This window comes from Corvus hawaiiensis, chromosome 16, assembly GCF_020740725.1.
Source record: "Corvus hawaiiensis isolate bCorHaw1 chromosome 16, bCorHaw1.pri.cur, whole genome shotgun sequence".
Classification (NCBI taxonomy): Eukaryota; Metazoa; Chordata; class Aves; order Passeriformes; family Corvidae; genus Corvus; species Corvus hawaiiensis.
The window spans coordinates 9,763,240-9,824,187 of NC_063228.1; the positions used below are offsets into that span (position 1 = coordinate 9,763,240).

A 60,948-nucleotide genomic window follows, 5' to 3' on the forward strand; every position below is an offset into this window, starting at 1 on the left:
ATTACAGCCCAGATCCTACTGACTATAGATGAATACTAATGAAACGTCTGAAAAGAAACAAGGGATACAGAGAAGCTTGAAATAAATGTTGAGTCAAAGAACACTACAGCACTTAAAAATCCTCCCACCCTACCAGCTACCAAAAGACTTGGAAAAACATTTGTATGCATGTCCTGTATCCCTGTTCCTTCAGCCCCCAGGAAAACACAGTTTGTTTTCCATGGTTGCATCTTCTTCAGCCATAATAAAATTGTATGTTTTTTCAACATTGACATTTACTTTAATGAGATATACATTAAGCAATTAAAATATTTGCATGCAAGAAAAGCCTTCTATTGAAATTGCCCAAATGAACGAAACCTGCAGTGTAACAAGAGTGTAGCAAGGCAAGGGTGATTTCCCATACTGATATAAGATCAATCACACAGTAAAGACATAAGCCTAAAATCCCAGTCAAATTACAGCAAGATGAGAGGTTTGAGAACCAATGAGTGTGTTCTCCTGTGAAATCATTGAGAGTTTAAATTAAGTGGTACTGCGGGAAACTTGTTCTAGCGCCCTTATTCCCAATTCTCCAGGCCATTAACTGTCCACATCCTGGACATCCTGCCAAGCGCCCGCTAACAGCCACCCACACACCCAAGAGGAAACAAAACGCAGCCCACTCTAACATCTAAGGCTCTGTCCACTAATATCACAGAGTAATCTGTGTTTTTAAAAAACTAAAATATTGGAAAAGTTACACCAGCAAATAAGATATGCTCACCTGAAATAAAATCTTAATTACAGATGACTAATTTGAGTATGATGTTTACTAATGGCCAATAGGTTGAAGTTTAGTGGATGACCTTTTATGACAGCTTTTAGATTCCAATCAATAAGAAAGTTCTGACAGAAGTCTGGTAAAATCTTTACTGCTTCCTGGCAAAGGAAAGTATTTCACATCTCTAGAATTAACTTGTAACACTTCAGCAATTAAAAACAATATGAATGTGCAAATAAGAAAGGTAAAAGTACCAAGAAAACAAAAGAAGTGGGATTTTTTAAATTTATAGAAAAATAGTTTTGTTCTTGCACATCATAGTCTTGGACCTAGTTACTGTAAATACATAAATATGTAAATATTTTATACAATAATCGCCACTTATCTTCTGCAAGCAAACAATTTATCTCATCTAAGCGTCTACCGCTTTCAGAGAAAATGTTAGTTCACTGCAGCTATGGCCACTTTGGCAAATAGTTTGATAGAGTAGGACCTAATCAGGAGATCAAAGCAGCCAGAGAAGAGGTCAACATATCAATCTATGTTATATGATGTTCAATGCTCTTACTTCAAAGTCTACTTAGTCTCATCCCTTAGACTGAATTTTCCCATCAGGAGCACAATTCTAACAGCAAGTCATTGGTTTGGACTCTTACATCTCAAGTAAGTGTCAAAGCAGGTGTCCTGTGCACCTAGAAGAGAATTTTTGGTCTTTTTCTTTGGTAAATAAACTGATACAAGCACACCAGAACTGCTCTGCTCTCCCCAGGTATTAGAGACATTCTTGAAAAGGTGATATTTCGCTCCAAAGAGAAAATATTACATTCTAACTCATATAAGGAATAGCTTTTACTGCTAGCTGGTTACAAAAGTGAACAAAGCCACTTGAGTAATAAACCCGTGCATTCCAGAGGAGACAGGATTGTTGCATCTGCACATCCAGTGCTCAGAGGATGCTGCACCAGCCTGTCCTGCACAGCTCATCCTCCAGACTTTCACCAAGGTACTCACCACCAAAACTTCCCATACAGACAGTGCTCTCTGTGCCCTTCCATCCTACTCTATGTTTTTTCACAAGAGGATTTTCTCAGACTCTTTCAGATCCTCAGCTTCTGGCCTTCTGTGGAGCTTACATAAAGCTAGCATGGCTTTTTTGGTGTTTCTTATAGACATATACAGCCTATGAGATTTTTTTAGTGATTCATGATAGCATTCACCAGTCACTGATGAATTCTACTGTCTGTGATTAATTCTAAAAAATAGGAGAAAGAAAATGGAGTTACAGGCATTCCCATAGTATTCCAGGCAAAAAGAACTGAGAAACAACAATAATTCTGAGTTTGAAGAGCTCTTAAATCTCTGGTTTGTGTATGAGGTGGTTTGTTAAAGACTGTGGAGAAGCACTGAGGTTCTCAAGCCCCACCAAGGAATTCAGTATGTAACTGCCACTGAAGCTAAAGATAATTGTCTGTTCTTAATCCTTTTTCTTTTCCCCTCTGAACTATCATCCCTAAACCTTAAGCTCAACACTGCTGCTTTGCTCAGCAAAACAGAACAATTGATTTCAAACAGTTCACATCTAAAGCCCTCAACAGCCATTCCCTCCTCAGTTACGTAAAGAACCTCATTCCTCTGTGGCAGGAGCTCTACCTGCAGCAATAGCAGTTTTGGCTTGGCTTCCCAGCTTTCATTTAAGTGCACTCAGCCTGCAAATAAATTTACCAGCAAGAAGAATAAGTGATGGTGGACAAGACAAGCCTGAAAGCAGCTGCTGGAGAAAAAGACTGATGAATTGTGCCCCCCAGATAAAGGGAGTAAACTAATACAGACAAACGATGCTTTTGAACAATTTATGTGCTGCTAACTTGCAGGTCACTGATTAGTGCAGAAAACTGTCCAACAGCAGACCTGGTAGGGGTGACGTACTGCAGGAAGAACAACCTCTTTGCACAGGAGGTAGCGGTACTTTCTGTGATTACTGCACCCACCCAGGAGTAAGAAAATGACGCACACACTGTACAGTTCACACAGTTATTAACTCCTCTGCAGTTACTACAGTCCCTATGCCCACCGCACAAACCTTCTCTAGCCTGCAATATGTACAAGGATTGATCCCTACATTTTGCTCTGGATAACCCACTGACACTTTTCCAATTGTAGAGTAAAACTTCTTAAGTTGCAAGAAAAAAACTTAAGATGTACTTTTCAACAGGTGCTGCTGCTGGTTTTACCACCTTCATCTCCCTCTCAGCATCCTACTGAAGAAACTCTTGGGGATAGCTGTTATTAATCTTCCCATTAGTTTAAAGGCTGAAGAAAGCACATAACAGTGTCAGCAAACCATTTTTTAACCTAAACCCATCTATTCTTTATGCTAGTTCTGAGGGCTCATATTTATTCATGATAACTTTTAAAACTGGGCCTTATTATGGACCTGTATCAGTGGTATTCTACTTCTAGTTTTCATTAAAATTCTCTGGTTTAGGACTCAGTTTTTCCATTTCTATGGTCCGTAAGAATGGGGCAGATCATAGACAACACAAGCAAGGGAACCTCCCAAGAAAAATGCATCATCATCAAGGAACAGTCACTATTTGAGCCTGGGTTCTCACCTCAGAACAAACATAGCTCATCCTCAAAAAGTACATTCAGTATTGGAAACTGTTCCTTTTTTCCTGCCAAACACTCAAACTAAAGCTCACTGGGGGAAGTTTAACCAGGGCTCTGTGCATGTTCTGCCAAGAACCCGTCCCCATTTGCTGAACACAGAAAATGGGGTTTGCACAACAGCTGCAGCACTGCAGCCAGTCTGGCAGAGCCATAACCATTGAGCTGTTCTCTCACAGGAAGGATGCAGAGCTCAATCTCAGAACATTAAGACCATAATCATGTAATAAAGGAACCAAAGGGACTTTCAGTTCCTTTGTGATAATAAAATTGTTCAAAGATTACATCCTTGCTGAGTTCTTTTCCAGCTAAAATTGAAATTAAAAATGGGACAAAGCAAGAATGAAACAACGTATTAGTGTGGAAAAGTAGGGCACATCCCATGAAGAACTGTATTCAGTGCAACTACTGTGTATGATCAGGAGCTACAGCGTGGTGACAAGGCAATCAATCCCTTATGCCAAGCCTGGATAGAGTTTATTCTCTTAGAGCATAGCACCTGAATTTTTAAAAGATATGAGAAACTCTGCACTATATATTTCTGTGTAAAGAAATCTTTCCATGTGAGAGAAATGTGAACATACCATGGTCAGAACCAAGTCGCATCCTATTCCTTCCTAAGGGATATCATTATCTATCATTGAATTAGCTACGGCTAGGTTACACTTTGGATTAAAAAAAGCCTCCAAACCCAAGAAAAATTTTGTTCAATTCACTACATTTAGAAAAATGTGATTCCTTTGACTTAATCAGTGGGAAAATTCATACTTATACATATTGATTTGGCTAAGTTATTTTACAATTCAAGTGATAAAGAAGCCAGTATCAAAGCAAATCAACGACATGGTTTACACATTCAAAGCATACATCTGAACCTACATCCCTCCAGGTGACAATAGCCCTAAAGTCCAGAACTTTGGGAAGATGTTAAAATCTCTTTATGCCAGATATTCTGAACAGATGTTCCTAGACATGAACCTTACATATGAACGGTCACTGCCTTCTTACTAAAACCATGTCTAGAATTTAAGTTTCAGCGTTGCAGGGACAAAAACAAGCCTGGCCTAAATGGCCAGAAACTGACCCACGGATGCCAAGCCAGGCCTGCCACAGCACCCGCCCGGAACTGGGTGCAGCCCTCAGAATGGCCATGGAAACACAAACTCAGCTCACCTGTTCAGCTGCCTACAATTTAGAGATTCAAGAAACACCTGAACTCTTTATGAGACATTTAGCCATGTACACAAATGATTTTTTTCTCTCTTATATCACTGAAAAAGAAATTTTTCCCAGGCTTTATATCTATGGGAATAGTAAGCCAAGAAATTTTGCAGATGTAAGGATTCCATTTCTTCACACAGAACAGAATTTATTTCCTACAATAATATACTATTTTCTGTCCTTTTTTTAATCAGTTTTTTATGTTTCCTCTACAAAACCAGAATAAAAAAATATACACCTTCCAGTTCAGTTCAAATCTCAGTGTGTTGCTCCATCACAAAAATATTCCCTCTACAAGCCTTTTAGAAATATGAATCCCAGTGTATCAAGATGTATTAAATGGCAATATCAGAGACTGATGAAGTGATTTAGTAGATTTGCAGTCATCTCTCCCTCCCTCTTTTCCAGCAAAAATATTTTAGCTTTTCTTTTGGCCTTTGGTCATGGTGGTGATGTATAGCTTAAACAATTACACCAAAATTAAATGCAATTTTTCTGTCTGTTCTTAGTGCAAGTAAGAGACAAAAGAGTTATTGTTTCTCACTTTTTACATCATGTTTTTGTGGCAAGGTTATAAAAGGACTTAGTCTGGTCAAAATTTATATTAAATACAGAACTGTTTTCTCAACCCTGAAAGAAGCTAGGGGGAAAAAAAGGGAAAAAACCCACAGGAATTCTATTTAGCACTAAAAGTAGTAAATATAGGAGTATGGTATCTCCTTTAAAAGGAGCTGGATCCAATTTTGATATTAGAAATCTTGATTAAAGAGTACATAATCATATGTAAAGAGTTTTAATCCAGGAACTGCATGATAAAATGGGCAGACAGAATATTTATTTGACATGACAATTTTCTGTTATTGTTTTGGGATTACGACAAACCTACAGCTAAACTAATTGTGCCAGGGTGGGTAAGGTTGTGTCAGCACTTTCCTTGTAAACCTCTTATCCAATGGATTTATTACTAAATAAAGTTTTTCAGGGGCTGAAAGCTGGCATGAGAGACTGCATTTATCTTGAGAGACTTTGAAAAAGAAATTCCGCTTGTCTTAATGGAAGGAAGAAAATTGCTAATTTGGGATACATAACTTTCCACTGCTAATCTTACCAGCACCATGCACATTCTCCATGCTTTAAAAAATATAGGGAAAAATACTTTATTGATGTTCATTTTAATTTAGAAAAAACAAAAATCCCATGCAAGCTACCTTTTCTTGTTATTGAGATTTTAAATTTTATACAACATATGTAATGATTTTTTCCCTGACTATCCAATACAGTGCCACAAATAGGCCCTAATTATACCCTCTGGTTACACAAAAGACAAAAATAGCCTATTAATTACCCAACACATATTTATTTTTAAAAAAACCTTCTTGTGATATGCATTTATTTTTCAATGGCAGCAATCATGGCTAGAAAGAAAGCCACCCTAAATAGAATTTTTTTAAATAACTGTTACATGGCATAGATGACAGAAAAGTATGAAGTCAAGGGAAGGTTCCTGAATTAGACTGGGAGGTATTGTGAGGCCCTTAACTAGTTATAATATCCCAGAGAATCTGGGATGGCCCAAAGCAGGGGCCCAGCCCCTGGTGGTAACTCCCAACCACAACCACATCGGCAAAACTCAGTGCACAGCCAAGAGGCTGGAATCTGAGACCTTCAAATATGGAACAAGCATTAAAGCATCCATTCTGGGAAAAGCCTGCTAGCATCGCACCAGCTCTTCATGCAGGAGCTAAGGCAAATTGAATTTGATATAAAGGGGAAGAACCTCTGACAAAGATTGGAGAATGCACCATCCTTTAACGCATCAAGTTATCTGAAGCTTGTATGCTTTGTATTTCACAGGATTGATTGCACACTGGACTTTCAGAGATAGTCAGAAGAGTAGCTCATCTCTTAAACAATTTGGCTATTCTTCAGGTATTTGACAGTAATACTGAGTCATATCCTGTACAAGCCTCACGTGAGCATTTTATCTGAAATTAGTTTCAAAACAGCTTTGATTCAAACACTTTCTACACTGGAGACCTCAAATTTAGCTTTATTTTGTCTTTTTTTTTTACAAACACCTATTGCCAGCCCTACCAACTCATATTGGATTAAACAGCCACTCTGGCTTTTCTCTCACACCCCCTATCACTACCAGCAAAGGTCTGAGCCTCCACAAGGCACGGCTGCAAACTAATTATCTTTAAGGAACACACACACAAAATGACATTTTCCTCGATATTGTTCCCCATGGACAGGTCTAGGGCTTTCCATGCAGTTCAGAGATGCAATGAAACACTAGTACACCCTTCTGCATTGCAATTCAGGTGAAGGATTCTGGTACCAGTAGTCAAAAAACTCTGGTCAGCTCTTCTGCAGCTTTATCACTTCTGTGTGCCAAGAAAAGTAAAAATAAAATAAATTCATTTTAAAAATCAGCTACTTGAGTAATTAATTTAGCAGATACAAGCAAATAAAAGATCTGAAATGTAGGCGTTCAGTTTTAATAAAGACACTCCTTTTAAAAGCAGTATAATGCCTCAATCACCCATTTCAGCCTTGTGACCCATCTATTGAAACACAGAGAGGAGATCACAGCACTTCAAACGGTTCAGCAAAGGCTTTGTACAGCCCCATCTCCTTCAGTGGAAGTCCTTTCTAAAAGCTTTATTCTAGTTCAACTAAATAAATGCTCGACCTTTTTCTTTCTAGCTTTTTTCTCCTCTCCCCTTTTCCTTTCTGTAAACACACATTTCAGCGAAAAGAAGACATTAAAGAGGGACAACAAAACAACAATCACTACCTGAGTACTGCTTCATATGAAAATGATTTTACAGAGTCAGACAGTGCCTGTTCTCCTGAGTAAATAACTGGACCCACACCACACAGGATATTAATGTTCTTTATGAAGTGGAAAAAGACTCAGATGAGGCAGACAAAGAGCTATCAAAAGAAACATGCGTTAGTTTTTCTTCAAGATGGCATGTCAGAATCTGTAAATCCCTTCCACCTCAAAGGGCAGTCACCCTTCCCAGTTAGGACATGTGTGTTCAAGCCTTTGTTCAAATGAAATCTCACACCGTCTCTCCTCAGCCTTGTTTACCCACCTGGTGAGTCTCCTTTCTATTCCATGCCCTTTTACTGTACAGCACCTGCTCCCTACACCAAATTAAGTTTAAGCCAGTGAGTCTGCTTAACCAAGCTTGGCTCAGCTTCTCAAAAACAGCTCTTCATACTGTACCCTTATGCATTTATTAAAAAGTGTGTGTCCACATGCACACACACTCTTCACAGCTTAAAATTTTAAAAAAATTTACAATTCTTATTCATGTCAAGCACTGGCACATCACACAAAATTCTCCCTTTGCTGTCAGAATAATTTTCTTCATTTAACTGACACACACTACCAAATTATATCTGCATAGGAAAAATAAACACACATTTTACTGCAGAGAATAAAATGAGAAATTATTCTAATTTGAGATTTTCCTTTAATCTTTTGTAACTACAGTAATTCAATCCCTTACTAAACAAGCATTGCTTCTGCAACATATTCCCTTGCAACAAAGAATACTATAATCAGAATAATATTGTTTGTAATGAATACAGAACAATCTTCAAATTGTCACATCTCTGGGCCACCAGCACCCAGAGAATTCTGCTGGAGGTTGGAATCTGAGTCCTTAGTCATCTATGGACAGAAATACTATTTAGAGCCACCAACATTAAGAACTCATTGTACTGGTACTACTTAGAAATTTGGTAAAGAGTTTATGTGCCTTGAGAGCTTTTATTCACAGGGGAAGAAAAAACAGTTAAAGCTGATGTTTGAAATGTATGTTATAAACACAACAAAATAGTGGGAGACTGACATGACCGACCCATATGCATATATTGCAAATTTTTGCGTGTTCAGGACTCCACTGTACAACATTCCTAATGTAACTCCACAACAATGCCTTTATATCCTCTACCTCTCCAAGCATCTCTGAATAGCTGTCATTTTGCATTCAAAATCACGCCATAAGGGACACAGTTTCCCTGTATCTTCAAAAGCAAACCATTTTAACAGAGACTGGGATGATGGAAAGAAGTGGGCCCTGCAGTGCTCACTGCAGGAGCATTATACAAAAACGTGTTCCAAAAGATTCAGGAGATGAAACACATATTATAAAAGTCATTCCTGGGAAATGGAAAACAGCATATCTCTAACACATTTTCGATGTCTTAAAATTACTAAGAAATAAATCATTCATTCCCATCACAAAATTTCCTGGAGTTCCCACTATCACTGTCTAGTGTGAGGGAGCAGCAGGACCGGGGACAAGGGAGGCAGGAGCAGTGCCCTGACTGATCAGGGGCAGCACCCCACTTACCTGAGCAAGGAGAGGAGAGCTGGCCAGGAACAGCTGCCAGGGCTAGGCACGCACCAGTGCCACCACCCAAGGCCAGGGCAGTGCAGCAGGGCTGGGGTCAAGCCAAGAAGTCAGGATCAGCAAGGCAAACAGCCCAGAACAGGCAACAAAATGCGGGCAAGCTCCCAAGGAGGGGTCTCCAGCACAGCTTCACAGTGCTCTTCCTACAGCACCGGAGCTAAGGTTTTACAGCTACCCCCCAGCAAAACTGCCTTTGAGTCCAGGCAGAGGAAGGGGTTGCAATTAAGGTCTGACACCTACTAATTGAAAGCAGGTGTGTTGTGGAATCCAACTTAAGTTGGCAGTACCAAGTCATTGGCTATTACTACATCTACTTACCCACATCTTAACTAGCTTGAGCTTCTGGAAGATTATAAACTTTGAAATGCTTTTATAGCACTAAGAACATCAAAATGACTGATAAGATGCAGGGAGTTATGAAGCCACGTGTAATGAGGCTCTGAAGGTCATGAGAAACTGATTTGAGCTGCACAGTTTAAAATGTCATTGGATTGCTTGTGACAGTTCTTTCTGACTGACATGGTGCATTTGGGACACACATTCATAATGGAGAAAATGTATGCATTATGTATAAACACACACAGACCACCCTACATGTATAGATAGTAGAGCTCCCAGCTTTCTCTTGTTGCTAATAGTTTTAAATGTGTATCATTAAGATAATTTTTGTCTTTCAGTTTATATTGGTTTGCTAGGGGTGTAGATAAACCTTTTGCAGATATAGGACATCAGTTTAGTATCCTGAAACCATTAGTCTGGCATGTTTAAGGTGTGAGGAATATGGTTAGCACTTACAGCATGTTTGTTCTGCCACCAGTGCTTCAGTTAGAAAACAAAACACCATTCTTGAGCTCAAGTGGATGCTTATTACTGAGATACAGCCTTTGCATCCAATGTGTGAGGCTGTTACTGCTACAGGGTACTAAATCTGCTGTGGCTGAGTGGAGAAGGGAAATTGCAGTTACTGCAAACTACATAATTCATCCATATAGTCTAAGTGTGAGCAAGAGAATGTGGAGATGATATTTCACATCTTTTCAAGCAGAGAGATACAGATGTTCTCACCTTACAACTGAATTTCCCAGGAATAATGATAGAGAAGGAACACCTTGCTGTGCTCTGCCTTTGGATTTCTGCTCTGAAGAAAATACATCTTTCATTTTTTACATGACACAGTCTCACACAAAGTTTCTTTACACTGGAAGTATTCATACTTTGCTAACTACCTTAAAAAGTCACTCAGTATTATTAAGTGCTCATTTAAAGTAACATTTGTGATCTGCCAAACTACTTAACAGCATGCAGTAAGAAGTTTTAAGCCATTATCAAGCTTGCATTTATATATAATAAGGAGGATGGGTTTAAATAAAAATCACTTTCAAGTAGAGGAATGATTAATCATTGCTGTTCTCTCCTTCGTTTGTATTCTTAGCAAAAGTTGTCAACCTTTGTCCCAGCATTAATGGTGAGTTTTATGTGACTGTACATGGTATTCTTAAACTTGATTAATTAGCAAGGCCACATTTTATTTGAAAGTGCAGAATGGAGTCACATTTTCATTCAGTTCCCTAGGGAACTAATTATAAGGTCTACTCCACATACATCACAACAATATCTCCTATATGGCACAAGTAATTATTTAGATACTGTAAATATCCTTCCAAATACTTAAAACAGAACAGCTTCAGTTATTTTAAAGTTTTAGTAGAATCTGGTGCTAGCCTCTGCTGGGAAGTTCCAAATATTCCCTGCTCAGGAAAAACAGCAGGTACTAAGCATCATGAAAATGTAAACCCTCTAACGGGAATTTATCTGAACCAGTACAAAGGAAAGAAAATGAAGAAAAGGAGAACATAGTAGTTAAGACTACACAACACTTTAAAAAAAAATGAACATAAATGTTTAACAACCCAATGATGTTGTTTTTTCTCCCTTAACTCCAAGGCAGCAATCAATTCTTTCTGTTCTCCACCCCCAGTACTCTGGAAACTGGTAGTTTTGCTGCATTAAAAATCAGAGTAGAATATGCAAAAGCCCATCTCTTAGAAAAGGAAAAAATCCTTCTTTCCCATTTTGCATTAGCCTTGGGGCAGGGGCAGCAGGCTAGGGAGTGGCATTGGCTCACTAGTCATATTCCAGGAGCTTTGGGAATGGAATCCCGTCATGCACAAAGGCATCAAAAGAAGCTTTGCAGAAGTACGAGATGTCTCTTAAACTCTACACCAGAACTGGGAACTCAACTGCTACAAAACTGCAATCTATCACTCGGAACACACACAGGGAACACAAACACTGCCTTGGAAAGGGGCAGAGTGGCTGCAAAGTAGCTGAGGAGCTACACCAAACATCAGTTCACTTCTTTTTTGGCTTGTGGAATTCTCAACTTGCTTAGGCTGTGCTCCAGTTCCCAAGATTTGCCCCTAAAGGCAAATTTTAGTGAAAAAAAAAAAAGGCTATTTGATTGGCTCCAAAGCTCTTCTAAATTGGATGATACAGTGCACATCAAGCAGTAGAACAGCTTCCATAGCAACACACACTCTCTCTTTGCTTAGTTATTTCTAGGGCATCTGTCAGTGACTCTGCTCCCTGCAAACAGTTGCAGGGAGGGAAGGTTGCTTGCAGCCTTGCAAACAGCCGCCGTTATTGTAGAAGTGTATCTGTATTATTGTCTGAGTGCACTCTGTGAGGGCAGGCAGCAGCAAACTGCTTTTCCAAATTGATTATAATACAGATTTATATTTATCAGCATCTCCCAAACAAAGACTTCAGTGCAATCTACAAATACTGTAAAAAACACCCTGCAAGAGCCCAGAATTATAGATTAAACTTTCTGAAGCCAGAAAAATAAATTATACAAGATCATGTCACCTAGAAATACACACCAGCTATGTTGAAGCAGGAGACAAGTGTTTCCACATAGGAAAACAGACAAATATTTCTAAAATCTACCCCAAATCCACTTTTTCTGAAGGCATATCATTTAGGTGAAAGTATTAATTTATCTCACCTTCGCAATATAGCAAAACAAACTAAGAGTATAACTTGAAGTCCAACATGCATGTCAAATCACAAAAATTTGTGCCATTATAATGCTTTAGTTAAAATTACTCTATTTCATCTCTGAAGATTTTCTTATATTAGTTCACAAGTTACACAGTATCTGTAGCTCTCCTTATTTTCATCACCTTGGAAACACCATTACATGCAGGAAAAAAAATAGCAGAAAAATAAATATGGATTTTTTATTTATAATACAAGAAATTTTTAATCCTGAATCTTCTATTTGATATTCTTAAAGAATTTTACAATAACTGAGACATTTTTTATCCAAGTAAATCTCTTCTGCAGCTGAGTAATAACAATTGTGAGCACGATTTTGAAGATAATGAGTATAGATAAATAAACAGATGAGGGCTGATGAGCACCTATCATTTCCCTTAACAACAAAACCACAGCACTTCTGAAAAAAAGATGGACTGAATTCAAGAGAAATGTACTTTTAATGTTAGGTACTGCTTATTTTTAAAATGTCTGAAATGGAAATATAGGAGAAAACAGCAGGTACTACAGCTCTAAGTAACAGCTCTAGAAAATGTCAGCAGCAACTGAAATCATTAACAATTAAGACTATAATTCATAGGAAGAAAATGTAAATGCTGTTCTCTTATTATATAAGGTTTAGCTAAAATAAATGGATAGGTGGATTAGAAGTAGTTTGGTCTAGTTTTTAGTAAACACTGAACGAGTCACCAAGAATACACATCAAGCACAAAGTAGTTAAATGCTTTTGTCTTTGGGGTATTTTGGAATCCACTACCATATTCACTGAACAATGACTCAATGGAGAAGATACAAAATGCTCTGCATCCAATATAACAAATACATTAACAAAGAAGAAAATATAAAAGAAGAAAAAAATACTTTAGCTGAATAAGAGGAAAAATCAATTTTTTATTACTCACTCTTTGTCCCAAACAGCCAGTGTGTGTTGACCATCAGGGCATGCAGTAAACTTTATATAGTTTTATCTGGCATTTGTAAATATATTTTCTGACATTTGGAAAGAGACAGAATTTGATGGGACTTGCAGACAGCAAAACTTTGTAGGACTCTTTACCAGTGTTCACTATTGCAATTAGTAATTTAATTTTTTACTCTTGCTTATGCCAGGGTTGCTTATGGCCTTGGAAATAGTATTCAGGGTTCAGTAAAAGGGAGAGCACCTGAGTGGAGAACACCAGGTGTGAGGACCAGAGAGAAGTGTCAGGGAGACACACACAGAAAATAAGTCGAGATATTATGGTACACACTAGTAAAGTGCAGAGCCTCTGAGTTAATCTTTTGTTATCAAGAGTAATTGGTGAAATTAGCAATAAAATGCAAGTCTCATCTCATTACACTGCTGGCCAAAGGAAACCATTGCTTACTGCTGCTTCATCAGCTCTAGAAGCAAAAGGGGTTGCAATGGTTCTGCCCTCAAACACATGGTAAATGAAATAGGTACTTAATCCAATTTGAATGGTTGAAAGGTAACTCCTTTTTAATTATTGGAAAATATAAGCAAACGTATCTTAGGGGAAAAAAAGGTTATGAAAGCCATGCATGTGTACAACTGTATGCCAGCTTTATTCTCATCTGTGCAACTGTATGCCAGCTCTATCAGCCTCCTGCATCACATAATAGACCAAGGCATCTGCTCCAGAAGTTTTTCCACAAGACCAAATTTCAAAATCACATTCAAGGCAAGAGGTCACACAATGCAGATAACAACAAAGCCAGACACTGAATAGTTTGCTCACCAAGTAAGCTCCATTCAGCCTCAGCACTGAAAAAATTGAGGTGGAAACTGTCTCTGGTAACGTCATTTGAGAGGTTTATAATGTGTTTTAGCAGCACTGCTCAAACCCAGCCCAGGTTGCTACTTGGATCTTGCAAAGCAGCCCTGCATGTCCTCTGAGATATGTGCACAGTGCAATGGAAGTGGTTGCATCATCTGAGAATCCTATAAAACCTGCACCTCCTGGCTTAGCCTGAACCCTTGCCTGAGATCACATAGTTGTTAATTGGAATAACAAAGAATTTTTGCTATTATCTACCATGGTTTGTAATCACAGGCAAGCAGTATTGAACATCCAGCTCTGAGCTCTCAGCAATCAGAGTCAGTTAGAGGAGCTACTGCGGCACTGGGTAAAAGCTAGAAAATTGTGAATCATCTTTCAACCATAACATAGATAGTATATAACCACAGCAGATTTGAAAGGCTAAATCAGCATGTATTAGCTATTATAGCTCACTAATTGCTGTTAGGAAGAAAGTTCTTATTCTTATTTCTCCTTTACCTGTAATTTACCTATAATTTTGCTGTTCCCTGTGCAAAAGCTTTGCCATTCCCAGCAGCAAACTGGTTCAGAGAAGGGGATCAGGACAATGTGTGTCATTTGGGGTGAGATTTGTCAGTGTGCTCTTCTGCCCAGACACACTGACAGCACTGGAGCAGCAGAGCCAGCCCAAGGAAAGGGGCAGGAGCAGTGCAGCAGGCACGGCCTCAGCTTAGCTCCAACATCACACATATTCACAGCAGAATTCTACAGGAACAGCCTTCTATCAAAAAGTAGTGTGATAGCACCAGAGAGCAGATCAGAAGCGTTCTCTTCCTTTGGGAAGAAAACAGGCAGCTCTTTCAAACATCTACCAGTAACTTTAGTATTGAAATATTTTCCTTACAAAATCCAGCATGTAATTCTTTAGATCGTGTTAGAGATAGAAGCAATAACAAACCAACATCAGTAACTAATGGGAATGTTTAATGAAAGTACCATTTTCATTAACTGAGAGTCAGTCTGTGCTCTTTGTAGCTTAGTTTTCACTGGTGTCTCTAAAATAAGGCACATTCTAAATTCTCTCATAATTCAATACAAATATTCCAGACCAGGAAATTCTCCATATAGTCTCTATATATTTTTTTCTTAAATCTCACTCAAGCTCTAAAATAAACCTTTGTTGTACACAAGCTTCTCATTGGCTCTTTGAACAGGACTAGACTTAACTCCTAGCTAATAGTGTCGTTGCTATCAGGAGAGGCAGGACAGAATCTCTCCCTTTTATGCTTCCAGTTTTTGGCAAAGCTAACAGGAAAAAACATAGGAAAAAATATATAATAGCTGAATCCCTAGTGGAAAATAAACTACCATAAATAATTTTACAGTATGAAAGCTAATTTAAATTTGGCCATATTTCTGGCAGAGCAGTGTTCTGTTTACAAAACTCTGAGTGCTCTACACTCTACTGTGAATGCTCTTTTAAATTTATCTGAAAAAGGAAGGTGAATCCAATTCAACTTATTCTCATGCTGTGTTATTTAGCTTTCATTCACTCAAGAAGCAGAGATAACAGCATATACCTTCCCTGGCACGCTATGAATTGCAAATTATTTATCTTTTTCATCAGTGGCACAAACCAACAGCAAATAAAACAGGGACTTACAAGCAGACAGCAAGTTCTGTATCTTCTGTAAAACACGACATGTATGCCAAGGTACAGGGGAAAGGACAAGAGGGGAAAAAGTTCTCCCCAGTTTCACATAGTGAACCAGGTCACAAAACAATTGAAACATTCTAATTTTCACTGAACTGACTGAAATTACTTAAATTATTTCAGGGTCATTAAAAAAAATGAATTTTCAAGCAACTTCAAAAAATCCAATGAAGACTTATATCATCTAGTCAAAGCCAATGATGATGAACAATATGAACAATATGAAGGGTCAAATGATGACAATGAACAATAAAAAGGGTCAAAATATTTGAGAAAAATTAGTTGAAATCATTCTCTGCTTTAAGAAAATGTTTTAAAGTTACCAAAACCTGAGTGTTTCCAATATCTCACTTTCAACGCACTTACAATGTAGTATTTTTGAAAGAACCAAAAAAGAAAGCCTTATACTATTTTTTTTAATTTTTTTGTATACTTAGAATGAACCAAATTATCTCACTGAAACCCTAATATTTCTTTCTTGCAGCTACACCAGACATGTCAGAATCAGAAAGTATGCCAGCAGAACCAGATTCAGAATTAGTACTTCTCATGTAAAACTGATGAATCTGTATCTTTTTATTCACTGTATCAAGTATGAGGTGGTTTAGTCTATATACATGAACTTAAGTTATCAGGTGGTTAACAGATGATTTAACAAGAGTGTTGTTGTAAAAAGAATGCTAAAAAATAAAAATCAGCTACTCCTACTGACATTAGTTACCCAAAGCAATAGTCAGGTTTTGTCATATTCTTTAAGATATATTAAAGTATCAGAAATTCCTATTTCAGCAACCCAAGTGCACTCAGCTACCTAAAATACATCCAAAGTATTCTATTTGTCAGCAAATATATGTTCTATCACATAATTTAGGATGATGGACAAACTCTCATGGATGGAGAAGTACGGTGATAAAAATATTCTCTAGTGAACTGTTATACAACAATTAAGCCTGCTCACATTTAGGCATTTATTGGAGGTTCACCAGGATATTGGACATTGTGAGAGGAGAAAACATTGTTACAGCATCAAACAATGATGCTTCCATATAAAGGAAAATATTTTTCATAAAGTTGTCCACAACACCTTTATGCAGTCAGTTACCAGTCAAAAGCCAAGATAAAGTGTAAGTACAATAAATCAATATTTTAAAATGTAACATAAAACCTGTGTTATGAAAAGAATACTGTCACCTCTTTAATTCCGTTGAAAGTCAAAACCAGAGAAACACACCTACAAAACTGGTCCTGGCGCAAGTCTGTCTGGTGAAAACAAACATATTTAGCTGCTTCTCAATTAGAGAAAATAATTGCTCAGTACCATTGCTCATAATCAGCTGCAAAGACATTAAAACCATCAGGGAACAAAAACAGCAGAGGAGAAACACTGCCTCAAACGATAAAACAGCACTTCAAACTGCACTGTTATATTTGTGTTTCAGTAACTTTTGCAACTCTTTCTGGTTTGGAAGCATCATACACACAGGAACAGAGTCAAACAAATTGAATGAGAACATTAAGAGAACATGAAGCCAAAGAAAGATCAGGTTACATGCATTCAGGATTTGGGTCACCTGTACAAAATGGAAACAGCAACAAATGTCATCATTAACCAAAAAATTGTCAGGCAAACAATGAAACTAAGAAAGGACAACCTTAAAGCAGCTTTCAAAGAAATTTCTTGTAACCAGATTGCAAAGATGAAAAGGTTTTTTCCTCCAGTTAACTTCAACTGAGAGAGATGAAGGGGAATGACTGGAACTGGGGGGGGTGGGAAAAGAAAGAAAAAATAAAGGGACAGAGTTCAGAGAGAGACTCAGCTGGATACCAGTAACACTGGAACAAGAAACAGACATTCCAAATGAACAGAAAATTAGATTTAGAAACAAGAGAATTTGTATTTGTATTGCAAGTATTTCTAAAAAGAAAGAAGCACGATAAGGAAGAAACACAAGGAAAATTGACATTTTCATGATGCTTTCTCCAAGACTAAGTTTCTTTTTTATTTTGAGAAATTAAAACTTCCATAAACATCCATTAGAACCTTCTAGCAAAGCTGTCCAGAAATAATCAGTGTTTCTTAGTGACCAACTAGATATATCTAAATGGTCCCTGTTATTCACTATGTCTTCAGCACCCCAAGTAAACACCTAGTTTTCATATTTTTGCTCATATACAGGCAACTCTACAGTGTCCAGGAGCGGTGTTTGTTTTTCCAGACTAAAGATCCAATTGTTAAACAATTCCCCATATATGAATAAGAGACAAAAAAAATACAAATTTGCTATGCTTATTTGAAGAATGAGTGAACTAAATGATCTTGCCATTGGAAATAATATGGCAGATACATCATGTAATTCCCATCCACAAAACAAAGTCTAGGTCCTCCCAAACACGGGTGAAATCAGGGAGCAGTGTGTTACAGCAGTCTGTAATTGAGATCACACTGTCACATCTCAGTGGCTGCAGTGGATACTCAGCACTGCCCCACAGGAGCAGCTGTGCAGACACAAACTCCACCACCTACGTTGTAAATGCCCATGACTGGTGCATTTCCCATCCTGTTTCAGCCATAGTTCACCAGACAATGTAATATTTTTACCTATCATGAGAGGAGACAGAACCTTCTGGTAATTTAAAGAAAAATTGATGCAACACTTGAAAATCTTAAGATGATCAAAATGTCTAATGCGATTTTACAAAGAAAGTATTTAGAGAGCAGGAATGAAAGAAACCTGAAAAGAGTCTGGCACTGTGATCTCACATTGCAGGGCATGGGATGTACCTTCCCTTCACTTTTGAATATCCACAGAAAAAGAACTATTGAGTCCAAGTGGCAGAAGATTAAAAAGTCATCTTGAAAGAAGACTTTTGACACTATCTCAAAATAAAGAAATAAAAGGCAGTTTCTTAACATGCTCTCTGGTTTAATATTTCACTTCTGCAATGTTCTGCTTCACTGTTACTGAGTGACAGAAGAGCAAATGACAAAAAGTCTTTTTGGTGCCCATATTTTGGTTTTTTTCTATATATTGTAAGAAGAAATGACAGAGCTGATCATTAAAAATGTTACAATTAAGTCCTGCAGTCACCAGATGTACAGCTGAGAAGTGGGATCAATCCTGAAAATTACATCATGGGTTAAGAGAAAGAAAGACTGATGAATAAACAGAGCAAACCATTAGAAACCTCTTCTGCTAGATTGGAGGGTGAGGAGGGGGAAAAGATGCAGTATCGAGTTTTTTTAATAATTTCTGTTATGCCCTTTTTTATGAAAATGTAACTGCAGCTTTAATGCAGGCTGTAATATAACTCATTGCACATAATTTATTTGCTATTTATCCTGCTTCTGATTAAAATAGTGGGAAATGTGTAGAATCAGAATAATTGATCCTGACTGGGGCACTCACATATTTGACAGTGGCCACTTTATGCAAGCAAATATGGGAAGTGCTTCCTGCTCAGGGGTACATGAAACCTCCCAGATAAACAAGGGGAGATGAGTGGAGACATCAGGTGTCAAATGGTTTGGGGTTTTCTTGGTTTATTACTGAGCAATTAAATAACATTTCTAGTACCCTCCATCAAGTGGATACCGCACAGTTATTGAGGGCTGCAAATGCATCTACAGGTAGAGAGCACCGGCCTCTCCCTTCTCATGTGGAAAAGTGAATGAGACCTTCCCCAGCCTACCACACCTCTCCTCTTATTTATTTTATTTCTTCATGTACATTGAATTTTGGGTTGTTGTTTTGGAGTTTTGGAGTTATTGTTCTAAATTCCGGACCCTTATAAAATACACTTAGCAAAAAAACACAGATAAATTTACCTTGTTTATCTTTCTATACTTAAAGACATATTGTCATTGATATTTTTTCTCAGATTTTATACCATCTATTTAATTAATAAATTATGAACAATTCCTCTTTGACAGGTAGAAATAGACAATTTTAACTAGCTGAAAGGACAGAAAGATTTTAGAATAAGAGCCGTGGTAAAGATACAAACAAAAATCAAAATCCTCAGTGATTCAGTCCTGTAAATATTTGGAATTTTGATTTGAAAAATAAATCAACATAAAATAAAACCATTTAAATATTTGAAACTTTTAAAAAAGTCTTCATGGTCTTGTTGTCACTATTTACTATCCCATCCTCCTGCACTGTGCAAACACCAATTCTCTTTGCAGTATATATCTGGGGACCTGATACAAAAGCCTGAGTCTTCTGAAGGTGCATCACAGATCAGAGCAGGGTTACCTGTCCCAAGGCACCGTGAATCACACTCAGCAGAAGAGGAAGTGCTTCACACCCAGAGTCCAAAAGATTCCCTGTGACATCACTGCCTCCTCCCACCTTTGGGTTAACCACACTGATTGCTGAAATCAGAGGAGCTCCCAAGGGTAGGAACATCCCATGCAGATCTGGAGAGCTCTGAAAGCATTCCTCATTGACTAGGGTGGGACAGAGGGGCAGGGCAGAGCAGGCCCCATCAAAACATGACGGATTTTGGAACCTTTCTTTAAATAACAGCTAAACAGTAGAGCAGAGGTAAATATAACACACAGCCATTCAAGGATGGGAAACTGCAGCCGTTTTTCCAGCAATAAATTTTCAGCAGGAAGAAGTTATTCTGACTAAACATAGATCTTTCAAAGTAATCAGAGAAATTATAAGCAAAACAGGCTTACTTGGGCTCTTATTTTAAAGAAAGATAAGGAGAAGACACCAAACCAGGGGTCACATTTTCTTTAGCAAAGACTTCTTTTGTCATTTATCTTGTTCTGAACTCACTGAATAAGTGTAGAGGCTGCTGTGAACTACAGCCAAGCAGATCAGAAGGAGCAAAGAGCAAAGGGAGGACTGTGAGCTGCCGAACAGATGGAGCGATTACCTACACTGGGGGAATCCAGTCAAAGCAACCAAGAATAACTAGCAGGGAGCACGGCTTTCAAGGGCATTTAACAGGAAATGTGGCCGTTTGGGACTTTTTTCCTGCTTTTCTAAGTTGGCATTTTACTGTAGCTTCTTTCTGTTGCCTGTTGCCTCTCAACTATTTCAAATCCTCACCTTACTATTGCAAATTCGGGAAAAGTGCTTATTTCTGTGCTACAAGAAAATGGAAAATCCCCTAGGTTTCTGGGCAAGGGTTCAAAATTATATTAAATATTTTAATAATGAGCCCTAAAACTTCAAGTGGTTCCCATGTTACTGTCAGTCAAGACCCTAATTTGTTTGACTGTCTTCTTATTTTCCTGGTCTTACTGTCATACATCTATCAAACAAAAGCCATGGTCTTTTGAGGCACTGTATGCAGCTCCTCCTAATATCAGTCTAGATTTATGGAGATTATGTGTTGGAGATCAGAAAGAAATATGTCCTAAAATTGAAAACTGAGCAAACATGAAGATTCACAAACACAGTATTTCATACATGTATTCTGGAAATTTAAAAAAATAATGCTGAAACTAGTAAATATACAATTACCTAGAGTGGACTCAAATGTACCTCAACATTTCCCAAACAAGAAGAAAAATATACAAAGATGTAAAAATATCCCAAATACAAACATTCAACTCCTGGAATGCTAAAAGTTTAGCCAGGTTCGAAAACCATGAGAAACTTCTTCAGAAGGGTATTTCATAGCACTACTTGTGTTGTGCAATTTTTCAGCAGACTATGTGAACAAAATTTTGAAGTCATGCAAGAATCCATCAAAACAGATGTTGCACAGGGAAGAAGAGTGCTTGGATTCTCTTTCTAGGGCTAGATCAGACCTCAGATAAATCCTTAATCTCTTTTCTTTCATGCTCATCATCTCTTTTGCCTGCTACAGTTGCAGTCATCATATTTCTGCAATGACAACAGACCCTCAAACTGGCCAGAGTCTGTATTTTCTAGTTTGACATTAAATGCAGCAGTAAACTAGGTATCAAGTGATGATACAAAGGCAAAAATCTGCCTAGCCATCAAAAAACAATCTGAGGGTGGGCAATACTTTTTACCTACTCTGTTGCAAGACTTGGTGAGATAATTGTGTGCACATACACAATATGCAACACAGAATAATCTTTCATTTTATGCATTTACAGGCTCCTTAATTCAAAAAGTTCCGAGTTTTCCAACTCCTTTTTTGCTCTATCAGTTTTACTGTGTGAAAAGGTAGAAATTATAGTCTTACGTAGAAAGGAGGCCTACTGAAGAGATAAAATATGGTTTATAGAAATAATAAGACTCATATGAGTTTGTCTATTATTTTCTAATTAAATGTCAAAGCAACAACTGAAAAAACCATCTCAAGAGATACCTGAGATCAGGAAGCCGAAATGGTGAGAACAGACAATGGTTCACTAGGTACAGGTTTTGTCAGCATTTCATTCTCCTTTGATCAGATGTTGAAACAAAATAATCCAGAAATTTATCAAGAGGGGAAATAGTGTCCAAATAAATAAATTCCTGTGTTAGCAGGCTACATCTGAGAAACTATGTCACAGGCAAAAATCATCACATACAAGGAACAGTGAACCTTGTGTTAAAAAAATAAAAAAGAGATGACACTTTTTAATTTGAGAAAGAACCCTCCAAATAATGGTATAGATGGCAGTGTGTGCTATGTTGGCGGATACTATAAGGATCTCCTTATGCTCCATGTAAGATTTGCCATTCTTCTGCCTGGGAAGAACCAATCAGAACAACTCACAGAGCCTTTCATAAAGTTTTGGTGTTTGCCATGAAATTTTCTGAGGTTCCGCAGAGCCAACTGCTTCTTTTCCAGAGAGCAGATGCTTGTGACCCATTGTGGAGCGTATTTCTAAGTGCCTATAAGGTTACATAACAAATATGCATGTATTTGTCATCACATGAGGGAAAGCAAACTTGTTGTTTCTGTAATATAAGCGTTATCAGCTTGCATGGTAATAGGGATAAGACATGAAGTTGTCCAGTGCAAGAGCTGGATACCCTGGTGTACCCCCCGTACAGTACTAGAAAGGTAAACTTACTTAGATCACACCAAGTGGTAGAACTGAGTTTTCTGTGGAACTAGAGTCACAAAAGAATACTACAATAAAAGGCAAAGTTGAAGAAAGTTGTAAAGTGCAGGAGCTAGTTACAGCCTGCCGTCTTGAATATGCATCCCTCCTACTACAAGCTGGCAAGTGAATTTTTTTCTCACAATATGGTGCACCACATGCATGTTTTTCACTGCTGTAGTTTCCTGGAATAGCTCAGTATACAGTAAGATATGGGGCACTGGCAAAGGAAGAGAGGAAAGAGGTCACATTCACAGGAATCCCAAAGTATCTTCACTTCTTTTTAAAATGCTTCAATCTATATTCCTGGAACTGCTCCTGCTAATTAGGAAAGAAAAAGGTAGCATAAAATCCACTTCTTATTGTTTAAATAGCCCTTCTTTACAGTGGTATAAATTATTGCTCTTTAATACAGCAGACAGTACAAGGATTTGGTCCTTTTAAGTTATGTTATCAGAGAGACTTAAATTTAGGGAATTGATATAACCTCCTAATGTAAATTTTCCCCACCACTTAGCCTGACTTCCTTATACATAAGGTATTGTGTAACAGTCAATCACACATGACATTGGTAGTACATATTAGCAAAAACTATTTATCATCTTTCCTTTTTATGAAAATGTTTTATTTTTTCAGTTAAAATAAAAATATATTATCATGACTGAAAGAATAACTTAATCTTAGCAATTTAGATCTAAATATGCAATACTTAATGAACAGTGTTATGGCTATTGACAATTCAGGCATTATATCAACTTGAACTTTTGTTTCTCATGTGATCATCATTTCTGCAGAGGAAACTGCAGTTATTTGGCTAAAACTTGAAAATTTCAAGTTTCTCCAAGTCCCCTGCTGAGGGAGAAGCAGAGCACAGACACTAAATAGGAGGAGGGAACAAAACTGACAAAGAGGCTTGACAGAACACTGTAGGAGAAAAATACTTGGTGCTTTGAAGGAACACTAAGGAAGAAGAAGCAGGATGATCAGAAAAGTGATCAGAAGTGATGACCAGAAAAGTTTCTCTGGAGCAGTCTGATCAGTGTCCACCTGAGAACTGTACTTCAACAGCTGCCTTATTTGAAGCCTTCCCTTCCATTATGTACATCATCACACTGGTGCAATTAATGTATTCCCATTCCAACATTCAAAATACATTGAAAGTATTCTCAATAAAAGTCAGTTAATAGGAAGGTTATTTAAAAAAAAAAAGTTAGCTTGTTCTAAAATAAGCTGTCAAGCACAAATACAGAATATGAATTCTAGCAGAAGCTACAAAGCATTTGGATAACGGATCAGTTTGCAGCAAGCAAAATTTCTCAGGTGAATTATACAAGAGATGGAACAACAAATACGTAAGCATCCACATAAACATGCCTCAGAATGTACACACTAAGAACAAATATAACCAGCAAAGAAAACAACAGGTCATATTCAATCTTGTTCTAGTTTTTGCCAATAGCAGAATAACATGAAGATGGTGACAGTCTACATGAGGGACATCTCTTAGCAAACGTAACAGAAAGAACAGGCCCAAACAGATGAAAAAGGAAAAGGTAAACACCCTGAACTGTGATTTTTGAGGAATGTTTTCTGTCATTTACTTACAGAGCAATTTTCTACACATGCCCATGATACTATTCCCTGAATACATAATGATGGAACGCTATAGGTAAATAACTTTGAGGCATTTAGGAGAAAGAATAGTTTGAGCCATCTTGTATCAATTCAGTGGAAGAATGCTTAGTATCAGTTTCCTTCAGTAAAGTTCCAGCCTAAAACCAACAGAAAATGGTACCTACGTTGTAACAATTATAAAATTGAGTATTTGAGAGATTTGATTAAATCACATAGAACACTTTTCCTGATATATTATTCTCCTGGCTTTCCCTCCTATTTAATAAGCCAAACATTAGCACATTGCAACAACACAAGATTTGGTTGGGTGGAGGTTGTTGCAAATCCTTTCAGGGTTTGTGCATTACTTTTCCCAAACCTGCTACAAATATAAGCATTTTGTGAATTTCCAAATGATTTCTATTCTAACTTTACCAGAAGAGAATACTGATGATGAAAGGAATTTTTAAACAAAACCACATTACAGTTCCGGAAGTACAAATACATTCACGTGTATCTCAGCAAATCCCTGTTTTGTTCTACATAATTTTAATGCAGCTTCTACAGTAGAGTGTTTCATACAAAACAGTATTCTAATGCAGAAGGGTTGAAAATCCTGTTTATTTGTTTACCTGTTCCATCAGCTTCTGTTCTGATAACCTGCAGAGACCCAAGTAATAAATCACTGTAAGGAATGGGTAAGTTTATAACCAACTGATCACACAATCCTGTAAAGAGAGGAACCGAAAACCAGGCAAGGTGTTTAGGAGATGGACTTTCAAAACCAAGGGGTACCTGGATTTGAAAGTAGAAAATTTACCATTCACTCAGCTGAAACAAAAGAGCTAAACCAAAACCAACTCTGCCAGCTAAACATTTGAGGACAAAGAAGCTGAAGCAAATTTAGGAGACCTGGTGTAATGGTAACAGGAATTGAATACAGAAGTGATGTTTGAGTGAGCTCAAGGGTTTGCATTACCAGTTGCTGGTTAAAGTGTTTTCCACATTATTCTTTGATGACTGAACTATCAATAATTAAAAGACACAAATAGCCAAATCAATCTGAATGCTGTTCTTTCCCCTTCTCTACATATCGAGAATCTACTGCTGTTGCCCAGGCACACACACCATCATTGCCAAGGCCAGTTTTCAGATCTCCGGTTCACCTGGGGTCACTTGCAGCAGTACCCCAGCACTGTAAGAGAAAGGCTGCAGAAGTTGGAACATATTACAAAAGAGATTTAGCTTTAGGATTCATGAATGTTTCTGATTTTCTCCTTTTGCAACTCCTAATTTCTTACCAGGAAAAGACAATAATAGTGACCATCACTGCAGTTTCTCTATATGCATGAGGAAAATTTTCTTTCTAGCAGAAATAGATAATAGGTAGAAATAATATTTTTATCCTATAAAATCATAAACTTAATGCATCTCCTTTATGAATTTTCATCCTATTTAAAGAATTGAAAGTCACAGCAAAATGTGAGTGATTGAATCAGAAAAAAATTAGATTATTTTTTATGTGATGCAATAAGAAGCATTGCCTATACTTATGGGTAGCTGTAAATATTTTTACTCAAAGTATTTATAAAGTAGACAAAAACAGAGCTTCTAGAGCTATCATCAAAAAAAAAAGAAAAAAGCTCTCAACTTCAGAAAGAAAGAAACAATCAATTATTCCATTTTCTGAAATACTGGGAATATCAAACCAATATAGTAGCTGGTGGTTTTACTTCTTCATGTCAGAATTTAGAACCATATAGGAAACAATTTCATGTTTATTGACTTAGAAAAATTGAGATTTCTTTCTTCTGGAATCTGTGAAACAGGTTCTATTCATCTGCTTTGTTCCTGATCCCCATTTTTGGTGTGGCACAATTTAAATAGTGCATCTTTCACTGACAGGTTCCTTCATACTGACAAGGAAGAAAGTTTCAGTTTTCCTTTTTATTTTTCAGGTCTCCTTATGCTTATTTAATGAAGCATAAATATGGATGGCACCTTTTTCTTTACAGCAGCTGAAAACATACAAAAATACATTCAGCTGCAAAAGCACCTCTTTTTTATCCAGTCTTTAAATAGTTCCCTTGGTTTCCATTATTTTTACAGAGATTTTTACTTCCTTCACACATGTGAGCCACACCATCTCCAAAATAACTGTCCACATAAACTCATCACACTGATGTCAGGAAAAGAAAAAACACATGGAGCACTCAGAACAAGAAAATCCTGTTACACAGAGATCCATATTATATTAATTTCATTTTCACTTCTTATGAGCCGAGTGCTCAATACTAAAGTCTACATGTCGTTCTTTCCTCTTTAACTGCAATTAACCTTACAAAGGAGTATTTTTAAGTACTTATTATTTAAAATATTGATCTCTGGTAAGTTCTTATCAAAATATACCTAGAAGTACCAGAATTTCATGCATGTGCTATTTTCTATTTCTGGATTGAAATCATAGGGTTTTGTCAGAAATATCTTGTCAAGTGTTTCCTGTGCCAAGCCATAGTTCGAAAACTGAGGGCACCCCTAAAAAGTCAGAAAATATTTTATCAAAATATACAGCTGAAATGTCTGCAGGAGGTCTGCAGGAGACAACCTGTGCATGCCTTTTTTTTTTTCTTAAGTTTTATAGACCTCTATCTCTTGTTTGGTAATTATCTGAATAAAGTATTTCTTATTCTCCTTTTTCCCTCATATTCTCCCTCCTGTTCTATATCTTATGCTCATCGTTTGTCTACATGCAAGGAGATTTTTCAGCTGGATCTCTGGGGCTCAGATTTGCCTTTCTACAAAGAGAAGGATAAAATACAGAAAGGAAGGAGAGAAGATAAAGCTCCAATTAATTCATGTTGAGTGAACAGGCAAACAGGTGCAGCTGAGCAGGGATCACCCCTCAAAAAAAGTCATACATTCTTTTGGTGACATTTAATTATACTTTTCAAAATAGCTCTAAAAAACAGGCATTTCATTTCAAAGAAAGGAGAATGTAGCAATATTCTCTGTATAAGAGATGAGAAAGCACATCTATGAATCATAGCAGAAAGCCAGCTAACCCTGCAGCAGATTCTTCTGCCAACCAAATCTAGAAAGGACAGAGTTTGAAGGATTTTTGCATTTACTCAAACTAAAACATTCATGAGCCTGCAATATTAACACAACCTCATGCTGATTCCCAGAGACAGAGCCCTGGTCCTCAGCCGGGACACTCCATTCCAAGCTGACACATTTCATTACTGCTTCATTGTATTTCCAGACCCTTTTGGGGGACATCAAGGGCTCAACTACCAAGCTGATCAAGTATCCACTCTACAGTACCGTATATTTTACAGCTGGGCTTTGTGGAAGATGACAGATTTTGTACACTACGTGGATTCTAAAGAGTTCCTATAAAGTGTGAAAGAAGAGTAAATTCTAGAACCAGAGGAACAGGCTGTGGGACAGAGCTGTCCTCCAAGTCTCAGACAGCAGAAAAGGAACATAGCATTCAAAGCTCACAGTGGTAAACGTAAAATAAAAATAGGGAGGAGAAATCCTAAGAAATTATTTCATCCGTTAGGCTGCAAATTCCACCATTCCTGTGCGAGTGTAAGAAATAATTAGTCCTGAGAACAACAGGACAACAGAAAAATTATGGGCTCTAGAATAGCTGTAACAATTAAAAATGTGTCTCTTTATTCTTTCTCAATGCTTCCTTCTTCCTTTCATATTTACCCCAACCCAGACATTTTTATTACAGCTAATGTTAAGAATAGTTATCCAACCTCAATGCCCACTGGGCTGGATGTTGTAAATCAAGTACATCTCTTCACAAAATAAAAAACCCAAAAAAAACCAAAAGAGGAATAAAATAACCAGACTTCAGGCAAAAGCTCCCTAAATGTCCTGGAAGAAGACTTAGAAGATCACTGACTCTTTTTTTGTGTCACAACATTTACTCTAATGCTACTTTTGGAGTAAAAGAGTTGGAGATATTTCTCTCCTCAAACAAAGGGTGTGTTACTCGTGACAACACACATCCCTGGGGAGACTACAAAGAGCACAGCAGGCACTACTCAGTTATGTTTTTATTGCAGGTGGAACCCAACTGCAGAAAAAAAAGTTGCTCCACAGCACATCAGGCTTGCCTTAATTTAATTAGGAATACATTTAATCTTGTCTTGGATAGGGAGTTATTACAGATAGCTACATTCAGACAAGGCACTCTTTGCCTCTGTTCATTTCTACAGAATTTCAGGAACAATCTACCTGTGAACAAGTTGAAATGGGCCAGGGAGACTGAAATATAACTCCACATAAGAACATATCATCAGATCTCAAAGTTACGGGACTCAAAATGAACTTTCATTTACAAGTGAATAGGCAAACTTCTTCATTCTACTTAAATAAACCATTACATTCCAATACACCATTTTTAAGCCCTTTGTGTACTTTCAATTATACAGCCTGATAACTGTTGAGATACCTGCAAGGCACTTACATGAATATTTTATTTAGGTGGATTATCATAGCTGATGTTTCCTCCCACGAATTTTGACTTCCCCCTATCCAAAATGCAAGTTTCAGCTTGAAGTGAGCCCACAGATCACATGTTTGGGTGCCACAGTGCAAGGCAACACAGTGGGCCTATTTTGGAGTGTTTGCTGCACACGTAAATACAAGCAGTAAGTACAAGCATCTTTCCATCCTCCTCACAAAACCACCTTTCACACTTTATTATCTCTTACTAAAGCCTACTGTTGGCTTGATTGAAGTGTGTAGGTTGCACTATACTTACCTGCAAATAAAGCACCTTCATTTGGTTCTAAAGTTACTCCAGCAGCTCTCCCTGTTATTACATGCCTCCTTTTCAAATTATGAATTTCACACACTTCACTGCTTCTGTGTTTCATTTAAAGCCTTGTTTATTGGTGGCATGAAAGTAAGGCTTGACTAGTAATGTCTGTCTTTTTCTTTTCATGTTCTCCCTCATGGGATGCAATTCAACTCACATTATGGATGTGAATTATTCATTTCTGAAAATCTTTCAAGTAGGTCTGAAACAAGCAGGTTCCTATTTTTTCTACCCCTAGAAAGACGGAAGAATCATATTAAAGAGTTTCCATCCTTTCACATATATGATTTAATGACAGAATATACATAATCATCTTTCTCAGCAGATACTGTTGAAGATAAAATCTATACCTAGATGGACTACTGTGCCCAGCCAAAATCAGTTTTTCTGTGGCAGGATCACAGGATTGTTTCTTTTGACTTCTTCAAACGTAAGGTTGTTTTTACAAAGACTGCTGCATCTCAAAAGGCTTAAGAAAACCATGTAAAAAAGTAAAGTCGGTAAACTAAATTACCTCTATGGCTGATTTTATTTAATATAAAATAAAAATGCATGGATTTGGTACATATGTTTTATTACTATTTAAACTATTTTATATTATTTAAAAAATAAATCACTCACTTTACCTGATTTCAGAAATGTATAATTAAAGAAGAGCCAATTCTACTAAGTTGTTTAATACCTAACTCTGTAACAGAGTTTTAATCCACAGACTGCAAACTCAGTAACTATATGATCCCCCTTGTTCATGTAATATTCAGAGAAGCAATATTTTCCTTTAGTCCTAGTTTCAAAATTAGATAGGTCTGCTCACTGTAACAGAGAGAATATTAGATCTTCAGATTATGTGAAAACATAGTTGTTATCTGCTATCACCTATTTCCCTCAGCTTTTGTCTTTTGGTTTTCCACAGGTAAAAAAAATGGGTAGAAAATCAACACTGCTGGAACAAGGGGTGGGTTTGGGTTTTTTTGAAAATTGGCTTGAGTTAGCTAAACAAACTGGAAAACTGCTAGATTATCTAGTTTTATCCTCAAGTACTCCAGGAGAGAATGTGGTCTATATATTAGTTTTTATATATATCCATAGGCACACAAGCCCAAAATGATGAGGACTCTCAACACTGTGACTCAAACATTAAGTTGTGCACATCAACTTAGTCATGTGAATTTCCGTAAGTTCAGTTAAATACAGGTTACTGAATTCTGACTGCCTATTTTGAAAATTACAAAATTTTGCTTTCCATGCTAGTTTTGCAAGGAAATAAATTACACAGATGTACTGCCAGCCTGTCAGTTCTCATCCCCTCCCTCATAACTTTTGAATGAATTGGCTAATTTTGATCAAATTTGACAAGAGGACCAGGTCTAAAAGATATGAAGTTCCAACAAGTTTCCATGAGAACTGACAGTTGAGTAGGAGATAAAGACTGACATGAGTCTTCCCAGTGAGGAAAATATTGCTGTATAAGCTCAGCAATTATCTATTATGCTTGACATACCCACCAGTCGGTGATTGTGTACATATCAGCCACACAATCCCCTTGCGTGGAATTTGGAAGCAATCACAGATCTCCCATTTCTCTGCCAGGCACAGGCTGGGAAACAGAGGAGTGGTTGGCAGTATATTTTGGAGGTTTTAGCCATGAAAGTGAATTAAGAAGGGAGCTGTAATTTGATTGGACATAACCTCACTTGAAACCAAGCTTCAGCATATACACTGTAATCAGAAAAATTCGTTAAAGTTTCTGAAGTGTTTATAATCATGAACCCACTACAATCCAAACCAATAAACCCAGGAACATGTTGGAAACCGTCACTGTGACTCTCACTGTGGTTTAACGATGCTGCACACAAGTTGCTGTTTGCATTCTCCAGTGTTGGTTCAAGGAGCACTTCAGACTGCCAGCACTTGCTCCAGGAGGCCACAGGCAATCACAGCCTGCTTTGGCTGGGCCCACAGGAGCCCTGCTGGGAATTGGCCACTTGGCACTGGGGACACATCCTGTGATAACACCTGAGTAACTTGTACATTTTAGAATTTTTGATACATTGTGAAAGGACTCTTGTACCTTTCCAGGCCTTTGTCTGGATGATCCTTGGCCCACATCTAACTGGGAGATTCCCAGTGATGCTGGTTCCTCGCCTCTGCCCAGCTCTGCTCATGGCAGCGCTGGTTCTGAAGGTTACATGGTGTTTCTTTCCTGTCTCCTCAGCCAGTCTCACTAATGCCACATAACAAGGAAAAACAATCTCCCCCTGGTCCTTACTCCTGTTTAGTTTCCCTGCTTTTTTGGGGAAAGGATTACACTACCTTTGTATGCAAAGGCATCACACCAGGACCTCGTGTTCTGCTATTTTTCTACTACCATGAATCCTTGATTTTTTCCAGTCATTGCTTCCTAAGACAGTATTGCATTCTGCTGATGAAGTACTTCACTTACATCTGCTCAGACCTAATAAACACTCCAGAACTGGAGGTCCATCAGTGTTACTCAAAATACTTGTTTGAATTATCATTTAGGCAGTCATATCCCTCCCTCATTCAGATGTTGCAGAGCATAAATGATAAGAAACCATTCCAAAGAAATCTGCATTGCAGTCATCATCAAAGTGAGTAAATAAAGAAAAGCTGACAGGCCCTCACACACTAGGCAAATTGCTGTGATCTTCACAGAGAAAGGTAATGGTTTTCTTTCCTTCTTTTCTTTTTAATACAGCTTTTCTTCTGGATTCAGGGGCCTTCGCGTTAAATTCAATATTTTTAGCACCCACACGACCATCTAGAATTAAATTGCAGCAGTTCCTTAGCATCTGAGAAAGAAAGCAATGATAGATCACTGTGATTCTCCTGTCCTTGTACAGAATCAAAGAATCATTTACTAATAGACTGAATTGCTTCCAAAAGCAGAAATCACACAGCTCCATCTTGTGGAAGATGAGATTCCTTGTGAAATGTCAGCTCAGTTCAACTTCTGCCTTTGGTAATGATTTAGCCTTAGATGTTTTCACATGGAAGTTTTATTTACTGCAGGTATTTCCTTTCATGCATACTTTACACAACTTTACCAAGAGCAGGAACAATCTGCCCAGTGTTTTTATTTATACTCTCCTGTTTTATTTTATTTACCCATAACATTCTCCCAAACTGGTCCGTACTTCAACAGTTCAATTTGTACCAAGTGGTGCAGAATCAGCTATTTAGTTTTCCTTCTATCCTCTTTCTTTGTTCTGTAAGAGCTTGAACACCTTGCAGAAGTGTCCTTCATAAAGACACCATACATAAATAGTAAATATATTTGATTTTCGGCCTAGTGGTACTTCTTAGCAGGAAGCATTTTCAACACAGTTCAGATGACACAAAAATGCAGGACAGAAGAGTTTGTCTCATTCATGTAACACAGAACTAGGATCCGTAATGTTTCCATAATCTAATGCTATTAAGTAAACCAAGTCAGGACTACTTTTAGGTCAGATGAACCAGGTAACTTTCCACAATGCTACAAAAAATGTCTTCCAGGGTTCTGAAGACAACTGTGGGATTTGTCCTTATTTCCTTGTTACAGAATCTTTGTCCTTTTGAGAGCTTTGGAATGGATTGGACATCAAAAATCAGCACATCACCACATGCACTCCACGTAAAACTCTGTGCCATGCTACCAAGAAAAATTTAATGTTTATATTTTTGACTATACATTTTAGTTTGGGAGAGCATATTAAACCGTGTGTATCAACACAGGTCTACAAACTGAAATCCACAAAGATAAAAGTTCCTTGGGCTTCAGTATGGAACTCATCGTAAAAGCTTCACAACATATTTGGATGTTTCCAACAATCCTTGGTGTTTGAAGAAGGTATTTCTCATAAGCTGCAGTCAAATGTAAAATTTCTCTATCAGATTATCCCAGCCCACATTCACTGAAGTTTTTTGGAAAAGCACCAGTAATGTGACTCATGGGACTACTCACAGATGACTCTGGGAACTCATTTCCCAATAATTTTGAATTGAAATGCATGAGTGGTCAAAAATGACCACAAACCTTCCCTCAAGTCTTTTAATTTAATTAAAAGTATAAATGATCCTAAGTATTTTCATCTTTTTAATTGATTTTAAATTAATTTTCAGTGTGAAAGCCAGAAGTCCTTAGAGAAAAAGTAAGGAATTGCTTGTAGAAACTTCTATCCAAATCTGCATGATGAATGTCAACATGATAACCAAAATCAGCTGCTTATTAAGATATTGGTTTGGACAACAGTCTGAGGCTGTCTGAATTAATACATATAGGCAAAAAAGAAACAATTAAGCAGATAAAAATCTCCTAAAAATCATCCAAAATATGTATTTTTAACTAGCATTCTGGGACTTGAGGGAGAAAAAAAACAGAGTAGCATCTTGATTGTTTCCTGACAAAGGATAGTCCATTGCCCTACTGAGATGATTCACCACCACTCCACTCCCCTGAATTCATCTTCCATGCTGAGAAATATTATGGCATTCCTCCCTCCTGGTAGAAGTCAAAATAGCAACTTTCCAGGTATGACTGACAAGAAAAATACCTCATCTCTTCTGCTAACCTTTTTTCTTGTATGAAATTTCAGGAACAGTATCAATTAGATTTCTTTTTATTAAGTCTTGAAGTGATCTTTGTTTTTCTCAGAAGTATTAGTATTACTTTGAAACACTAAAAACCAAAATCCACAGAAAGGATGAAGGAAAAAGACCAAAGGAAAAGACCTTCCAAGGTTCATACCCCACCCCACTAACAGCTGTCAATCCTGACAAGAAACAGCTACCTCTGAACATGGGTGGATGCAAGAGTTCATCTTTATCCAATCACTCTTTGGGCCATATTTCAGAATCTGCCAAGAAGGTTGGCAATTAGTGCCAATCATGACAGGTTTTTCTGTGATATGGACACCTATTCAAGAGATATTGGACTTATACTATCAAACTACTTTGCATCTGTATCTAAAGACCCTCTGCATGACTTTGCAACCTTCAGTTACTACCAAGATTAGCCATGTAGATATTGGAAACCTATTCCTCCATCACAAAAAGATGACATTGTGCAGTTTACAGCTGGAAGTTCCCTTAGGCTTTTTGAGAAAGTGCCAAGACACTACTACTAGAAAAACCAAGTAATTTTTCCAATAATGCTACAATTATTTAATTCCCCAAAAGCAGAGGATTAAAAATTATCTTAATTAGGATAAATATTGAGAAAGTATTAAAGCATTATTACAAGACAAACCAAACAACAAGAGTTGCTGACTATTACAACTACTACAATTAATACTTTATAGTGATACACTGTGTTGCATATGTTGCTTAGAAACCACATAATTACAGACATTTAATCAGCCTTAACCTATGTATTTTCATTACTTTGATGCATACCATTAAAATTCAAATGTTACCAAAACATGACATTAGAAATAATTTACTATTTCCTATTTCAAATTGAAAAAAATACATTATTAAATGCTATCTATGAGGCAGGTCATTCTAGTAAAAAAAAGGACAAAGGACAGTACAAACACCTGAATCTGCTTGTTTCCCAGTCATCTATTTATCTATTCCTTTTCTAATCTATGTGCATTTTGAATAAAGCATTGAAAGTGTAATCCCAGTTTCCCTTATAATCTAAATGGGAGATTTGACTGCAGGACAAATCAAACACCAGCCTTAGAGCAGAGGGAAATAAAAAGTAAAAAGCCTATAAGACTTTGCAGGTAACCAGTTTAATGTAAAAGCCCTTGTTTTATTATGCATGAATAGGAGTATGATTCTTTGGATTCTAAAGTACTTTAATCAATGTTCAAGGGTTTTTAAGAACCTCATTATGCATCTCTTTTACAGGATTATGAATATTTGCAAATGGGGTCAGGTCGTAAAGCTTCAAAGGCTAAAAAGTTAGATCAAGATATATTTTCTAAAACTCTTCAATATATTTCAAAATCAGAAGAGCTGCCCAATATATATTGCCACATTCAAAGCATCAGCCTTCTCTTTGAATTTTAGCAATATATATTTTTCATATATACTTTTCTCCTTCCTCACTGATTTCCTGCGATGATGGTTATGTCTGCACCATTGTATCCAAAAGTAAGTAGTAAGACTTTCATTCAAATAAATAAAAATAAAGATACAAAATTAAAGCTCCATATACTAAAGACTGACTTGATTAGTTTAACTTAATTTACTAAGCAACAGTGTGCAAGGATTAATAAGTAAACTTAGATAATAGTTGAGCACCTCTATGGCAGTTTTGTAACTCTCTTCTGAGGAATTTTCTGCTCCTTAGAGGAACAAAAAAAACCAAAATTAAATAATAAATAGGATAGGTCTGCAAAGGCAGAATGGGACTTGAGCAACAACACTGCTTGAAAAAAAGAGTGTAAAGGGACTCAGGACAGAGATTTTTTCCATCTTCAGCTCTCTGCCTGTAAGTGACACTACTGGGGGCTCTCTAGGAAGGCAAGAACCAGCATTAAGCACATGGTCTGACAGCAGAGGAGGGGCACATTGTAACATATTGCAGCCCAGAAAACCTTTATAAAGGGGGTACAGTGAAATACAGGAAAAAAATTAGTTCAAACTTCCCTGGAGATATTTTTGAATTGTATCCATCTGTAAGGAGTGTCAGTCCCACCACCTCTTACCTGTCTCAGCTGCGCAGCCCCTGGAGAATGACTGGCCTCTGTCTCTCAACCCACAGGCATCAGATCCTGAGATGAGCCCTGCCAGGCATTGTTTTCAGAAGTAAAATGGCTTTTGTACAGGGTGGAGGGGATTGAGGTCTGTGAAAAACCTCCAGAGGGGAGACAGTGGTTGATAACAGCACGAAGAAAGAACAGAAGGCAGATTTGGTATACCAAGAGTGTGTCAAAGGAGGCATAGCAGAAGAAATAATACCCATAATGAGTTATTAATGGTACCCAAATTGTACCATTCATTTGTTAAAATGAATATGCTTGACTGTAGATTTTCTTGTCAGTCTATATATTTTGATTTTATGCACCACACAGCTCAGCAGCAAATTACTGCAATTAACTTCGATTCCTTAGGATCCACAGCAGTAGCATTTCCACATCTTGTGACTGAGTCTAGAATTCAATTCTAAATTCCTGTCTAAAGTGCTTGTACAAAGGAAGTAGTTACTTTGAAAAGTACTGACAAACTTTAGCAGAAATTCTACACAGATCTATTTCTCATAAGAAATAAATTTCTAAAAAAATCCAAAGAAAATTTAGTTTATCCATCACAGTAAAGTTTGAAAAAGAGCTGAACAGCTTGAGTTAATTCCTTAACAAACACCTTATGCATTCAGTCACCATTTTTGGATTCCAAAGACAGACACTTCAATGAGAATCGTCGCTTACAGATAAGATGTTTTTCGTGCTGTTCTTTTTAAATTTTAGTAGCACATCCACTGTGAAAGTAGCACCATTCCGTCTGTGCAACTCTAGAGAGTCAGACACTTTATCTCATAACAAATCTGCGTAGCTCGGTGGTTTTTGGCTGTATGAGTACAAAAGAACTTGACACAAAACAAACTGCAAATAATCAGATGCAATGTGTAACTCTCTAGAAGAAAGTTAAAGCCCTTCTTTGGTTAGGAGAAACCACAAATCAAGTATTGATAGAGGCTGGGCAAGGGAAGAGAGATAAAATATTAGAACTAGGGGGACTAAGAGATAAAACAGTAAAAGATCTGCCAGGAAATAGCAAGTAATAGAACAACCCATGCTCTGAATCAAATTTGATGAAGTTTAAGAAGACTCAAGACAGACATTTATTTCTGATGAAGAACTCTAGTAGTTTCCATGTATGACACATGCTCTTCTGGTTTTGCTTCCATAACTTCCCGTTGAGCGACTGGGCAATTCCGAGTGCTGAATTAATTCAACTTCCAAAAGAAGTGAGCTTCTTTGATTTGTAAAAGTCACTATGTGGAACAATTAATTGCTGCTGTATCACTAGAGTATAATTCAGAACATGACGCATGGATAGTAGACATAATGGAGAATCTTGTCATAACTTGGAAATCCCGTCAAGGGATCGTGATCAAAAGGGCAAAAGGCAGCACAGAACTGGACCAAATCTACTTGTCAGTACTTGCTTTTTGTAACACAGCAGACTTCAGAGACCACAGAGAGCATCTGATCCTCTTTTGGTAGTGTACAAACAAAAAGGATTTTACAAGCTATGATACCACTTGCTCCATTTGACTCTACTCTGAAGAGGAGACAGGAAAATTAAGTATGCCCACACAGCTCAACCACTTACAGTTCAAACTCTGATCTATCTGCATGAAACTAATGCCCTGTGAAATGAAATGGCTGTGGCACTCTTACACATTCCATTAGGCTACAAATGTGGGGAGACAATAAAGGTATTTTTTTAATTGCCAAATTATTCACTATGTTTTTTGACAAGTACCATGGCTAAGATAGCTCGTCCCTTTCCAAAAAGCACTCAACAAATCCCCCTTGCAGCTCTCTAATAAAGTTACCTTGCACCATTCATCTGGTAAATAAAAATCCTTGGAAAAAATGGAAACAATGGGAAAGCAGTTCCATGCATATTCAGATGGTTGTAATTGCTATGGAAACCGTCTCTAGTAATAGTCTTTTGCTTCAGAGCATCAGAGGCAAATCATAATAAACTGACAGGAAAACAAAGTGTAATACTGCCTAAGACTCCAAAGTTCAAAATTCAAGAGAAAATTAAACAACTGCATAGGAAAAGCTTTCACGTTCTCCCATCTTCCAGGTTCCTTTTGCAGCACATCTCTCTGGATGAGCACTTTGGTATTGATTTCTGCCTGGGCTTCCCCAATGGCTGCTTAGGTAGCCCTTAGGGATGGCAGAATTGCTACAGTTGTTACAAAAATAAAAGGATACTGTTTCTTTAGCCTAGCAGTAACCCTAATTTTATTGATAGAAATTTTGGGAAACCTGAAAACATGTAACTTCATTCAAGCAATGCCATTTTTTTCAAGCTCCAAAAAGATTGATAATAGGGTCAAAAAGGGTAATGGGGTCATGGAATCAGAGATCATCAATGATAGCAATTAGCTTTAATGTAAATTAAGGTGGGTAAAATTAGAAGCTACTAATTCTAGACTAAAAAAATCCAATTATTTTAGAATATTGTATGCCTTGCTTTCATTTCTGTATATGAAATATTCTCAATTTATTTGATTGTATTCGTACTACATTAATGTGTTAATGGGTAGTTCAGAATATTTTCAACATTTCATCTCCTTTCCTTGCACCAGCCTACCTGCTGATACACCAGAGGTTATCTCCCTACTCTTCCTAATCAACCCCAACACCTACTTCTGAGTTTTATCATACCAATTTTCAAATTTGCTTGCTGAATAAAATCAGCAAATGCAATATGTATACATCTACTACTCCGAATTATGTCTAAAAGTCATCACTGCTGATGTGCCAGCCTTGATTCTCTCTAGGTACATAATTCCCATAAAGAATACCAGCTCAAATATTATTGCAGAAGTGCATTGCACTTCAAACACTAAACACTCCTTTTTCTTTCTTCAGGTACATCTCATCCCATTACAACTGCAGAAAGCAAAATTCCACAAACAGTTTCATTTATAGAAGGCTTACAGTAATAAGTCAATATTGCAGTTGTTTATAAGCAACAACTCCTGCTTTTTAAAAAGTGAAAATTCCACACTGCTGCCTGTAAATGGTATTTGTGTAATTAGGGGTTTGGTTTATGACCATCTGAACCTTGCCTTTCCCACCTTTTTTTTTTTTATTTAGGGTCTTCTAAGCCATAGAAGCCAACCAACTTCCTACAAAAAACAAATTCTAGGAAACACCCATTACAATCAGTCAGATGGGAGCAAACAACCCCATTTTGTCAAGTGAAGCATGGGATGCAAATCTTGTGCTAACATTATTCTGATAATCAGAACAAACAATCAGAGCAAACAATAACTATTCTCACCCAATGCTATTTGTTTCAGTATTAATCCACCCACATTTTTTCACAGAAATGTGAACAGGAAGGACGTGAACCTTACAGAAAATTCTGTCATGTGGCCCTGATAGATATTGTCAGTCATAAAAGTGGATTTATCCTACCACCAAAACACAACCTGGGCTTTCAGAACAAAAAGGGACCAAAATATACAGCAAAGTACATACATAATTAAACATTCTTGTCCACAAGCCATAATAATGTTTGGTTCTAAAATTAGTTAAATAAAAAACCTTTTTGTTTATAAACATAAAACAGTGTAACACCAATATAGTAAGGACATTAATTCTGCTTCTCTAAAATCTACCACTGGGATATCATCAGAGTTACCAAACTAATGTATAAAAAAATGGCAAGAAAAGTCACACTTCTAATAGCGCTCAGAACTTTATGTTGTCATCAATATTTTCTTCATTGAGGGTCAGAAAACACAAAATCTTCAACTAAAATTGAAAAAGCAGATTTGTATTGCCACTACCATACAACAATTCTACGCTGGTCACAATGGGGCAAACATTCTTTGCACCATCAACTGCTTCTGCTTTTGTTAATAACAAAGTAAGTTATTTGTAAAATTATTTCTATTAAATGAGCAGCTAAACACCACTGAGTGAATATGCCCATGGTCCTCAGAAATATGTGAGAGACTTGAACATAAGTAAGGTATTAAAACACTTCATCTGTCGTTTCTATATACTGCTAAAATAAAGAAACATCATTGCATTTCATGACTTTTTCATGACTTTTTCATATAGAAATTATTAAGTTGGATATTCTACACAGTCACCACATATATCATTTATATAAGATGCAGAAATAGAGGGGGAAAAATCAAAATTAAGGTTGTTCAGGATACTGAAGTACAAACTATATGTATGTATCTTTAAAGTTTTAAACCTAGCCTTTTAATTATGGAGAAAAAACACCCTGTGGAAATCATTAACAGCTGCTTAAGCCTAATTCAGAGTTTACTTAAGACAAATTATACTGAACACACTTTCTGTGACTTGCATGGCAATTACACCTAAGGGCGAAACAAAGGGGAGGAGTTGGGAGTTCCAGGGTCTCCTGGTCTGTGCAGAGCCAGTGCAGGATGAAAACTCACCTTTCCCTTACTAATGTTCCCTATCCATCAGACCACAGCCTAAATCAGCTCTTTTATTGCAGTTCATTTTTAACCCAGCAAAAACATGTCATATTTAATTTTTACAATAGCCTCAGTGAAAAAGAATAATTAGGTTTTCTTTTATAGGGGTAATATCTTTTAACTTATAAAGAATGTTCTGTATGTAGACTGCTGGAGAAAAATCTATTTCAGCCAATTACAGATCACAGAAATTGCCCCCTTCAAAACCACATATTCTAAGAATATGAAGAAATGTTTCTAATAAATTTCCAGATTATGGAACACAACTTTTTCAATTTCCAATGTATATTTAAACATACAGACAAATATAAATATTTCTAAATCCAAACAACAAACCAAATCAAAGACACAATAAAAAAATCCACCGAGTTGGCAATCTCACCACATTTTCACAGCTGAAAATACGGAATTTTACTTAAATACAAAAGTTTTATGTAAGTTACTTAAATGTTGTTTTTCTTCTCACAGAGAGGCCTCTTCAAAGCTTTACATGTAATAAAAGTTTATGACTATGACACAAAAGAACTGTTACTGTCTTCAGACAAGACTGTTGACGTTACCCAGATGGGCAGATTAATTACTTAGTCATGATTTTTGCATTTTTCTCTTCCACAGTAATGAGCAATAACTTGTAAAACTTAAAACTTAAAAACGAATTAGTTGTCAAAAGCATATCATAAAGACTAATATTAACATTGCTGATCCAAATAAAAAGGAGTCAGCCAAATACTAATTCCCCCTCCAGGGATTTGTTCTATTGCACTACCAGGCAATTAACTTGACTTTCATTTAGTGTTAATATGATGAAATAAATAGATCTGTTAATGCATTTTTAAAACACACAAGTAAATATCTTTCTTGGGAGGTCGATAATGGGCTGTACTGACCATCTCACATCATCTATCAGTTTGAAAGTAACTTATAATTTGTGTGTGTTTACTACTTTATATGGAATGAAACTCTTAAAGTTACTCCAAATGTTTATTACACACATATAGAAAACACAAGTTTTAATATGCTTAAAATTAAAAGCAAACTTTGATTGTTTGATACAGAATGTGTTTATACAATCCCCTGAATAACATTCTCCTAGCCTACTATTCCCAACTTAAAAATTACATAGCTAATTCTTAGCTAATTCTTAGCCAAGTTTTATTTATCCTTTTCCTATTCAAGTTATTTCTTGTGTTTTTATGAATTTTTAAAATATTAATCTAGTGTTTTGCAAAGAAAAATTGCACAAAAAGAAATTGCAAGATTTAGGCCTAAATTCTGGTCTTCTAAGGTAAGAAATGACAGCCCTCTGCTGGCTGATAAATGTGTACCCACAAGAAGGACTTCACACAACTGTTTTACATTAATACTACGTTTAGCCGAAGTAAAAATATATAAAATTATATAGAGTATAAAATAAAATTATAATCCAGGGATGCCATAAATATTTTATCTGGACCATTAGGAAACATTGTTTCTCCTTCCTGTAGGAAAGAGTAGGGCAAGGAAATAGCTGGTTCCTAAATCATATGGACAATTCTACAGAATACTGAAATTCCTCAAAGAAGTAACCATATTGGGCTTCAGTTTTCCGTACAGTATTCAAAACTAGTAATAAATGTTAATGGTAATTATTGTGTTACTGTGTAAGGCTTTGTTTGGTTCAATTCAATGACCTGCAGTCCACAAAAATGGAAAGTTGTTCAAAAAAAATACTGATTTTTATGGTCTAAAATAAGGTTTAAGTGCAAACATCACAGAGCTTCTTAGCAGCCAGATAAAAATGAGAACCAGAGCACGGTATTTGGTACAACAGCTAGCAATATGATTCAACTTGCAAAGAAAAAATTGTTTAGGTATCAGCATAAAATTTCATAAATATGAAATGTGTATGAGAAAGATCAAGAATAGTCCCCATCTTTTATTAATTTTGCCTGGTTTTAAAGACTTGTTTTCTACTTTGCCCTGAGGAGCTATACTGCATTTTAAAATACAAAGACATGTATTGTAAATAATTTGCATTTTTCCTACATTAATTTAAAATTTCCCATAGCATAATTCTGACCGTGTGGCAAATTTACAAAAAATGCTCTGTAAAGTGCCTCTTCATTAGCAGTGCTGACTGGAACAAGTGGGCAGTAGAGGAACACGTTGGCAGCCGTACACTTTATTTTCCCTCACTTAGAAAAACACCAAAGCCCAAAGGAACCCCCGCTGCAGCTGCCCACATGTGAAAGTGTGAAACAAAGAACTGAAAGTGATTATTTGAATATATTTGGCCGTTGATTCGATGCCCTGATAACGGCATTTTACCCAAAGAAGACGATATTGACAGAGATAACTGGAATCAACACCTAGCACAAATAGAAGTGACGGGATCGTTTTGCAGAGGTTCCCAGAATGGAAGGAGCGGGCTGCGCGCTGCCCGTCTGCCCAACAGCCCCGCACACAAAGCTGGCAGCCTTCTCCTTCACTTCCCAGAGGGGGATTTTGACCCAGCAGAACCGGGACCACCCCGGGGGCTCTGAGCAACCTGGGCTAGAGGGAGGTGTCTCTGCCACGGCAGGGCGTGGCACTGGAAGATATGAAGGTCCTTTCCATCCCAAACCCTTTTGTGACTCCATGATGCTCGACTGAATTTCAGGGGAAGCCTGAGGAGTGTCCTGCATTTCCAGCTGTTTCTGAAAGCAGGTCTGAGGAGTTCCTCACCCCTCTGGGCACAAACAGCCTTTTCTGCACGGATCGGGGCGGGCACCAAGGAAACAGCGAGGTGCTGATGCCTCGTGTGAGGAATGCTCAGCAGAGTTTGGGTTTCGTGCTTAAGAAATGTAGGTACCCAGTAAAAAATAACCGAATCACAGGATACTCTGAGTAGGAAGGACCCACAAGAATCATCAATCCAGCTCCTGGCCCTGCACAGGACACCCCAACAATCCCACCCTGAGAGCGGCGTCCAAATGCTCCTGAAGATCTGCCAGCCTTGGGAGGGTGACCACTGCCCTGGGGAGCCTGTTCAGTGCCTTCACCCTATGGATGAAGAACCTTTTCCTAATATCTAACCCAAACCTCCCCTGGGAGAACGTCAGGCCATTCCCTCGGGTCATAATAAACACAAAATGATTGGAGAAGACCGGCTACTTCGCTTTACCGCACCACACCGCACGGGGAGAAGCGGAGGTTCAGCTGGCCGCAGCAGGAGCCCCTGTGTGGGATGCCGTCCCCCCCGCTGTGGTTTTCCATGGGTGGACATTTCCCTGTGGGACCCTCCTGTCCGCGCGCCTCGGGACCCTCGCGCGGGGGCGGGAAACCGCCCGGGCTGAAGGACCGCGCGCGCGGACCCGGCAGGGGGCGCTGTGGGGGCCCGCGCGCGTGCGCGGGAGCGGTGCCGTGATGGCGGCGCTGCTGGAGCACGAGAGCCAGATCTTCCTGGAGCTGTTCCACCGCGACGGGCTCGCCGTGTGCGCCCGCGGGCTCGGCATCGACCGCCTGCTGCTGCGCTTCCTGCGCCTCTACTGCGAGCCCGCCAGCCTCGTGCTCGTGCTCAACACCAGCCCCGCCGAGGAGGTATGGACAACTGCCAGCGCCCGCCCCTTCCCCTCCCGGCTGCTGCGAGCGCGTCCCGGGGGCGGCCGGCGGCTCTGTCGCTGCCCCGGCCAGCGGAGCGGCTCCCCGGGCTGGCGGGAGGGTGTGCGGGCTCCGGTGAGGGTAGCGCGGGGGGCGGGCCGGGCTCTGTGCACAGGCCCCGGCACAGAACCACTCAATGGGTCGGGTTGGTAGGGACCGCAGTGGCTCATCTGGTCCCACTTCCCTGCTCTGGCAGGGCCGTCCCAGAGCACACGGCACAAGACTGTGTCCAGATGGTTCTGAAATAGTTCCAGTGAGGGAAACTCCACGGCCTCCCTGGACAATCTGTCCCAGTGCTCGCTCAGTCACGGTGAAGAAGCTCTTCCTCGTGTTCAGGTGGAACTTCCTGGGCATCAGTTCCTGCCCGTTGCCTCCTGTCCCATCGCTGGGCCCTGCTCTGAGCCCTCCCTGCTCACACTGACAGACATTGGTCAGGTTCCCTCTCAGGCATCTCTTCTCGAGGCTGAACAGCTCCAGCTCCCTCAGCCTTTCCTCGCAAGAGAGAGGCTCCAGTTGCCTCACCCTCTTTGTCACCCTCTGCTCTAGCAGCTCCATGTCCCTTTGTCCTGAGGAGCCCAGAACCTGACCCAGCACTCCAGAAGTGTCTCAGCAGGGCTGAGCAGAGGGGCAGGGTCATGTTCCTGACCTGCTGGCTCAGCGATGGCTCGTTGTCCATCCCCAGGTCCCGGGGAAGCTGTCAAACCATGCACATTTGGGATCATGGCAGTTGAATTTCTACTCCTGCAGCACGATGAAGTCCTAATAACACTAATGAGCTAAAACAAGTATATAACTTATAAGTAACCGGTGAGGAGAAACAGGTGAAACATGCTGACAGGTTTGTCCCTACTTGTACAAAAAAAGGTTCTTTTTTCTCTGGAACCAGACAAATTTCCCACCATCAGGAAGGGGAGGTCTTTTTATAGCAACCATAGGTGAATAAAGATCACAGCTGTAGTTTATAAGATTAAGCTTGTTGTATATGATCTACCTGCTGTAGTCATCTAATGACAGGTGAGGGCACTAAAAGATGATCTTTTCCCAATTCTGTGTCCTTTAGGCAGTATTAAAATTGCATTTTCTCTGAAAACGAGCTATTGAAATATAAGAAAACGTAAGCTCCTTGAAGTGTCAGTTGCTCATTTTTATGTAAGTATTGTCTAGCTTTTCCTGACGATGTAGATTTTTAAATCACTCAGATGAGTGTGAAACTGAAGAAAGTATATCAAAAAAGAAAAAAATCATAATTCTGACTTCCTTTAGTATGTTATACTATCGTGTCTTTATTTGTTTTGGACAGCTCCACTCCTCAAAATTACCAGAGTATGTGTAATAAAGGTGCTTTTTGCATCCCTTTCCCTAGATACCACAATAATGTCTTGTGCTTTTATTGTATTTGGTTTAGGAGTATTTTATTGATCAGCTGAGGTCAGATGGAGTTGTTCATCTCCCTCGGCGCGTTACCAATGAAATCGCAAATAATACTCGATATGAGTTTTACACACAAGGAGGAGTCATCTTTGCAACAAGTCGGATCCTTGTGGTAGATTTCCTTACTGACAGAATTCCTGCCAATCTCATTACCGGTAAGAGCTTAATGAAATAAAGGTAAGAGTGTTCTGTTTGAAAATACACAAAGCTGAATTCTATATGAAGAGTTCTACTAACAGGTATTGAGGTTGAAGAGTTATTCTTTTTTTTTTTTTTGCCCCCACCAAGACTAAGGTAAAAGGAGCAAATATGTAGTTCTTTCATATTTTTAATTGGGTTTTTTTCTCTAAATTTGTTTGCCTTATTTAATCATACAGTTTAAAAAGGCTTTCAAAGAAGAATAATTGATTGCACTTGGTAAAATAGTGTCCTGTGGTCTTTTGGGCACTGGTCTATGATTAAAACTGATTTTAGATGTCATGCTTCATCAGCCACGCACACTACCTATTTTTCTGCATTAACAAATTATTCCTGATGACTTCTCATCAAAATATACCTCACTAATCTTTGTATTGACACACTTGGACACTATGCAAATAGCGGTATTACAAAGTAATGCTGTTACTGTGATTGTAAAGATTTTAGGAATAGCTTGCTACCTTTTTTTGTTGTTATATAGAAGCTATACACGGAAGATGTGAGAGTTACCCTTTCCTTCTCATGTTCTGTTCCCCTTCTCCCCCAGCCACTCTTGTTTTTATGTTTCTGTCTAAGCTGGAAACACTGTTACAGCCTGGAGAGCTGAAAAAAGAGATATCTGAGAGCCGGGGATATAAGAATATTTTACTCTTATCTAAGTGTTAACATCTTAGTGTTTAAACACAGCTGAATATTGTATGCTTAGAAGAATGTGAGTTTCTGCTTCAGAAGCTGTACCTCCTTCCTTTTAGTCCAGCTATAACAAGTTCCACTCTAAAACATTTAGAACAGTTTTATGCTGGAGTCAAAGAACACCAGATTTGTCAATTTTGGAATTTCTAAGTTCAAAAGAAGTGAATAGGTTTTCTGGGCAACCTGTGATAATTTCTCTTCTTCCCCTGAATCCTCCCTCTCTACCTTTCTACCCTACCAAAGAAGAAAATTTAAAAAAAACAAAAGAAAAAGATGAAAAGAAGAAATACACTGAAGTTTTAATACTGTTGCTGTCCTATAGTGCCACAGAGCTGTGACAGGTTTTGCATTGCCACCAGAGGTCGGTGTCAGAGCAGCTGCAATCGACTGGTGGCTTCATTCCCAGCCTCCCAACACCTGGGTCCGTGTGCCTTGTCTGTGTGTGAGATTGTACAACAAAACCAGCAAAATCTTGTAGTAGTATTTCATGAGGAGATAAAAGCAAAAGCCTTTCTAGGTGGTAAAAATGTCTTTTGTAAAATCAGTGTGAATTAACATCTGATGAACTCATAAATCCAGAAAAATGAAGATAATAAATTATCACTGCAGTAAAGCAGAATTATTCCTGGTGGTTTTAGCTGAGTAGAAATGATGTACCTGACAGCACAGTGAAACTGTTTCATATTGGTGTAATGAAAAGTGGCAAGTTGTTTCTACCAAGGCTTACAAAGCAGGTATGAACTCACTTCATAATCAGATATATATTGACTAAAAGCAGGAAAGTATTACAATAAACACAGTCTTACTGACCTCTTACAAATTGTGTTTCCTGTCATGTCCATGTGGAGTCACATTTTGATAAACTGGAAGTTGTTCAGAGATGGCTATGATTGTTACTGTGTACTGAAAAATTTGCTTCATAGGACAGGTCTAACAATATCTAGATAGTAAAATACCTTATAGTGGATTATTTCATGACTTAATCATGAATGGCAAGCAGTTATATGGAAGTCTTTTTTTCTGAATGTTTTTTCATTTAGCAAGCAAAGGCATGGTGCTGAGTTGAGGAGACTTGTTACAGAAATTAAATGCTTTGTAAGTTTGTCAGGCACAAGGTAAAACCTGTGATGTTTGATGTCCTTTGCTTCCATTTTAGAAAGGCATTTGTGATTCCACTGGAAACTGTGAACAGATACCACACAGGCCTCACTTCAGGAGGGGGAGAGGGAAAATAATGGAATGTGCTGTTTAACATGATTAAGCATGAGGAAAAAACAAGCCTTGGTTTAGCAGGTCTTGACTGACTGAACTGTGAACTCCAGAAGTGTTTGCTTCAAACATGTAATTAAATTAAACTGTTGGATTTCTCTTTTTTAATATGTGCTTGATAGATCTTTTATTCCTGCTACACCCATAGCCATGAAGAAAACTGCTTGTGTACTCATACATTTGATAATACTTGCTGTCCTTAAGTGTGAATATGACTGTCAGATGGGAGAGAAAAGCAAAATAAATGTTTTCAGAAGCTTTTTGATTATGTAAACACTTGAACTGTTACCAATGGAAGTTACTTGACAAGTCTGTAATTCCAGAATTTCTCTTAACAAAAGAATTCAACTATCACAGCCTCAAACATATCAAACTTTCTTTGTTGTAACAGTGTGTTATTTCATGCATTTGCTTTTCCTGCTTTTAAAAGGCTCAAGTTCAAGTTACGCCTCAGGAATAAAGAATTTTCTGAGCTGGTAAATCCTGCCACTCATGCACAAGCTTTTTTTTTTTTTTTTTTTTTTTTTTTTTTTTTTTTTAAAGGTGCATTATTAACCTAGTTCTGTTATTTGGCAGTTTCATGGTACTGAAACTGAGGAATCACTCATTTCAGCCCCAGAAAGTTTGTTTAACCCTCATTTTAGAAGACTTAAATTCTTAAATTCCTGTAATTAAAAGAACAGTAGAAGAATAAGACAGTTATGAGGAAAAATCTGAACAAACCTGTACGTTTCTGTGCTTTTTTTTAACTTGACTTTTTTTTCTTTTCCCAGGCATTTTGGTGTACAAAGCACACAGAATCATTGAGTCCTGTCAGGAAGCGTTTATCTTGCGACTTTACCGCCAGAAGAACAAGCAAGGCTTCATTAAAGCTTTTACAGATAATGCAGTTGCATTTAACACTGGCTTTTGTCATGTGGAAAGAGTGATGAAAAATCTTTTTGTCGGGAAGCTTTATCTGTGGCCAAGGTGAGGCACTTCTTTACTTCACTGGAGAGTTAAAACTTAGAGGAAAGATGAAGGATTTTACAGCGGGTTCCTAAGAAAACAAGGTCTATGCCGTCACACTGCTAATCTGTGTTCCCTCCTGTATTCCCAAACAAAAGTTTTTCAGTTTTTGACAGAGGTGGTGTTGACGATACTGAATTTCTGAACTATGTCTATAAAATAGACTCAAATTAACTCTATTAAGGACATGAACCTTATGGTAGAGCTGTTCTTTTAGTCAACAGAAATCACAGCAAAAAGTGACATTCTTAATAGTTTGAGAAAAGTTTCTCTTACTAAACAAGAGTATTTAAGCCATGAATTGACAGGAAAACAATCTTTCAGTTCTGCCATTCATGGAGGTGTTTCTTTCCAGCTGTGGTGAAACTCCCTGCATCTCTTTCTACATGTCAGATTTTTTTAATCTTTAATACACGTGTGTTGTGTATGAAGAATATTTCTTGATGACTGTTAAAAAACAAATTGCCAAGATGTGGTATGCACTGAGTCTTCAGGAGCAGATCCACAAATGGAACTTGACACTCTTTGATGACCCAGTCAGTGCTCTTGCACTGAGCAGGAGCTCTGCCCATTTGTTCCATTAGTCCAAGCTGGAATGTGTTTCACTCCATCTTAATGAACTGTTCCTCTGCATTGGAAATTCCTTAACAGTCTGTCTTTCAGTATCCCAGGGCAGTAGAAGTGGACATACTTAGGGTAGGAAAGGTTGAGTAGAAGCTCTCTAGATTTCCTTCCTTGACTCCCATGAAAAGACCTGGGGCTGCAGCATGCAGTAAGGGAAATGTCCATGGAGTTCCAGAGGTCAGCAGCCATCAGGTTGCCTGAGCCTCATCCTGCCAGGAACAATCAGCTGGCGTCTCTGGACCTGTGCAGCCAGAGTGGCTCAAGGACAGGGTTCCAAAAGGGATCTGCTGGTTATCATTGCAAGCTGGGAACATCACAGGATCTGCTGGTGCCACCATGGGATTTCAGAGAATTCATGAACCCCTTCTAGTTTCTCTCTTACAAGATTTTTTTGGCTTATTTTAATATTTGCTGTATGTGATGATGATGCAGAATCCAGTGCAGTAATTTTCCATGGATCATCCACCAGCACTATAGGCTCACATGACTAGAATGACTACAGTCATAATTGTGGAACAGATGGTTTTCTGAGGCTGTTCGTAAGATTGCAGTCTTCACATCAGTACAAACTTATTTTGGAATTAACTAACTTGCTAACATTTAAACCAATTGTAATTGTAGTTTATACGAACTTTTGAGTAATTCTAAGTCAAAACTATCCAAGTAAATCTTAAGAAGCTTTTTTTCTCTTAGATTTCATATAGCAGTGCACTCATTTTTAGAGAAGCATAAACCTGAAGTGGTGGAAATACACGTGGCAATGACCCCTGCTATGCTTGCTATCCAGACTGCAATCCTGGACATTCTGAACGCATGTCTGAGGGAACTCAAACGTTATAATCCAGCTCTTGAAGTAGAAGATCTATCATTAGAGAATGCTATTGCTAAACCTTTTGACAAGGTAACCATTTTGATTGTTCTGCAGTGTATAACTAACAGGATGTAGATCTCTGAAGTGCCTGCCACTTTTTCTGCAAACAGAAATGTTATTTGCAAGATAAATAACCAGCAGCAGCTGAGTATTCTCCCATGACATGTTTGTTACTGGTACAAGGGGACGTAATGGTGATGTGACAGTTGCCAGTAGGGTTTGTATGTATTGGTATTGTTGTTCTTCCTTCATTTCTGAAATCCCAACAGTAAAAATATCCGAATTCATGGTTATAATAATAATTGTGGCTGCTGTTATTAAAAAGACAGCTGCAGCTTCAGCTCAGAATACTTTGGAGATACATATCAGTTATTGCCACACACATACTTCCCTTTTCCTTTTGAATTTCTTGCCTGTGTTTTTTATTTTTTCTAGTAGGAGAAGCACTGTATATAATAGACAATATGCACATGCATGTATCTGCTGTATCTTTAATCATTATATATGTCAGTAACTGTGTGGTGTTTGTTATTTTTGGCAGATCTGCAATCTTTGGCAAACAGGCTTTCTTTAGGGTGAAATCAATAGTCACAGTGCAACACAGTTATTGGTTAACTGTGATGTAATCTAGATGGAAGGCCTTCTGTACTTTAAATATTTGAAGATTTTTTCTTGAGCTCTATAAGTTGTACATCTTCATGGTACCCGTCTTATTTTGGAAACTAAATGACATTAGAATGGTTTTTGCTCTACCTAAGTAAAGGACACTGGATACTAAATACAACAGGCCAGTACCAGTAAAATAAGGGTGGTTTTTAAATTTAACCAGTATTTTATTATGAGATAGAAAGGAAAAAATTTACTGAAAGCATTAAATTGTATACATCTGCTAATTGCTGAAATGTTTTTCATAAAGACATCTATATTACATTAGCTTTGCTAAAATACGGTAACTTATATCAAAACAAGTATCTCACCAGCACATCTTTATATTTTTTTAACCAGTACCATCCCCTGTAAAATAAGAGAAAAAGTGCATTTTCAGCTTGGTTAGAAGCTATAATACAATACTGTATGTTTGACACTCCGAACTTTCCAATTTATATTTCCAGACAATACGTCACTATTTAGATCCTCTCTGGCATCAGCTTGGAGCTAAGACAAAGTCTTTGGTCCAGGATTTGAAGATCCTCCGTACTTTGCTACTGTATCTAACCCAGTATGATTGTGTCACTTTCCTTAATCTCCTGGAGTCACTGAAAGCAAGTGAAAAAGCTTTTGGTGAGAATTCAGGTAAACAGAATAACCACACAAGTTAATGCATGAAGCAGTGCAGTGTTGATGTTTTTAATTAACATTCCCAAACATATGAAGGTATCTAATTGGGTTTTACATAACCAGCCATAAGGACGTAGGTTTTTATTGACAGATAATTCTTTCATCTTCCCACTTAACTGCTGTTACTTAACAGTGTGAGATTTGCATCACATTTCTGTCTTTTATTAAGCTGGTAATTGCACAGCAAGCAGGTAGGGCAGGTATTCCAGCTTAGAGATCTGGGGCTTTTACTGCAAAGGGTTGAAACACATACACATTGCAGATGTCAAACTACTACTGCTTCCTTCTCATTTCCTCTCCAGGCTGGCTATTCCTTGACTCCAGTACTTCAATGTTTGTGAATGCTCGAGCTCGAGTTTATCGCACTGCAGATGAGAAACTGAATCAGAAAGGCAAATGCTCTGAAAAACGTGATGTAAAAAAGGAAAATGGTACTGATCATTCCTAATTTTAAGTTTGAGAGTGTCACACAATTCCAAGTGCTTTGCATATTATTACTTGTGCTCTGGTTCCCTGCATGAACTTCCACAGCTCGGGATCTCAGTCTGTTAGCTGGGATTAACTGAGACATAATCTTAGTTCCAAAAGCATATAATAAACAACATGGAAGAGTCAGGAAGAAGTAGGGGATTCTCCTAAGCTTGCTCAGCTGATCACTGGGAGAGCTTTTGTGGAATTTTTCTTGCATTACATTGGTGTTTAGCTTCATCTTTATTATCTTATGTAAAAGAGTAGGAGGCTGTGGTTGCTTTTATTAAAAAATATATTCAGGAGTTTCAGAATTGAAGAATGAGTGAATATTTCAGCTTTTTGCTTCACAAAAGCACTTATCTCCATTTTTAAATTTAAGAGTGTTCTCCATCTCATTAGCATAACAAGTTGCATGTGTAGGCTGTTGAATATCATATTTGCCAACAAGCATCGCACTATTGACATCTTACCACTGATTTAAAGTCTAAAGGATATTTTGGCTGCAAGAACTGCTATGTTCAATCTTACTTTGTTTCAGAACTGAAAAGGGAATTGGTTCTAGAAAGTAACCCCAAATGGGAAGCTTTGAGAGAAGTACTGAAAGAGATTGAAAATGAGAATAAGAACAGTGACAACCTTGGTGGTCCAGGTGAGAGAATACTAAATGATGTAAGCTTTCACGGTGCTTCTACTGGTTTGTACTTGTACTTGATCTTGGAGAGAAGGAACTAATTCTTTTCTGTAGTTTTATCAAAGAGCTAGTTTAAATTTAGTAATTTGTGGCCTTAAGATGAGGGACTTAAGTACATTATGTACATAAACTATGTAAAATATAAACTCTTATTAGGTCTTTCTCTAAAAGAGAAATGCTGTTCGTTCCTGCAATGCAATACTTTTTAAAAAAGAACCTACATTATTCTGAAAAAATATTTTAAGTTACATTTCAGTATTGTACTGACACCTTAGTTCCAAGCCAAATACAACTGATGTGGAAATTTGTAATAAAGGTACCATTCATTCATTTCTTAAGTTTGGGTTCAAAACAAAAATAGGGGTTCTGCCTTATGCCCTTTCTAACTTGCACATTCTTCTCATGCACCTGAAAATTTGCTTCTCATGAGTTGCATATAAATGAGGTAGAGATTAGGAGGAAGGGAAGAGAGTCTTAACTGCTTTGCTGCCTTTCCTATTTTAGGGCTTTTCATTCCCTTAAAATTTAGCAAGTTTTATTTTAGGAAATAGTAAGGGTAAAAAAGTGCTCTTTTCTCCCACCCACTGTGTTCTGACTCTGGTTAAGAACTGTCTCTCTCACCTAGTGTTGTAGGAGTTTATCTGAGTCAGCTCGTGGAGAATTGTTATTCACAAATGTCAATAATACTGTGTGGAACATGTTTTGTAGACTCTCTAACGCAGCTGACAAATTAGAGTGGTCTAAATTAAGTTCTCTCTTATTCCACATCTTAAAAAATGAATAGTTGTTCGAATATGTTTCAACACACACTGTATCTGCCTCATTTCCAATGGTCAGAAGGAAAACTTTACAAATTTAGATATTGTAAGAATAAGGAATGCTGAACTTCCACTATTCTTCTCTGATCTTATTTGGTATAAAAAGCCATGCAATTTAGATTCTCTCAAAGTCCAGAGCAACTGTGGCAGCCGAATGTCAAGGCATTTGGCAGGCATAGTGCTTGGATCAGGGCAACCCACTGGCTTGGGAGGTGCTTGTAGCTGGATAAGAAGCACAGCACTACAGGCTGTAAACATGGTATTGTTTCTTGACTGCAGGGCAAGTGCTCATTTGTGCCAGCGATGATCGAGCCTGTGCACAGCTCAGGGAGTATATTATTGCTGGAGCAGAAGCTTTTTTAACAAGACTGTATAACAAAACCTTCGGAAAGGAGGAGAAAGCTGGAGAAGTGTGGATTAAGGACAGAAAAGCCATCAAGTCCAAAGGAAATGCCAAACCTGACACAGGGCCTCAAGCCAAGAAAGCCAAACTCACAACTTCTTCAAAACAAAATAAACACAAGAAGCAGCAAGACCGGACTATAATTGAAATGATAGGGAAAACGGAGGAGGAAAAGAGAGAGGAGGTTGAGGTGGAAGACAACCAAGAATTAAGTAGTAGCCAAGAAGCCAACACTGAAGAGACCATTCCTGAAGATTTTGATGTGAACTTGCCCTCAGATTGTTACTATGGGATTTTCAAGGACCCACTGACGATTATCCACCCGCTGCAGGGGTGTGGGGATCCCTACGCGCTCACTCGGGTGCTGCACGAAGTAGAACCCAGATATGTTGTGTTATATGATGCAGAACTCACTTTTGTTCGGCAGCTGGAAATCTACAAGGCAAGCAGGCCTGGAAAGCCTTTGAGGCAAGTTGACTTGGCCAGGGCAATTCCAGTCTGAAAAAAAAATTTAAAAGTGCACTGCCAGCAGTTAGTGCAGAGCATGCTGCTGTTCATTTTCATTAGATACCTTTTAGTTCCTATTTAGCCCTGAAGTTTAAACAAAAGCATAACATCTGGTGTAACCAAAAGATAATTTTTACTTTCCAGCAGGTATTCAGTCCCTTAACAGCAGAAGCATATCTGCTAAAAAAAAAAACAATTCCAAGACCTCTGCTTCGATGATTTTAGTGGCAGTAAATCATTTTGAGGTGGTGTAGTCTCATTTTAAACCATCTCTGAAGATAGGATTTTTAAACAAAAGGATTCATTTTGGGTTTAATTCATTTTCACATTCCTGATGTTCATCATGCTGAAGACCAGTAATTCAGAAACTGTAACAGAAAAACAAGTAAAGGAAAACACAATAAAGAAAACGAGTATTTGCAGTTATAGCATTTGCTGACCGAAAGATCAACACATTGGGTATATGTATTTAATATGCCTGGAAATTGCAAAACTCAGTTTTATAAATAAATGTCACATACTAATTAAAAATACAGAAAACTTAAAATTTAATATACTATTAACTAACTTGTCAGGCATTTACTGCTACTAATCTTAAATTTATTGGTTGTGGATTTTTTAACTTAACACAAAGTTTTGTGACCTCTTTTCTTTTTTTCTCTTTTATACCTACAGAGTTTATTTCCTCATATATGGGGGCTCCACGGAAGAGCAGCGCTACCTCACAGCTCTGAGGAAGGAGAAGGAGGCCTTTGAGAAACTTATTCGGTAACACAATTCGTTTAACTGCCTTTATAATTAGTGTTTCATGTAATTCCTCAATATGCTGACATTTTAAATAGAGTGAAGTTCTTAACTGTGTGAAGGCTTTAAATAAACTTTTAATTCAATTCTTTTTTGTATATAAAGAGTACTTTCCTATTGAGAATCACCAGAAAGTCAAAACCTTCCTTTTCAAAGCACCTGGTGTTTTGTTTAATAATTTTAGCAGGATTCAATATTAACTTAAAGGCTAAACAGCATCACTTGGATTTTTTCTTAATTGTCTGTGGAGTTCAGTTGTGTAATTGTGTTTTTGCAGGTAACATTTCTTGTAAGATAATTTCTGAAGCTTTTATAACCTAAGTCAATTGGGGAAGCAAAACAATTTCTATTTCCTTAGACTGTATAAGACAGTGTTTTTACTGACAGTGCCTTCTCAGTGGGTTACAGTGCTATTACTAGTCGTTAGTTCCTTCATAAAAGGAAAAACCTAGTAAAATCTAGTAAATTGCATTTCTGATTGGATTTACATTTAGTATTAAACTATATATAATGTTACATCTGGATGGGTACTGAAGTATTTCAGTCTCCTTTATTCCTACATTTGCAGTTTTTATTGTGTGTTTGTTTGTGGTTCCTTAGAGAGAAGGCCAGCATGGTTGTTCCTGAAGAAAGAGAAGGACGAGATGAAACAAACATAGACCTCCTCAGAGACGCTAGACCTGCCTCTGTCTCTGCTGACACACGCAAAGCAGGTGAGCAGGTCCTACGTCAGGTTTCCAGCCCAGAGCTTTCCAAAAGTCCCAGAACTATTGCACTTTAAATCCCTCTCAAAGCACCTGGGGCAGACACATGTCATACATTGGCTCTGCAGTCTTCATGCTAAAGAAACATTATTTCCCAGTGACAACAAACTGTGGTTTCCTTTGAAAATACAGCTTATTGAAGTATTTGACCATCAAGGCAGATACCATTTGGATTGTTTCTAGGTAGATTGTTGGTTATGAGACTGTCTTGTGCTGCTTGTAGGAAGAGAAATTAAAACATGGAAACTGAGGTCTACAGATGGTCAAAGAAAGTGTTGTCCTTGAGCTAGTAAATGTTGGGGACTTTTCATCTTGGCAAAACATGCTGCCTGGGTAAACAACTGCACATTGTGGGTTTGATCACTTTCTTTGCAATAAAGCATCCTTTTTCTTTTGTTGCAATTCTAACCACATTTTTGTTGTTTTCCTGTGACGTGTGTACTGTGCCTCTGCCTGTTTTTCTTTGCTGTCATTTCTGTAATCCTGCTCTCCTTTGCCATATGCTCTCTAATCTTTGCTATTCCATCTTTTGTGGCCTCAGTGCTGCAGTCTCTTTATGTGTCCTTCTGCAGATCTGTAGAGGCCAACACATAATTCCTTTAATAAAGAACTGTATTTCTGTGGGAAACAGCTGCAAATAAAAAGGATCAGCTTCATTATCTTGTTTTGCAGGCAGCCTTTTAAAGATTTCTCTGATTCATTTAAATAATTTTCATCTACGGCTTAATGTATTTCATTGTCACCTATACAAAGCTTACAGCAAGTAGCATGGTAGTTCTATTAAGCTGCAGAGCATGCCCCATAAACTACAGTATATAATTAGGCAAGTCATTTTTCTCTATAACAGTTAAAAATTAAACGAAGTCTGGATTTATTGTAGTGCTGAATTTGAGGTATAACTTAAGATGAGAAGTCCATCCATTGCAGAAGCCTTGGCAGCACACAGGAAAAAAACTGGAGCAGGAGGTGCCAAGTATGGGGATAACTGTGTTTATTTTGCTCTGTAGGTGGACAGGAACAGAAGGGTGTTCAGCAAGCCGTAATCGTGGATATGCGGGAATTCCGTAGTGAGCTTCCATCACTGATCCATCGCCGTGGGATCGACATTGAGCCTGTGACTTTGGAAGTTGGGGATTATATTCTAACTCCTGACATCTGTGTGGAGCGGAAGAGTATCAGCGATCTGATTGGTTCCTTAAACAACGGCAGGCTGTATGCACAGTGCGTTTCCATGTGCCGCTACTACAAGCGGCCAGTTCTCCTCATTGAATTTGATCCTAACAAATCCTTCTCCTTGATCCCACGAGGCTCTTTACAGCCGGAAATTTCCAGCAATGATGTTACTTCTAAACTAACCCTTCTTACACTGCACTTCCCAAAGTTACGAATCCTGTGGTGTCCCTCTCCCCACACTACTGCTGAACTGTTTGAAGAGTTGAAACAAAACCAACCCCAACCCGATGCAGAAACAGCGATGGCTGTCACCGCAGATTCCGAAATTCTCCCTGAGTCAGACAAGTACAACCCTGGGCCTCAGGACTTCCTGTTAAAAATGCCAGGGGTTAATGCAAAAAACTGCCGTGCCCTAATGACCCACGTTAAAAGCATTGCAGAGCTGGTGACACTGTCCAAGGACGAGCTCTCCAAGATTTTGGGTAATGCTGCCAATGCTACACAACTCTTTGACTTTATTCACCTGACCTATGCAGAGGCACTAGCGAAAGGAAAAAGCAAAAGATGACTCATGAGATTGTTCAATACAGAGCACAGATAAGCTTTTCTGGCACAGTACTTTGGCAAATACATGAAATATTTTAATAAATGCCCCCTCTAAGATAACCAGCTGTTTCTTGCTAATGCTGTTCCATCAGTTTTAACATGTGAGTTAATTATTACTGAAGGCAAGTTTCAAGAGGAAAAAATATTTTTAATAGAGAAATGTGAATTATTTTTATTCTTTTTAAAGCACTTTAACCAGTTCTGTAACACCACTGAATTAACGGAATGAAGTTTTTCACCAAGACCATAAGAATTAAGTGCTAAGATTAACTGATAAAGGTGTTTTCTTGTGAAAGTTATGATGTCTTGTTCAAGCTAAAGATGTGCTGTGTTCTGATTAGTCTGTGTGACCTGCTGCATGATACAACACTGCTTTTGCTATTTTTAATGTCTCAAGCTCTGGCAACTTCCAGTTTTCGATTGACAGTGATGGAGCTATTTGAAACACATCGTGGTCTTTACTCAGGAGTTTGTTTACAATATACTTGGGCTGAATCCTGAGTTTTAGAGCATGACCATAAGTCTTTGTCACATTAAAATACATTCTTATGCTATGCTCTACATTATGCTTGCTTACCTTACTGCCCATTATACTTTTTGCCATTCCAAAGCCAGTACAGCTCAGTGTTGCTAAATTTTGCAAAGTGCTTTCCTTTGGTCTGACTGGATAGAGATTCTGTGGTGCCACAATGCAACTTAATTTTGAGTGTGCCTTACTTATACTTTTAAGAGGCTTTGTTTTTTTACTCAGTTTTGATAGCTCTTTCACATCTTTCACTGGAAAGTGAAAAATCTGGGCATACCATTGGCACTGTTCCTTTATACCAAAGAATATTTCCTTTTGTAAAATGCAGTAGTTTTCTAAGCAAGGTTTTCCAAAGGTGTTGAAAGTTCTTCCAGTATTGGCTTCTTTTGTGTCCTATTGCACTTGCATTTTTGTGTCTCAAATCAACTGTCTGTCAATAAACTCAGTAAAGCCAGTGTCACGTAGAAGATAATATTTGTAGCATTTTGTGTGGCAAAAAGAGGGAGAAGTTTGTGAATGTGTGTATTGTTAAATTATATATTCTACATTGAACTTTGATACAACTGTGTAACAAACTGCCATTGCCAACAAAAGGGTTGGTCCAGTGTCATTCCATGCTAATGTATTTACATTTGCTATTTACAAAACCTTTATCTGTGACTTGCACATGTGTTTGTACAATTCTAATGGGAACAACTGATCAAAAGTATCTCCTTCATGAAAGGAGAAAATATTTTTTGTGTCCAGTTTTGGTAAAAACTGTACTGTGCACTTTCAGGTATAATGTTTATTGTGCATTTTAAGTGTGAATTATGAATTGTTAACTTTATTCTATGGCAGAGCCGTGACAAATTTCCAAGGGAACATTTTGCTGCAGATGCAAATTTTAGTATTAAATACACCCATAATGAAATTGAAATTTGTTATTTATCTTGTTTTTCATTTGGCTGTATTGATATAGGAACATCTTTCTTTTTAGTGTGTGGTTTACAATCCAGATCGTAGGGTTTCTATTGCCCTAGATTCTGATTTATGTAATATGAAAAGAAGTTTTTCCATGAGACTTTTGCTTATTCAAACTAATGTTCACAGATATGCTTAGGGTTGAGAATGCCTGCAACGTGGTGCTAAGAGAACTGAAAATCAGAGTAAGATCATAACTGTCCTGAGTGCATGGCCTGTAGAGCCTGATTCAGAAAAGGGGAGCTGACCAGCCTTTGAGAACAAGCATTGTTTGTGCAGTTGCATCATTAGGGTGTTCCATGAACTGTGAGTCTGGGGTTTTTCACAGATGCTGCCTCAGCTCTGTCAGTAAGGTTTGGGGTTTTTGCATTGATGTGTATGGGGTGAAAATGAAGGGTATAGTAAGAGGTGATAAAGTTGTAACTTTGTATTGTGTGCTAGGTCAAAGTTAAATAATGCAATTAAATAATTATTTGCTAAATATTTGGATGAAATTGCCTTTTGCTTATATGTGTGGAATTTTTGTAAAGCATTTCCTTTTGCTTTCTCTATGCAGGATTTGCCTTTTTCTCTGAAACAGCCACAAGTAACATTGTTGCATGTTATTATTGCTCCTGTACTTTGGCATTTCACTGTATTAGGTTCGATTGCCAGTTGGAGCTGTGTCCTCCTGGGACAGCAGGTATGGATTTTCTCCCAGGTGGAAGAGGTCCTGTGTCCTGAAACCACTTCTCCCTGAAATACCCAAGCCAAAGGCTCTTCTTGAACGCAATCACAACACAAAGTTGGGTGAACAATGAAAATCCTGGCTTTGGGGTGTTCTTTAGCTCTCTTTCATCAACAGTCATGGAATCTTGTCATTGCTGATGTTTTAAATTCATGCTTTTTTTATTTTAAAAAGTAAACACAAACACCCCCTGCCTTCACTTTGGGAGTGTCTCAGCTTCTTCCTTATCCCAAACCAAGACTTCACATTGCCAGGTCCCTCAATAGCTGAAGCCCCGCTGTGTGGGGTTCACATGCTATAGAGAAGTTGCCAAGTTGCTCCTTTCTGCAGCTTCTGGGCTTTGATCACACAAGAGTTCTTCTAGAATAACCACATAACCTCTTAGGAGTAAATGCAGCTTATATTAGCAAATATATTTAGCACAGGATAGATGAAGCTGTAGTCCCTGTGTTTAAGTTACCTGGATACTATTCCTGCTCGTGGGGACACTTGCAGTTCCGAGCTACAGCTGCAAAAGGAGGCTTTGCTGGCAGTATTGTCACTGTGCAGTCCCTAACCAGAGCAAACTTTACCTGCAAAATTACTTCTGCATGAGCATGTAAAGTAGGGCTTTTTTGGTAGCAGCTAGATTGATTGCTTTCAAAACTTAAATGTAAGCTAGTTGACCAGAAATCCACACAGTTTATAAAATATGTAGCTATGTTGTTAAAAACAGTGACTCTTTTGGGAAGTGGAAAAGTTTAAGTGTGAGGATTGTTGTGATTGTGATTTCTCATTTGCAGAGTGATAGTACAACCACAAATAACTTCATTTTTAAGAATTAAAATATTTGTCTCTAAAGCTTTCCTTAGTCAGGATTCCAATTCCAACTGCAGAATAGAATCCAAAACCAAACATCTGCCAAAAAATAATTATTAAATGGATACATTACTTATATGCCAAACAGCATTAAGAATGTAACTGTGGGTCATTAAAGAAACTTGTCCTGTTTCCAGTATTTCAGGCTCCATGAGCTGTATTTACAATCCTTTCATAAGGACCATTTTAGGATAAAATTCTCCTTAGCCCTTACTCAAAGGTAACCTAAATTAAATTAAATTCATATTCAGTTGATCTGTTTTGTAAAATATGTGATTTTAAGAAATGCAAGTAGGGTCAGAAACCAAAATGTTCAGAAACCAT

General features: G+C 37.9%; 1 protein-coding gene across 1 annotated transcript; it reads left to right on the forward strand.

Annotated features, from left to right (window-relative positions):
• The first annotated feature begins 43,625 nt into the window (after nt 1-43,625).
• Nucleotides 43,626-60,728, forward strand: ERCC4 (ERCC excision repair 4, endonuclease catalytic subunit). The gene is made up of 11 exons (XM_048320984.1): nt 43,626-43,821; nt 45,287-45,467; nt 48,246-48,441; nt 49,798-50,005; nt 51,088-51,268; nt 51,616-51,744; nt 52,323-52,433; nt 53,573-54,164; nt 54,879-54,971; nt 55,608-55,720; nt 56,779-60,728. Exons 1-11 carry the CDS (start codon nt 43,648-43,650, stop codon nt 57,510-57,512), a joined length of 2,712 nt encoding a protein of 903 aa, XP_048176941.1. The 5' UTR covers nt 43,626-43,647; the 3' UTR covers nt 57,513-60,728.
• Nucleotides 60,729-60,948: the final 220 nt, after the last annotated feature.

What these genes read in the sequence shown, in the direction of transcription:
- ERCC4 (XM_048320984.1), top strand. Translation starts at nt 43,648, where the DNA reads ATGGCGGCGCTGCTGGAGCACGAGAGCCAGATCTTCCTGGAGCTGTTC. An exon ending in ACACCAGCCCCGCCGAGGAG is followed by an intron (nt 43,822 to 45,286) that starts GTATGGACAACT and finishes TATTTGGTTTAG; the next exon opens with GAGTATTTTATTGATCAGCT. An exon ending in TGATGTAAAAAAGGAAAATG is followed by an intron (nt 51,745 to 52,322) that starts GTACTGATCATT and finishes ACTTTGTTTCAG; the next exon opens with AACTGAAAAGGGAATTGGTT.